At 45.4% G+C, this 72,089-nt stretch overlaps 1 protein-coding gene across 1 annotated transcript; it reads right to left on the minus strand.

Moving 5' to 3' along the window:
• Positions 1-19,803: 19,803 nt before the first annotated feature.
• On the minus strand, positions 19,804-27,582 carry LOC115649434 (paraneoplastic antigen Ma1 homolog). The gene is made up of 3 exons (XM_030558370.1): positions 27,499-27,582; positions 24,431-24,558; positions 19,804-20,773 (listed from the first exon to the last, which is right to left on the minus strand). Exons 1-3 carry the CDS (start codon positions 27,580-27,582, stop codon positions 19,804-19,806), a joined length of 1,182 nt encoding a protein of 393 aa, XP_030414230.1.
• Positions 27,583-72,089: the final 44,507 nt, after the last annotated feature.

The raw sequence follows: 72,089 nt of genomic DNA on the forward strand, positions 1-72,089 counted from the left end.
AGCCCTCCGTTCCCCCCCTCCAGCAGGCAGCCAGCCCCGTGGAGCCCTCCGTTTCCCCCCCCCAGCAGGCAGCCAGCCCCGTGGAGCCCTCCGTTTCCCCCCCCCCCCACCAGCAGGCCGGCAGTTAAGCGGACAGCCCCCCCCACCAGCAGCTCGCCACCTTCCTGTTCATTACTGTCCCCTGTGCAGGACACCAGCTACCTCCTGTACCCAGTGCTGATAAACCCCAGGGACCCATCGGTCAATTCCCCCTCCCAGGTGCAGTCGGGGCAGAAACACTCACCCCATTGCTCGCCATACCTTCGCTTCCCTGGCCTCTCTGTGTTATGTGAGGTATGTGGGAAAGATGCTACAAAAAGTCTAAAAACTCCTTCACTGTGTGATAATAAACAATGTAGCCTCTGTGTATTACATGTTTTTATCTATGTTTTTTTCAGTGACCTTGAGTAATGCAGCCGGATCACCGGTCTCACATCGTTTGCAGAACTTGAGAAAAAAACCCTGAAAATCAAAAGAAGAATTGATCAAATCAGTTATGAATCACTACAACAGAGAAAGTAGGAAGACGCATGAATGGAGAGAGAAAATGTATGAATCAATAGAGAAAATGAATGAGTGGAGGAAAACAGAAAGCAGGAAAAAGGAATTGACTCTCAAAAAAACCACAAAGCAGATGATAAGCCTCCTGGCTCGCCAAACTGAGTCTTTCGAGTCTATGGTTGCCATGCAGGCAGATCTGCACCGTGGTAACCCACACCCCTCCCAAAGCTCTCTGTCTTGTTCCCCAGTGTTTGCACCAAACACCTTTCTCCAGCAGCCAGTTCCTTATTACACCCAGCTGCCCCCAACACCTGTACGATCACCTACCAGCCCCGAAAACTATAATTCTTACCCTGTGCACTCCACCCCCATTACCCTGCAGCATAGTAATCCTGAAGTGCAGCAGACATTGAACAATAATCAAAACAGGACATATTCAAACCTCTGAATGTACAGTCCACCACCCTAACTCACCTTGCCTTTTATGTACTGTACTTTGAATAAAGGATTTTATGGCTTTTACAATACGTTTTATTATTGCAGGAAGTGGTAAATATTGTACCCCAAGGTAGAACATAGCACAACAATGGCACCAAACATTACTGTTGGCTCTCAGCATCAAATTGCTCCCTTAAAGCATCCCTAATCCTTGAAGCCCTTTCCTGGGCCTCCCTATTAGCCCTGCTCTCTGGCTGTGCAAATTCAACCTCTAGGCGTCGAACCTCGGAGGTCCATTCCTCACTGAATCTTTCACCCTTCCCTTCACAAATATTATGGAGGGTACAGCACGCGGATATAACAGCAGAGATGCTGCTTTCCCCCAAATCTAGCTTCCCATAAAGACAACGCCAGCGGGCTTTCAAACGGCCAAACGCACACTCCACAGTCATTCTGCACCGGCTCAGCCTGTAGTTGAACCATTCCTTGCTCCTGTCAAGCTTCCCTGTATACGGTTTCATGAGCCATGGCATTAAGGGGTAAGCGGGGTCTCCAAGGATCACAGTGGGCATTTTGACGTCCCCTACTGTGATCTTGCTGTCTGGGAAAAAAGTCCCGGCCCTCACCCTCCTGAACAGGGAACTGTTACAAAAGATGCGTGAATCGTGCACCTTTCCAGGCCATCCTGAGTAAATGTCAGTGAAATGCCCACGGTGATCCACAAGCGCTTGCAGAACCACGGAAAAATACCCCTTGCGATTAACGTACTCTGATGCCAGGTGGGGTGGGGACAGAATAGGAATATGCGTCCCATCTACTGCCCCTCCACAATTAGGGAAACCCATTTCTGCAAAGCCATCCACAATGTCCTGCACGTTCCCCAGAGTCACAGTTCTTCTTAGCAGGGTGCGATTAATGGCTGTGCAAACTTGCATGAGCACCATTCCAACGGTGGACTTTCCCACTCCAAACTGGTTCGCCACCGATTGGTAGCTATCTGGAGTTGCCAGTTTCCAGATTGCAATAGCCACCCGCTTCTCCACTGGCAGGGCAGCTCTCAATCTCGTGTCCCTGCGCCGCAGGGTGGGGGCGAGCTCAGCACACAGTGCCATGAAAGTGGCTTTTCTCATCCGAAAGTTCTGCAGCCACTGCTCGTCATCCCAGGCTTGCAGGACGATGTGATCCCACCACTGAGTGCTGGTTTCCCGAGCCCAGAGGCGCCGTTCCACGGTGCTGAGCACGTCTGTTACTGCCACAAGCAACTGAGTGTCTTCAGCGTCAGGTGTTTCAATATGATCGTCTGACTCCTCACTGTCACTTTGCAGCTGAAGGAATAGTTCCACTGCCATGCGTGATGTGCTGGCAACATTCATCAGCAAGGTCCTCAGCAGCTCAGGCTCCATTTGTAACAGAAATCTCAGAAATCGCGCTGCAGACTCACAATGCCGCCAAACTGCTCGGAATGTGTTGCAAAGCACCACGGGGCGTTGGAACAGGACCCGCACATTTCCTTCCCCTTCCCACAAGCCACAGTGACAAAATGTGACGAAGTGCTCTGTGGGATAGCTGCCCACAATGCACCACTCCCAACAGCACTGCAAGTGCTGTAAATGTGGCCACACTGCAGCGCTGGTAGCTGTCAGTGTGGCCACACTGCAGCGCTGGCCCTACACAGCTGTACGAACAGAGCTGTAACTACCAGCGCTGCAAAACTGTAAGTGTAGACAAGCCCTAAGCAACTGTTCCCAATCTTTTGAGAAGTTGGTACCTGAAAAATGTAAGTCATGACTTGAGATGCAATGTTAAGACTGAAGTAGGCTGTTTCTACTACTCATCACCCGGATCTTCATCCGGTGTAAACTGGCAAAATTCTGATGTCAATGGAGGATGCCAATTTCTGCCAGTGGAGAATCTAACATGTTGTCATTAGCATTCTGTTGTACTGTGAAAGCAATGGTGGGAAGAATCTATTTCTTCAATGAGCTAAGAGAAAAACATGGCCTGCAGCTCTTTGCTTCTTTATCAGGTCAGGGATGGATCTACAAAAAAGGACAGGACCACTTTTGCAAATGTCATGGCTGCTGCTGCTCTTGTGAGTATTAAAGCAACTTGTGAGCTTTCCTTTGCTGTTCAGTGGTGGTTTCCCTTGAGTTTTTGCTACTTTTCAATGGACAGCACTATGTAGTACTAGTGACATTCCTAATATATTTCCAATAGTCTACTTAACATGCAGGAAGTCAATGATAAGAAATGGTGAGTAGTGTACAATGCAGGGTGAAGATACAGAATAAGCACTAGTATTCGTCAAGGTCTATCCTGAATTAGCAGTTTTGACACCAATTTATTATAAATGTTTCCTAAGTGAGGAACTTTCTGTACTGTTGTCAAGGTTTCTCCCCCACTCTGAACTTTAGGGTACAGATGTGGGGACCTGCATGGACACTTCTAAGCTTAATTACTAGCTTAGATCTGGTAACACTGCCACTATCCAGAAATTTCAGTATCTGGATCACTTCCTGTCCCCCCAAAACCTTCCCCTCCCTGGGCAGCCTTGAGAGACTTTTTCACCAAGTTCCTGGTGAACACCGATCCAACCCCTTGGATCTTAACACAAGGAGAATTTAAACATTCCTCCCCTTCTTTCCCCCACCAATTCCTGGTGAGTCCAGATCCAGTCCCCTTGAATCTTAAAACAAGGAAAAATCAATCAGGTTCTTAAAAAGAAAGCTTTTAATTAAAGAAAGAAAGGTAAAAATCATCTCTGTAAAATCAGGATGGAAAATACTTTACAGAGTAATCAGATTCATAGAGCCCAGAGGAACCCCCCTCTAGCCTTAGGTTCAAAGTTACAGCAAACAGAGGTAAAATCCTCTCAGCAAGAAGGAACATTTACAAGTTGAGAAAACAAAAATAAGACTAACATGCCTTGCCTGGCTGTTACTTACAAGTTTGAAACATGAGAGACTGATTCAGAAAGGTTTGGAGAGCCTGGATTGATGTCTGGTCCCTCTTAGTCCCAAGAGCGAACAACCCCCCAAAACAAAGAGCACAAACAAAAGACTTCCCTCCACCAAGATTTGGAAGTATCTTGTACCCCCATTGGTCCTCTGGTCAGGTGTCATCCAGGTTTACTGAGCTTTTTAACCCTTTATAGGTAAAAGAGACATTAACCCTTAACTATCTGTTTATGACAACTGCTTGGATCCTTCTCCCTTGGCTACCCTCAATAAAATCAAACCAAAGAATGATGACATGGGCCCAAGTCCTGTCCCTCTCTGCAGTTGCAATGGGTGCCCAATGCTGTGTCAGTGATGGGAAGGATGTTAAGTATCCCTGCAGAGTCCAGCTCAGGTGTAGTTTTGGTGGAGTCAAGCCTGGCAGGTTTTTGGGAGACTCAGAGACAGAGAATCAGAGAGGAAGTATGGTCCGGGCTTAGGCACTTAGTATGGCACTTAGGAAACCTGGATTTGATTCGTTGCTTCACCACACTCTTCCTGCATGACCATTGGAAAGTCACATAGCTTCCCTATGCCTCAGTTCCCTGTCTGTAAAATGGGGATCTAGTACCTCACAGAAGCGTTCTGAGGATAAATACTTAAAGACTGAGAGGCATTCAGCTGTTATGGCAATGGGTGGAGGGGTGTAATATAATTACCCTAAATAGGATTTGCTTCTACATGGATCATGTACTCTGCCTAGGCTTTATGACAAGCCTGATCTAATACATGTATTGGCGTAAAGACTGAAGAAAGGCTCTTTGACCTTGGGGGAAGATTCCTCACACCTTTATTTCCACACATTTATTCAGCTCCCACCATCACACATTCTACTGAATTGTACAAAATGTGAGTGTGCGACTTAATAATCCTTGGATCACGTTATGGCTTCCTGATGCAGGTGCATTTAGGAGTGAGAGGTCAGGTGTCCGCTCCACATGTTCCTCCGGTGCACTCATGCAGAAGGCAGCCACAATGCTGGTATAAGGGGTCCTGCTATAGCTGGTTGCAGCACTTCAAACCCCAAAGGGGGCATGGGCAGGGTCGCCATGTTAGTACCAGGACAGTGGGGCTGAAGAGGACAAAATAAATCTTTTGCACAGGTGTAGCAAGTACATTGCTGAGCATTCTGTCTCCAGCACCCCTAGGGTTGTTCTATGTGCCTCCATCACTAATTGAGCATTACAAATCTGACTCTCCACAGCACTCCACTGTCTTAGAACCATCACATAGCCCTTTATGCTGAAGAGAAGGAAATGTGACTCTGTTTATCAGCACTGCATGTGCTATAGTAATAAAATATAATTAGATCCCAGTGCATGCAGCCATTTGAACAAAACAGAACTGTTGACCTTCATTCTGATTATTAGTGTGCCAAACTCATAGCCTCTCATCTGTGAAAACTGTCCCTCATTTCTGAGGTGAGAACAAAAACAATTTCATTTCCTGTACCTGTGAAAACTTACTTTTGCTGAGGGTGAGAATTTCACCCACAGTAGCTCTAGCTAGCAGTTGCAGCATTGCAGATCACTGTACCTGCCTTCTTTTCTCATTTACTTTGTGTAATGCTATCAAACTTGAGGCACCGGTTCCCTTCTAACTGTGGCATATGTTGATAGCAGCATGCACAAACACTGCTCCCAGTGATGAAATCCACTGTCATGCAAAGGCCAGTGCAGAGCCCTACACAACACTTATCTTGAAATGGGAAGGTGTCAGAGTAGTGTAAAATGATTATATATCCTACTATAACCAGGGCTGTCATTTTTTTCATATCACGTCATGGGAAGTCTTTTTTAGGACACCTAAAATGTTCTTCTTTTTATTTAATCCATCTGAACACTTGGATTTCTTATAATACAAACCATTTGTTCAAGATATATTGCTATGGCAAGTGGCATTTGATCTGTGTTTACCAAGAAAAAAATAATTCAGTGGAATCACTATTAAGAGTAATAAACGGTCTTTGGAGTGAAGAGGAAAACTGAATGAGTTAGCCACTATAAAAGCTATTCTTTTGCTCAGAATGTATGCTAACTGTGCTTGTTCAGTTTCATGATAAACTCATTCACAAAACTAAGTTAATAGAACAACAACAGCAACAAAAATCTTCTAATCTGAGAAATATACCTGCAGCGTCAGAAGCAAGCAGTAGTGACAACAGTAGAGATTTTTTTTTTTTAAAAAAAGCTCTTTTGTCCATTATATGAGTGAACCATGACTCTCAAAATGTCAAGTCACCCCACTCCCTTATGCTCCCACAACACTTAGGCACTTCTTAAAATTTTATGTCAAGTTTAAAGCGGAGAAGCCCACTAAGTCCGTAATGGACTCTAACTTCTGCCTAGAGAAGTAAAATATTAGTGACACAATTGTTATCTTAAACGTATCTACCTCTCCCCGCAATTTAGTGTCATCTGCGAGCTTGCTGAGGATGCAATTAATCCCATCATCCAGATCATTAGTAAAGACGTTTAACAAAAATGGTACCAGGACTGACCCCTGGGGCATTCCTCTTGATACCAGCTACCAGCTAGACATCAAGATGTTGATCACTGCCCATTGAGTCTGAAAGCTTTCTATTCACCTTATAGTCCATTCATTCAATGCATACTTTCAAAACTTGCTGGCAAGAATATTGTGGGGGACCATATCAAAAGCTTTGCTAAAGTCAAGATATATCACATCCACTGCTTTCCCCATATCCACAGAGCCAGTTCTCTCATCATGGAAGGCAATCAGGTTGGTCAGGCATGACTTGCCCTTGGTGAATCCATGTGGACTGTTTCTGATCAGCTTCCTCTCCTCCAAGTGCTTCAAAATGGATTCCTTGAGGGCCTAGTCCATGATTTTCCCAGGGACTGAAGTGAGGCTGGACAGTCTGTAGTTCTATTTCTTCCCTTTTTTAAATATGGGCACTATATTTGCCTTTTTCCAATTGTCTGGGACATTCCTGATCCCCACAAATTTTCAAATATAATGGCCAGTGGCTCTGCAATCACATCAGCCAACTCCCTCAGCACCCTTGGATGCATTAGATCTCAACCCATGGACTTGTGCATGTCCAGCTTTTCTAAATAGTCCTTAACCTGTTCTTTCACCACAGGAGGGCTGCTCACTATCTCCCCATACAATGTTGCCCAGTGCAGCAGTCTGGGAATTGACCTTGTCTGTGAAGACCGAGGCAACAAAAGCATTGAGTACTTCAGCTTTTTCCACATCATCTGTCATGAGGTTGCCTCCCCCATTCAGTAAGGGTCCCACACTTTCCCTGACCTTCTTCTAACATACCTGTAGAAACCCTTCTTGTTACTCTTCACATCCCTTGCTAGTTACAACTCTACTTGTGCCTTGGCCTTCCAGATTACATCTCTGCATGCTCTAGCAATATTTTTCCTACTCCTCCCTAGTCATCCGTCCAAATTTCCACTTCTTCTAAGCTTCCTTTTTGAGTTTAAGCTCACCGAAGATTTCACTGTTAAGCCAAGCTGGTTGCCTATCATATTTGCTATTCTTTCTGCACTTCGGCATGGTTTGTTCCTGCACCCTCAATAAAGCTTCTTTAAAATATAGCCAGCTTTCCTGGCTTTCTCCCCCTTTCCTTTCTGCAGTCTGAAGGCAGCCAGCTAGCCAGTTTCAAGAATGAGAACACAGAGTTTGTCTTACTTGCTATGATGGGGCAGATAACCCTCACACCTCAAGAAGGGGTTAAAGTCCTTTGGTCCCAATCAGCCCCAATCTGCCACACTTGTGACTTGTCAGGCCTATGCGGAGTCCTTCAAAGGGAGGAACTCAACAGGGTGGGAAAAAAAGTAAATGTAGAACTTCCAAATGTGGTCCAATTACTACTAAGTGATGTGTAGCTTAAGAATGCTGCCTTCCTGAGTCCTCTGAGGAAGAAGACATGCTGGTCTGTCTTTTTCCTGTTGAAAATTCTGAGAACTAAGGAGAGTGGGAGCTGAGGTTGCCTGCAGGGCAGGAAAAGTTGCTTCCCTCTCCTATGCATGAGGAAGAGGGCTGTGAAATCATTTTTCTTTTGTTTGGATTGCTTTATATTCCTGAAAATGGGTGAACTTGATAAGAGGTGCAGATGGTACCCCGGAACTGGACTACGAGGTTGCTGGTGCCCAGAGAATGACTTATGAGATAACTGCTTTCATCCCAAGGAAATGACCTTGAGAGAGAAACGTTGATGCTTGTTCAGGCCACAGGGTAGTTATAGATCATCCTGATGCCACTGGACTCTTGTGCACCCATACAGTTGTGCCAGAGTGTATATGAGATACAAAAAGTTATTTCCTGTTCCCTGTAGATGAAAAGAGTACACTCATCATTACCCCATGACTTCAAAAGTGGGCCAGACCCTGAAATCTTTATAATCTCCATATTGCAAATAGCTGTGCAGGTACTTAACTCTATGCACTTCAGTAGTGAAGCCAATGGGGCTTTACTTAGGCCATGTCTACACTACCACTTATGGCGGCAAAACTTACTTCGCTCAGGAGTGTGAAAAAACGCCCTCCCAAACAACATAAATTTCACCAGCATATGTGGCAGTGTGCACAGCGCTATGTCAGCAGCAGAGCTTCTCCTGCCGACAGAGCTATTGCTGCTCGTTGAGGGTGGTTTAATTATGTCATTGGGAGAACTCTCTTCCATTAACATAGAGTAGCTACACAACAGATCTTATAGCAGCACAGCTGCATTGGTGCAGTTGAGCTGCTATAAGGTCTCCAGTGTCAACATAGCCTTAAGACTCTGTCTATATAAGCACTTTTGTCAATAAAACTTTTGTTGGTCAGTTGTGAATAAACACCCCCTTGATCGACATAAGTTTCACTGACAAAAGCACGGGTTTGGACAGCGCTATGTTGGTGGGAGACGCTATCCTGCCAACATAGCTACTGCCACTTGTTGTGGGTGGTTTAATGATGTCAGTGGGAGAGATCTCACCTGCATAGAGCAGCTACATGGGAGACCTTACAGCAGCCCAGCTGCAGCAACACAGCTGTGTCTCTGTAAGGTCTGTTGTGCAGACATACTCCTAGAGTGTGAGCTCCTAAGTGCAGGCACTCATTCAGAATTCACTTGAATTAAGATAATCCAAATTAAGGCCACTTTAATTCTGAATTAAAATGCCCACTCAGGAGATGAGTGAAGTTTTAACTACTAATTCACATCTTCAGTTAATTCAGATTAATTTTTCTGAGTGTCACTGTATAGATTATTCCTAGTACCTCACAACCTTTAATGTATTTATTTTCACAACACCCTTGTGGGGTAGGGAAGTGACACTCTCCCTATTATGCAGCTGGGGAATTGAGGCACAGAGAAACTAAAGGCTTGTTTACACTTCAAATGCTGTAACTGCACCGCTGCAGTGGCTCAGTGTAGATACTACCTACACCAACAGGGGTGGTTCTCCTGTTGGGGTAAGTAATCCACCTCCCCACGAGGCAGTAACTAAGTTGTTGGAAGAATTCTTCCAATGATGTAACACCGTCTACACTGAAGGTTAGGTTGGCTTAACTACACTGCTCAGGAGTGTTGATTTTTTCATGTCCCTGCGTGACATAGTTAAGCTGACTTAATTTTCTAGAGTAGATGAGAGCTAAGTGATTTACCTGTGGTCATAAAAGTAGCCTGTGGTTGAGCAGGGACTTGAAAACGTCTCCTGAGTCCCAAGCTTGCACTGGACTACAGTTCTTCTCCATCAAATATAGACAAGATCTTACTTTTACTCAGCCCTCACTTGGGCAAAACTCATATTGATTCAAGGATTTTAAACCTGTGTCCATATAGTTACTAGGGAGTGAGAGAAAAACAACCTCTGTCACTACAGTATAAAACCAAATATAAAGGGCAAAACATCTAGGACAGGTCTACACTTAACACACTGCATCAGTGCAGCTACACTGCTGTAGCATTTTAATGAAGATATTCTAAGCTGAGGGAAGAGAGCTCTCCTGTCGGCATATTTAGCCCACCTCTGCAAGAGACGGTAGCTAGGTGGACAAGAGAAACTCTCCTGCCAACATAGCGATATCTACACTGAGGTTTAGATCAGTATAACTACGTCACTCAGGGGTGTGGATTTGTTATACACCTGAGTGACAAAGTTATGCCAATATAGGTCTGTAGTGTAGCCCAGACCTTAGGTTAAATCTGTCCACAAAGGTTTAAAGCAGTTTAAAAGTCAAGTATTTTGTTGTTGTTGTTGTTGTTGTTGTTTTTTCTTCTCACCTAATGCCACAAGTGCAATGATGCCAGCACCTAACAGTCAAATGGTAATGGCTGCTGGCCTTGTTGGCTGGTGAAAGATGGATATGCACCTCAAAAGAATGTCATTTCAACTAAGAAAGAGCCTTTGAAATAAAAATCTTCGCAGGCCTCTTTGAACAGAGAGAACCTTTACCTCCTCAGCCCTGTGGAAGAGCAACGAGATCATGCACATTGGAGAAAATATCCATCCCAGCAGTAAATAGGGCATTCCAAGCTGAATAAGCATTACAAAGGATTTCAGAAGGTCTTCACAATTAGAGTGGTGGCTCAAAAATTTGATCCTTAGCATCTCCCAGAAGGAAAATGGATTAAACCAGTCTGGAAGTGTTTAGCTACAGTGGGCTAGATCCTCAGCTGGTGTAAATTAGCATTAATCCATTGATTTATACTAGTTGAGGCGCCGGCCTTGTATCTTCAAAGGATAGAGCTGCCTCCTTCTGGGAATTCTAGTCTGCACAGATTTCGTCAACACAATTAAAGAGGTCATTTGAACAAAATGTGACCCTTAATTTAACCAGAATTGCTAAGAATTAAATAGCAATTTATCCTGAGTTACAGGCCTAACAACCCGGTCTCTCAGCTTCTTATATCTTCGTGTTGAGCTTCATTAACACGATCAATACAGAAATAATACATCTGAATGGCCTTGGCTGTGGCAAAGACATAAAAGCTATGGGAGGCTGTTAAAATGAAACTCTTCCTTTCTAAAGGGAGAGTTTTTAAGGACAAAAAGCAGATGCTTTGCAATGCTTGTAAATTCTTTCCCCCCTGCAATTAGTAGCAAATGGTAAAAGCCTGTGCATTTCTGTGTATTGATGGCATTTCCATGGCTTTGGCAGCTTGTATCTTTTCTAAATGGCAATAACTGTGTGTGTGTGTGTGTGTGTGTGTGTGTGTGTGTGTGTGTGTGTTTCTTTCTGTTTAGCAGGGAATATGCCTCCCCGTAAAACACAAACTCATTCTGCATGCTAGCTCTAGGCATATTGTTCCAAGAAACAGTTTCCAGCATGGGTCTCTGTAATTAGTATTTTTACTGATATGTAATATAACCATAATAGTCCTGTTGTACTGAGTTTACATGAGATTGGTGAGCGATGAAATCTCTTACTAGCCAGCTGCTGAGCAGTCCTCTCTCTGTTCCCCAAACTCTGCAGGCAAAAACTGCTGACTTGGTGTTAGGAGGAGGGATAAGAGAACTGGCTTGTGTAAAGAAAGAGCTGATTTGAATCTTTAGCCATCCTTTGAATGGGAAACTTCAATAATTGACTTGCATCTCCCTCCTCTAGAGGCCATGTGATCTAGTAGCAAGGGCACTGGACTGGACTGGGCTCAGGAGACCTGGATACTTTTCCCAGTAGAGCTGGGTAAATAACAGATTTTTCAGATCAGTGGCAATTCCTAAAAACTGAAAAAAAAAATACATTTCAGGACTTTTTTTTTTTTTTTTGACAATTGAAAAGTGTGAGGAGAAATGCTTCTGGAAACAAGTAAGTGAAGCCGACACAAATTCACAAAACGTTTGCATTGCCAATTGCACAAACATTACATCCATGAAGGAGGTTAATGACTTACTGTTTTGAAGCTCTGATTGCCTGTTTCAGTATTTGAAGATGTAAATTCAGTGCTCATGTCTGGTAGAATTGACCAACTGGGCTTCAACTGCTATTAAAATCTATTATGTTCTGAACTGTGCAATATACACAAGTAACCTCAAAGCAAAAGCATTTGAATTCTGTACTAGTGGAGCCTTGCAAAGGAATCTGCTAGCTGCTGGGACCCACCAGAATAGCTGTTTCTTCCCGCAGGAAGGTTGCAGGGAGCAGCTAAGAGTTAAGACAAGAGCTTCCACCTTAGATTTCTACTGGCCAGAGGGTCCTCCACATCAAGCTTCCTTCTGTGTGCCCTTGGAGAGTCATAGCGCTTGGAAGTGGGGAGAGGGTCAAAAGCCACCCTACTGAAAGTTGTGCCACTTAGGCACAGAGGGGGCTGCAGGCTTGCCTTTCAAAATTTCTCCCACTGGAAGGGGTGCAAAACTTTCATGGTCTCTTCCACTGGTAGCTTGAAAAGAAGGAGGGTCATGGGCTTTTGCTGAAAACTTTGGGTGTTCTATAAAGGAAGAGTATTGCAAGCCTCCAAGTGAAGATTCTTGCTGCTACTAATGGATGTTGGCAATATTGCATCTTCACAAGTGCTCAAAACTTTTGAGTCAGGCCCCAGAGTTATGAGATGGGCTTAAAAATCAGGTTAGTTAAAAAAAATTTTTAAATGGGGGTTCTTTTTCTTCAGGTTGCACTTGGGTCATGTGTGCAAACTCTTCTCTGAACACTGAGACCTGAGATTTTCATTCAGTCTCTTAATTCCAGGAGCTGGAACTTTAAAAAAAAATCCCCAAATATCACAGAGATTGCCAAAAATCATGAACTCACAACCCTGAGGGTAGAAACAGGCCTGTGACTGGATCTATTCAAGATAAGGAGGCCATAGAAGAGTTTTGTTTTATCTTTCCTAGACCAGATCTAGCACTGTGTTTGTACAGCACCTAGCACAATGGGTCCCATTCTTGGTTGGCTTTTAGGCTCTATTATAATAACCATGGCTTTTAATTGAATAAGGTGAAGGGGTTGTAAAGAAAAACATGCATGGGTGGGTAAGAAGTTAGCTAAGGGGTGAGAAGAGGAGAGCCACATGGATAGGCAAGAGGGAATCAATAGGGGAAATGTATGAAGGAAAGGTTCTCCCTTACTATCTTTACTACTTATGATATTGTCAGACTGAGCATACACATTGAGCTGTTATGTCTAGTGCTACAAACCTCTTAAGACCTGTACCAGAAATTAGGAACTGTGGTTTACACAACAAGGGCACAGTTTGGCAGGGGAATTTTATGTTATAGAAACTAGGCTCACATTTTTAGTGGTGAGATAGACTATTCAGTGGAACAACTTACCTAGGGATGTGGTGAATTCTCCATCACTCAAAATAAAGACTGGATATCTTTCTAAAAGATATGCTGTAGCTCAATCAGACACTACAAGCCTGATGGGGGTGAAATTCCGTGGCCTGTGTTATGCAGGAAATTAGACTAGATGATTATCATATAATCTGTTTTGGCCTTAAAATCGGTGTATGTGTAGAGTGACCAGATGTCCCATTTTTAAAGGGACAGTCCCAATTTTTGGGACTTTTTCTTATATAGGCGCCTATTACCCCCCACCCCATCCCATTTTTTTCACAGTTGCTATCTGGTAACACTACATGTAACCCTTCTGCCCCTCTGAGTTGGCAGCAACAAGGGCCGGGTTCAGTATCCAGGGGTTCCGTTTCAATAACCCAAAGCCAAAACAACTCGAGCCCCCACCCAGTGACCTGGGAAAATCTTACACACACCCCTAGGCGCCTCAAAGAGGCAATGCTTCCCCTCTCGCAAGCACAGAGTCTCGGTGTAGCAGAAAAGATTTAATACATGAGATAAACAACAAACACTAAATTGGGAAAAACACCTCAACTAGAGTTCATAGACCAAACCGTGAGCAAAGACCCACCCCAGGAAATTGGGCTGTGTCCTCTTTCCTGGGCTCTTGAGTCCAGCAACCCCCAAATCACCCACAGTCCCAAAAGTCTCTGTCCTGGGTCAGTGCAGCCCCAAAGTTCGAGAGTCTATTTGCAGAGGTCTCCCCCCCCAGCCTGGTAGAAAGGGGCACCTTACGTGGTCCGGGGCCAACTGCCCTGCCTCTCCGTGGGTTCTGCTCCCGCCTTCTCCACAAACTGCTCCGCTTTACCAGACGCTCCACTCTGCTCCTCCAGCCGTCCTCAAAAACTGCTCCGCTCCGCCAGCTGCTCTGCTCCACCAGCTGTCCTGTGAGCTGCTCCAGTTGTCCCTGCAAACTGCTCGGCTCTGCTCGCTCTGTGGGCCGCTCCACCTGTCTCACAGCTACTCCGCTCTGCCAGCCACTCCGCTGCCACCAGCTGTCCCGTGATCCGCTCCAGCCATCCCCACAACTGCTCCACTCCACCAGCAGCTCTGTTCCACAGTACAGCTTTGGGCTCCCCACTAGTTAGCACAGTACTTAGTGCTCTCAGCTCAGTGATTTTAGCTTTTTAGTGATTTTCAGCTCTTAGTGATTCCAGCTCATAGTAGGGGAGCCCCAGTGCTAGTGCACCATTAGCCCAAAGTGATTTCAGCTCAGTAACCTGTATTTAAATTCTTAAGGGAATAAAAAAATCAACTCTGACATTCCACATTGGAGAGAGGAGGGGCTAGAACTGGTGCTTCTGGCACCACAAGGAGACTCCACCACCAGGCACAGATACCCATCCCCAGCCTCTCTCAATTCTCTGGGTTTTGGAACCCATGTCCCCTGTCTAGCAAGTACCACCCAACTGAGGATGAGCAATTTGTCACCAAGCAGTCCCACAGCTTGGCAGTCTGGGATAGGGTAGGCGTGCCTATGCAAATACACTCTCTGAAATTCTTTCCACCAGATGTCAGTGTAGAGCTTATCCTGACTCTGCTTACATCCTCCCCCCAGCCAAGAATTTGTCGTCCCGACAAATCACATTCCCTACTATACCAACTTATTGGTCCCCTCCAAAAGGCATTAGATAGCCCACTTTAGCTTTCACAAACCTGTGTGCTAAATGTATAGGCTCCTCACTAATCACCCCAGGTGCATTGTAATTTAACAGTTTCACTGGTCTTATTACCCTGTCTCGCCTATTGAGAATCTCTGTTGCTATGGTAGAGGGGACATCCTCTTGAGTGACGGATGGGGAGGTTTCCTGTGAGTTCCCCTCGGGTACTGGCATAGGCCCTTGCATTTCTAGTTCTAACAGTGGAAGGTCGCAGGTGCTCTGGACATCCTCCATCTGTATGTCACCACTGTCCAATAGTCTGTGTAAGTCATTACATGGGGGTCCCACTAGTGGCTCAGGGATGTCAGGAATGGGCCTAAATACTTCTGCCATAGGGTTTAGGGCGGAAGAGGATGTGCTCTCTTCTGATTCAGCGGATCGAGACTGAAATCTTGTCTTCATCCCAGGATACACCATGGTTGTGTCTTCCTCCTTAGACTCACTCTCAGATGTGCTGAATAGGGGTAGGTTAGCTGCAGGGAGCCGGCTGTCCACGTTGGAAGGCGGCTTTGGCACAGCACCTTCATTCTGCCCAGTTGCCCGGTTGTGGCCAATCTCATAAGGGCTGCCTACCAATTCCCCCACAGGGAGCAAAAGGTTTCTGTGCACGGTCTTGGTCTGCCCTGTACCCTCTTCAGGTTTGATCTTATAAACCGGCAGGTCTCCTAGCTTTTCCATCACTAGGTAAGGTATTGCCTTCCACCTGTCAGCTATCTTGTGTTTGCCAGCAATACCCAAATTTCGCAGCAGGACTCTGTCCCCTGGCTGGAGCTCTTGCAGACGTACCCTAGCATCATATCGATGTTTGTTGCGGCCTGCATTCTTCTGAGCTGCAGATGTAGCTAAGTGATAAGCATCCCGCAGCTTTTCTCGTAGTCGGGATAGATATTGCTGGTGAGTGTCATAGCTATCTCCATCCTCGGATACACCAAAGCACAGGTCTATGGGTAATCTTGGTTCTCACCCAAACATTAAGAGATATGGGGTGACTCCCGTAGCGTCATTCTTTGTGGCGTTGTAGGCGTGCACTAGAAATGCGATATGTTGGCTCCAGGTTGCCTTCTGCTCTGGCCGCAAAGTTCCTAACATATCTAACAGGGTTCGGTTGAACCTCTCTGGCTGAGGATCACCCTGTGGGTGGTAAGGCGTTGCCCTTGACTTTTTAATTCCTGCTATCCTCAGCACCTCCTTCAGAAGGTGACTCTCAAAGTCTCGTCCCTGATCCGAGTGTATCCGGGCTGTGAATCCATAAACTGAGAAATATTTTTCCCACAAAAGCAGCAAAGAATCCTGTGGCACCTTATAGACTAACAGACGTTTTGGAGCATGAGCTTTTGTGGGTGAATACCCACTTCCTCAGATGCATGTAAAGTGGGTATTCACCCACGAAAGCTCATGCTCCAAAACGTCTGTTAGTCTATAAGGTGCCACAGGATTCTTTGCTGCTTTTACAGATCCAGACTAACACGGCTACCCTCTGATATTTTTCCCACAGTACTCGAGCGATGGTAGTGGCCTTCTGATCATGTGTGGGGTATGCCTGCGCATATCGCGTATAATGGTCGGTCACTACTAGAATGTTCCCAATATTCCTCTTGTCTACTTCTAAGGACAAGAAATCAATGCAAACCAGCTCCAGAGGTTTGTTGCTGGTGATGTTCTTCAGATATGCGGCCCTTGTGGGCAGAGTTTTCCTTTGAACACACTGAGCGCAGGTGTCACATTTTCTGTGAACATCTTCGGCTATCCGAGGCCAATAGAACCTACTACGGATAAGTTCCAGGGTCCTCTCATCGCTAAATGTCCAAAATTATCATGCAGGGCCCTCATGGCCAGGGCTCTGTACTCTTTTGGCAGCACTCGTTGATTCCGTTGCTTTTGTAGAGGGTCTGTGGTCACGCGGTGTAGCACTCCCTGAATCAGTTTCAGTTTGGTCCATTCTCTCAATAGTAGTTTACCCTCTGGGGTAGGTGGGACAACCTCAGCTGGGCCTCGCCCCTCTCTTTTGGCAAGTAGTGTATCACAAATGTCAATATCTTGCAGCTGGGCTTCCTGCCAGTCAGCCGCATTGAGCATGGGCAAGGGAGATTGGTCCAAAGCAATATAGTTCACTGAAGCAGAAGGCACGCATTCAGGGGGCAGGCCCAAAGCTTCAGCAACACATCCATGAAGGCTCTCAGGGGCCTCCGGCTCTCGGCTGCACATAGCTCTCCGGCTCACGCTGCAGATAGCTCTCACGCCATCCGTGGGTATCACAGCAATGTCAGGTGCCTGCGGACGTCTGGACAAGGCATCTGCATCTACATTGCTCCTCCCTGATCGGTATTGAATGCTGAACTCATAGCTAGCCAAGGCAGCCACCCATCTCTGGCCTGTAGCATCCAATTTAGCACTTGTTAACACATAGGTCAGTGGGTTGTTGTCTGTCCACACCTGGAACTGAGCACCGTACAAGTAGTCTCGAAATTTCTCAGTGATGGCCCATTTCAAGGCCAAGAACTCCAGCTTGTGGATGGGGTAGCGAGTTTCACTGTCAGACAGTCCTCGGCTGGCAAAGGCTACCGGTTTGCGTTTGCCTTCCACTTCCTGATACAGTACTGCTCCCAGACCCTCCAAACTGGCATCAGTATGCAGGATAAACGGTTTGCTTGGGTCAGCAAAGACTAGGATGGGAGCATGAGTTAAGCGAGTAATGATTTCCCGAAAAGCTCTCTCACATCTTTCATCCCACCGCGGCCCAAATGGTTCGAAGGGGCCATAGTGTCTCTGCAAGGAGGCTTTGGAGGCCTCCGCTTATTCTGGGTCTTAGATTTGTTCTTGTTGGACTGGTATCCCCTGGTAAGATCATTCAGAGGTTTTACAATCGTAGCATAGTTCTTCACAAATCTGCGGTAGTAGCCACTAAATCCAAGAAACGTCTTGAGTTCTCTGTAGTTAATGGGACGTGGCCAGGTAGTGAGTGCTTCTATTTTATCAGGGTCAGTACTCACCCTCTCTTGGGACACGATGTGACCTACATACTTCACTGAGGTTTGGCAGAACTGGCATTTATCAATTGAAAGCTTCAAACTGTATGCCTCCAACCTATCGAGCACTTTAAGAAGTCTTTCTTCATGTTCCTCCAGGGTTCTTCCAAACACAATCAGGTCATCCAAGTAAACGAACACCTGCAGTAAATTCATGTCTCCCACGACTTTTTCCATAAGTCGTTGAAATGTGGCAGGGGCCCCAGAAATCCCTTGTGGCATGCGTTCGAACTGGTAGAACCCTAAGGGGCAGATGAAGGCTGTCTTCTCCTTATCCTCTTCTCCCAGAGGGATCTGGTAGTATCCACTCCGAAGATCCAACACAGAGAACCACTGACTACCCAGCAAACAGTCCAAGGCATCTTGTACTTGAGGCATGGTGTATTGATCAACTGTAGTGCGCCTGTTTAGGGTGCGGTAGTCAATACACATCTGGATTTTTCCACTCTTCTTACGAACGACCACAATGGGTGAGGCATAGGGGCTTCTTGACTCTGTGATGATACCATTTGCGATCAGCTCTTGAAGATGATGGCGCACGTCTTCCATCTCAGAGAGGGCAATCCTCCTAGACCTCTCCCTGAAGGGTCGGGGATCTTGTAGCCTGATATGGTGTTCCACTCCCTTTGCACATCCCACGTCCCACTCATGTAGTGAGAACACCTTGGATCTCTCGCAAAGCTTCTTCCTCAGGCGATCCTTTCACTCCTCAGACGGCGGTGAGTCCCCGAAGTCAAACTTCGCAGGATCTATCATTGGAACTTCAGCTTCACACTGGGGTCTCACAAAGCTTTCAGGATCAAAAATGTCTGCAATCTTTTGCCCTGGTTTTACAAACACATCACAGCGTGTTTCATTAGCAACCAGTATCGTCACCTCCTCCTGGGCTTCAGCAGGTAGGGTTATGACTCCACTGAGAACCAGCACTCCTTCTGGGAGCCCTCCCTTGGTTGGCTGCTCTACCACAGCTAATGTTCCCTTACTGCCTTTTAGGCAGGTACTCCTGACAATCACCTCCTTTTCTGACATGGCAGGCACCACTAAAGGGACCGGGCCCGCATACCTCAGTGCTCCTACTGGCAAATCAGGCATCACTTTTCTTGTGTCCTCAATTTTTCTGTAAGCCGCGGCACAGTGTGTGTGTATCACCAAGGTGTTCAGATATTGGTCTCCTGCTTGCTGTCTGCAGTAATCGGCCAGTATCCTAAAGAGGCTGGAGTTGGTCCCGATTAGCACAGACACATCAGAGGCTCCTTTGGGGTCAGGGCATATTAAAGCAGCAGTGTCCACCTCCTGTCTTACCCCAGCAATCTCTTCTGGGAATTCCAGGTGTACTATGACATAGCCCTGATAAGGGTATTCATCCATGCTGAGGCCACATAGGCCAAGCCCTGTCAGGGGCCGTATAGGCAGATGCCCAAGCATCTGCTGGTAGAAAGACTGGAATATGATAGTCACCTGGGATCCAGTGTCAAGCACTGCTCTACATTCTGTCCCTTCAACCTTTACAGTGACTTCCGCTCGGGGTCCTATCAATCCTGGGGGGATTCGGGCCGCATGGTTCCTTCCAGGGGAGCCTCCGCATCCTGCAGGCCTAGGCGGTTCCCTTCCCAGGCCCTGGGGCCGTTTCCTGGCTTTCCCCAGGTGGTCCTCAGCTTTTGATATACCAGCATGGGATTCTCTGCATTCTGACACCTTGCAGCAATGTGCCCACTCTGGCCACACTGGTAGCAGAAGAAGGATTGTCCTTTCCCTTGCTGTTGAGGGGGTGCAGATGTTCTAAACATAGTCCTCTGGACCATGGTAGCAGAGGGTTCCTTGCACCTTGAAGTCTTTGCTGAATCGAGGGTACTCTCTAGTTCAGTCACTTTCTGTGTCAAGGCCTGCACTCACTGAGTAAGTTCCTCTTGAGGATTCACCATTAGTGCCTTGGGTGTCTGTGTGGATGTAGTGCCAGTTGCTTGGTGTTGCTGCACCTCCCAAACCTCGCCAGCTGCCTGCCTCTTTTCTTCTTCTCGGACCTCTTTTATCAGGCGAGAGTAACTTGGTGGATTATCTTGCCGTTCCCTTAATCGAAGGTGGAGAAGGATTGGGTTCTGATATTGAATTCCTCTCACAATCTGAGCCAATCTAGTCCGGTCCATTTGCTCAACGGCTACTGCTCCCCTCATGATGGCTCTCTGTAATAATTTCTCCAATCTTTGGACATAGGCAGAAACCTTCTCTCCCTTTTGTTGCCTGGCATTGAGGAATTTGCAATAAACATCCTCTGAACCCTCAGTTCTCCCAAAGGCATGGTCCAGGGCCTCTAGGCAGTCCCTCACCTTGACCCCAGGGTTACCGAGCTTCAGGGTGCGAATCACATCTAGAGCTGGCCCCCTGAGACACTCTACTAGTCGCCTTCTCTTTTCAGCCTCAGGCACCGCCCACTCCTGCAGCATCTCTGTGGTGTGCTCCAGCCAGGGTTCAAATGCTTCCTCCCCAGGTATTGGGGTGGGACCCCCAGAAAACAACCTCAGTTTACGATAGGGGCTTGACTCGGGGTGGGGTGGCATGACCTTCCCTAATGCTTGCCCCAAAGCCTTCACCCACTCATCAGGTGAAGGAGCAGTCTCCTGTTGTGGGGCTCTCGGCTTAAGGCCCAACAGACCCGGCATATCAGCCAAAGTTTTTCCATCTTTCCCCAAAAAGTCTGACATTTTCTTTAAAAACTCTACATCAGCAGTAGGGGCTGGTGAGGGCTGGCTCCCAGTGGTTATTACCTTCCACTCACCATCATCCACTGCTATCGTGCCTGGAACCTGTAGAGGGTCCACAGCCGAGGGCAGCTCACACAATACAGCAAAAGCGCCCTCTTCCCTTACAAAAAATGCGCCCACGCATTTTGCACTTACACAGGTACTCAGTGGATGACCTTAACATAGGTTCTATTGAGCCCTCATCGACTGCCTCCAGCACCCCCGTTACCAGAAGACAGTTTCTGGGGTCAATATTCATCCCCTTGCACCAATCCTCTAACAAGTGTAGAGCCATTATACAAACTCTAATCTTTTCCGAATACAACAGATCAAAAACAACAAGGTAAGTAGGGGTTTTCCCAATTCAATGGATCACTCAAAATGTGCTTGCGAGGGGTACTGACCTAGGATATCCCGGACGAGCCCCCAAAATGTAACCCTTCTGCCCCTCTGAGTTGGCAGCAACAAGGGCCGGGTTCAGTATCCAGGGGTTCTGTTTCAATAACCCAATGCCAAACCAGCTCGAGCCCCCACCCAGTGACCTGGGAAAATCTTACACACACCCCTAGGTGCCTCAAAGAGGCAATGCTTCCCCTCTTGCAAGCACAGAGTCTCGGTGTAGCAGAAAAGATTTAATACATGAGATAAACAACAAACACTAAATTGGGAAAAACACCTCAACTAGAGTTCATAGACCAAACCGTGAGCAAAGACCCACCCCAGGAAATTGGGCTGTGTCCTCTTTCCTGGGCTCTTGAGTCCAGCAACCCCCAAATCACCCACAGTCCCAAAAGTCTCTGTCCTGGGTCAGTGCAGCCCCAAAGTTTGAGAGTCTATCTGCAGAGGTCTCCCCCCCCCAGCCTGGTAAAAAGGGGCACCTTACGTGGTCTGGGGCCAACTGCCCTGCCTCTCCGTGGGTTCTGCTCCCGCCTTCTCCACGAACTGCTCTGCTTTACCAGCCGCTCCACTCTGCTCCTCCAGCCGTCCTCAGAAACTGCTCCGCTCCACCAGCTGCTCTGCTCCACCAGCTGTCCTGTGAGCTGCTCCAGTTGTCCCTGCAAACTGCTCGGCTCTGCGGGCCGCTCCACCCATCTCACAGCTATTCCGCTCTGCCAGCCGCTCCGCTGCCACCAGCTGTCCCGTGATCCGCTCCAGCCATCCCCACAACTGCTCCACTCCACCAGCAGCTCTGTTCCACAGTATAGCTTTGGGCTCCCCACTAGTTAGCACAGTACTTAGTGCTCTCAGCTCAGTGATTTTAGCTTTTTAGTGATTTTCAGCTCTTAGTGATTCCAGCTCATAGTAGGGGAGCCCCAGTGCTAGTGCACCATTAGCCCAAAGTGATTTCAGTTCAGTAACCTGTATTTAAATTCTTAAGGGAATAAAAAATCAACTCTGACATTCCACATTGGAGAGAGGAGGGGCTAGAACTGGTGCTTCTGGCTCCACAAGGAGACTGCACCACCAGGCACAGATACCCTGCCTGCCTGCCTGCCTGCCTGCCTGCCTGCCTGCCTGCCTGCCTGCCTGCCTGCCTGCCTGCCTGCCTGCCTGCCTGCCTGCCTGCCTGCCTGCCTGCCTCTCTCTCTCAAATCTCTGGGTTTTGGAACCCATGTCCCTTGTCTAGCAAGTACTACCCAACTGAGGGTGAGCAATTTGTCACCAAGCAGTCCCACAGCTTGGCAGTCTGGGACAGGGTAGGCGTGCCTTTGCAAATACACTCTCTGAAATTCTTTCCACCAGATGTCGGTGTAGAGCCTATCCTGACTCTGCTTACATTACGTATATGCAATAGAAAAGCCCACGTACTCCAGAGTTCCTTAGCTCCACAGGCAAGCTGTGCAAGTAGAGTGGATTTAAGATTGCTGTAATTACTGTCACGAAATGGTAGGGGAGACAAGGCCCTGCACCCCCAGCTTCCTGAGTCTCACCATGACTCTCAGCCAGCCAGTAAAACAGAAGGTTTATTTAGATGACAGGAACGTAGTTCAAGACAAGTCTTGCAGGTACAGACAACAGGACCCCTGTCAATTAGGTCCATCTTGCAGGGGGACAGGGAGGCCAGAGCCCCGTTAGGAAGAGGGAGTCCCATCTGGACTCCCCTCCATTTTCCCAGCCAGCTCCAAACTGAAACTCTCTCCAGCTGTCTCACCCAGCCTTCCCCCACATCCTCCCCCAGCCTTTGTCCATTTCCCGGGCAAAGGTGTCACCTGGCTTCAACTCCCCTCCTGATTCTCATGTTACATGCTCAGGTATGTGGCCTTAAGGGAAAGTCTCCCCTCCCCAATGCAGACAGTCCCAGCAAAACTCTCCTGCCACCTTCCCAGGTCAATACTCCCCTCTCCCTGCTGCATCACAGGCACCCACACAGTATTCAAAGAAAAAATTAAGAACATTCCCAATTCGTCACAACTACAGACTGTGAACTTCCTTAATTCCTTAACAAGATCTCTTTAATCAAAATGCCTCTCTTCCATACAAGGCAGTATAGTGTGGGGGGTGAAATGTTTGCAAAGGAGGGGACAGAGTTAAGGTTGTTCAGATAACTTTAACTATCCATTTCCATGCAAATAATTGTTTTACTATAATCTTAGCTTTAAATTTCCAGTCTTCCTAATGACTTTTGAGCAAACTCCAGTGTTTTCTTAGCCCACTCCCCACGCCCTTTAAGCAATTAAAGGTGTTAACAGCTTTAACTCTAGCTTAATGGAATTGGTTTTTGCTTGGAAATTTTATACAGACCTTATCTTCCAGCTTTTCTTTTGCAGTGCAAGCACAATTGAGCATCCATATGCAGTTGCACCTCATTTCTGGCCACTCAATTTTGCAGACTCTCTCACGGGCCGCAATGAAGGCACTGGGCCAAATTCAGCTCTTAGCTATGTTGGTGCAACCTCATCTATTCAAAGCACAAATCCCTTTTCAGGCTTGTATACAAATGAACCTACAAAGCTAATAAACCACTTCTGCAAGAGACAAAGCAGGACTGTTTACCCAGGATGAAAGCAGCCTTCAAAATCAATTCCCTTTAGCAAACCTTAATGCATGCATTGTTTTACAGCGACTAAGTCAGTGTTAGCAAGCTTCACAGCCTTTGTTAAACAATCACATTTGAAAGGGCAGAATCTTGTGGGAAAAGAAGTATTTTCTTGATTCCCCACCTTAAGGGACAGATATAGCTGGTGGCTTTTCCAGCCACAAGAAAAACAAACAAACTTTATTTTGTTCCTGGAGTGGATGCCTGGCCTCTTCTTCTTAAGAGTTCCTTGATGAGGTACTTAAGCAAACAGCAGTATGTATCCGAAGGCTCAAACCAAAAAGCAAACAAGCAAACAAAACCCTACCCCAAATTCTTTATTTAAACAAAAATGCATTTTGTTTTCTTTAAACACTGGCAATACTGAATCTGGATTTTACTTTCAGTTACAGCAGTCTCCCATGCTGTTTATTATACCAACTCATGATTTACATCAATGTAACTCAAAGGAAAAACATTTTATTTTACAAAAAATCAAGGCAGTGTTAAAATTATTCTTCCCATCTTGTCTTGCTTTTATGATTGCCTCAGTTCAATTTGTTTATTTCTAGCTAACCCCTTTGTATTATTTACTGCTCCCTTGAACAATGCAATTTGTATTTCTTCCTCAGCACAAGGGTAATCTGAGCTGGTTTTCAAAGTTGTTTGGAAACTAGTTAGCCATAGCTGCTAGCAGTAGTTTAGAAGAGGAGGCGCAGTTTTACTCCTCTGTCAAAATGTCTGTTGTGGTTATTAACTTACTGTGCATCAGTGGTCTGCTTAATTTTTTTCTTCTTGAATTTTTCAGTTATGTCCTGGCTCCACTCTTTTTGTGATTTCCCCCCCTTATTCCATTCCCTCAAGTGTGGAGATTGGGAGTGAACACAACACTGCCAGGGAGAGACTTAAAGCATATTATGTGTCAAAAGTAGGAGTCAGTAAGTTACTATATATGCAGATAAGAATTAATATGAATGTGTTTATTGGGCAAAGATTGTTATGGTTGGGGGTTGGACTAAAGAGGAAGGAATAAAAGTAATATCATGTCAGTAATTATTTGCTATCTGTAACTCACTGGGAGTGGGAAGGAAAGTCTATTTTGATCTATGTGGAGCCCTTTGTTTAGTAACTTAACCATCAGTATTTTTAATGTAGGTTGTATGCCCCTAACAAGACATCCTAGCATCCTATTGGTCCCTTTATTAATATAGCTGCATACAGTCAGAATACTTCAAGCATGTTTCTGAAATAACTATCAAATCTTTCTGCATCAGGTTGCTGAAACAACTCTCCATTTAGTGGATAAATATCCTCTCTGATTCTTTGTTACAAAACTTTTAAAATAATAAACCTTCACTGGCTATGTACAGCACTGTATGTCTCAACTAGCTGGTCCTTCCAGACAGTCAGCCTCTTTCTGTGTAGCATAGAGAGACTATGTATAGATGATCAAATATAAATGATCACAATTTTAGAATGGACAGCAGAAACAGAGGGTGTTCAGGAACAGAAGCTGGAAATTATTAGAAGCATGGAAAAATCTTCTACATGAAGAGGGAGGACAAAGACTGGAACTGTTTGCAGAGAAAAGGAATAAGAGGGGATGTGATATAAGTATACCAGAAAATCAGTTTTATAGAGAAGGCAAATCAAGTGCTACTATTATTTTCTCAGAAAACAATGGCAAAGGGACTTCTGATGTAACTGAAAGACAGCAAAGTTAACGTCGAAAGGAAACTTTTTAAAACACAACACATAATTAGTTGGTGAAACTCATGCCATAATATGCCAGTGAGGCTAAGAGCTTAGCAGGATTTTTTTTTAAGAATGATTAGACACTTACATTACTAATGAGAACATCCACAGCTACATAAGATAGAATTTTTAAGAAGAGATATTATAAATTTTCATGCTTCAGTCATAAGCCAGCCTCTGACTAAGGGGGTTAGGAAGAAAATTCCCACAAGGGCAGGCTGTGCCTTGTCAGGGTTCATATTTCCTCTGGAGCACAAGATACTGGCCACTATAAGAGACATGATACTGGAATAGATGAACCTTGTGTTTGATCTGATATGACAATGCCTATGTTTCTAGGTATTTGACTGTTTGGTGCCACTTTACGAGAACATATTAGAATCAGATACAAGTAGAAACTTGATGAGGGCCTTCATCAACACATCTGGTCTAATTCTGATACCACATTACTTCAGTAGAGTTATTTGGATTCACACAGGTAGCAGTGGAAAATCAGGTCCATAGTAGCTTTAAAATAGCTACACATTTTTTGTTCATGAAAATTTCCAGTTGTGTAAGTGTGCAGGCTGCCAAACAGGTTCAGCAGTTATACCATATAGGAATCCTCACCCAGGTTATGGAGTGTCAGCACAGCCCTTCCCTGGCCATTCATGCAGCCTTGGGGCTGCAGCAGGGCCGGCGCTACGATTTAGACTACCTAGGCAATGGCCTAGGGTGCCAGAATTTGGGGGGGGTGCTATTTTGCCGGGGGGGCAGCACGTGGGTGCGATGGACCTACCGCAGTCATGCCAGCGGACGGTCCGCTGCTGGAAAGGCTCCGGTGGAGCTGCCGCAGTCATTTCGGCGGACGGTGCGCTGGTCTAAAGGCTCCGGGGGACCTACCGCAGTCATGCCTGCGGCAGGTCCACCGGAGCCTTTAGACCAGCGGACCGCCCGCTAGCATCACTGCGGCATCTCCACCGGAGCCTTTCCAGCAGCAGACCGTCCGCCGGCATGACTGCAGTAGGTCCACCAGGGCTGCGGGGGGGCGGTGAAATGGCTGTCCGCCTAGGGCGTCAGAAACCCTGGCACCGCTCCTGGGCTGCAGTAGGTTCTGTTTGGATTGCATCCTTCCATAGCTGAATATTCAGAAACCCCACCCAACCTCCTCTGCAGAGCTGAACTCTGTTCAATACATAAGGAGCACAGACCCTTCAAATGCTGTTCTTCTCTGATAAGCAGAGAAGTTCCAAGGCAGCCAGGGTGGTCTGTGGTCACAGAGGAGGTTTTGGATTTTCCCCAATGATGCAAAAGTTAATCTGTGAAATTCTTCATGGCAGACCACAGGCCTGTTCAATCCAACTGCATTTTAGGGGGGTTATGTTGTTTGTTCATGTCGCTGCATATTGGGATTTCATGAACTGGCATATTGGCTTTGTTTATTATATTATTATTGACTATTTTTGTTAAGATGCTTGGAGATTTCTGGACCTGGGCACCTATGAATTATGATTTCCTTCTATGATGAGATAACTGGCTCTGTAGATATGGGGAAAGCAGTGGACGTGATATATCTTAACTTTAACAAAGCTTTTGATACAGTCTCCGACAATATTCTTGCCAGCAAGTTAAAAAACTATGGATTGGATGAATGGCCTATAAGGTGGATAGAAAATTGGCTAGCTTGTCGGGCTCAAACAGTAGTGATCAATGGCTCGATGTCTAGTTGGCAGACTGTATCAAGCAGAGTACCCTAGGGGTCAGCCCTGGGTCCAGTTTTGTTCAACATCTTTATTAATGATCTGGATCATGGGATGGATTGTACCCTCAGCAAGTTCGCAGATGACACTAAGATGGGGGGAGAGGTAGATATGCTGGAGGGTAGGGATAGGATCCAGAGTGACCTAGGAGGATTGGGCCAAAAGAAATCTGATGAGGTTCAAAAAGTGTCCTGCGCTTAGGACAGAATCATGCACCACTGCAGGCTGGGGATCCACTGGCTAAGCAGCAGTTCTGCAGAAAATGATCTAGGAATTACAGTGGACGAGAAGCTAGATATGAGTCAGCAGTGTGCCTGTAACGGGGTCAGGACTCACCATCGCTGGTGCCTCCTGCTGGTTGCTCCAGAAATTAGCTCTTGTCAGCTGTGGAATGCCCTCTGCCTGTGGTGTCTCGCCCATTATCTGCTCTGCTGGTTTGGTACCCACATTGTTCCCTGCTCAGTGGAATCGGCTTCAGGACATTGCCCTCTGGCAGCACCCACTACTCCATTCTCACCCCCTTCCAGGGCTGGGAGGTGTTTAATTGCAGCCCTTTGGCTTGCACCTGCCTCAGTGGCCAACCACAACCCCAAAGTCTAGCCCCTTATCTCAGAGGCAAGTTGCAGTCTGTCTCAGCTACACTTCTCTGTGTCCAGGTGCAGTGCGGGGGGCGGAGGAGGAGACCCAGGCCCACCTGCTCCTTTGGGTCCCAACCCAAGGACCCTCTAGCAGCAGCCTCTCTCTCTGCCCTACTTCTCTCCCCTCTTGTCCACCTATCTTCCCTGGGCCACTTCCCCTTGGCCCTGTGCACATTCTCAATCCTTTTTAGCAGGGGCCGCAGCCTAGCAAGTAACTGGATCGGAGCTCTCCTCTGCTCCCCTGAGCCTGCCCAGCACTGCTGTGTCCAAGGTGCTACCTCCTTACCTCAGGAGCTAGTCCTTCTCCTTTGCTAGGCAGCCTTTATATAGGGCCCAGCCCAGCCCTGATTGGCTACCTCTTTCTTTGCCCTGATTGGCTCTCCACAGGCCTTTGTTGATTGGCTGCTGGTCTGCACAGCCTCTCTGGCCTGTTCCAGCCCTTTTTCTCGTGGAGTGGGGCAGCCACCCCACTACAGTGTCTTTGTTGCTAAGAAGACTAATGGCATATTGGGCTGCATTAGGAGGAGCATTGCCAGCAGATCGACAGAAGTGATTATTCCCCTCTATTAGGCACTGGTGAGGCCACATCTGGAATATTGTGTTCAGTTTTCGGTCACCCCACTACAGAAAGGATGTGGACAGATTGGAGAGAGTCAAGTGGAGGGCAACAGAAATGATCAGGGGGGTAGGGCACATGACTTACGAGGAGAGGCTGAGGGAACTGGGATTGTTCAGTCTGCAGAAAAGAAGAGTGAGGGAGGATTTGATAGCAGCGTTCAGCTACCTGAAGGTGGGTTCCAAAGAGGATGGAGCCTGGCTGTTCTCAGTGGTGGCAGATGACAGAACAAGGAACAATAGTCTCGAGTTACAGTGCGGGAGGTCTAAGTTGGATATTAGGACAAACTATTTCACTAGGAGGGTGGTGAAGCACTGGAATTGGTTACCTAAGGAGGTGGTGGAATCTCCATCCTTAGAGTTTTTTAAGTCACAGCTTGACAAAGCCCTGGTGGGATGATTTAGTTGGTGTTGGTCCTGTCTTGAGCAGAGAGTTGGACTAGGTGACCTCCTGAAGTCTCTTCCAACCCTAATCTTCTATGATTCTATGATTCATTTTAATTATTCTATAACTCCCCAAAGAAATTATACCATAAAAGCATGGGCTGAAGTACTGATTCAGGCCTGGCTCCCAAACACAGAGAAACTCTAGATGGTAAAACTTTTGAATTTACATTTAACTCATCTTGCCAGCCCCGTCTAGCAGATCTTGATGTATTTTAGGCAGTGAACATGGACTCAAGGCTGCTTGATGCTTTGAATCATTAGACTCTCTCCAAAAGGTCTTCCCAAAATAAATCTGCTCTAGTGAAGCACCAGTATTAATGTGGATGGCACAAATGCTCAGTGATTTCTGATGATTACCCAAATGGTGTTGAATCATGACTGTGCTGCCACCTGTTGCACTGGGAGAACTTTGGTGGAGCACCACCCCAGCTGGCACTCCTGGAAATATTATGCTTTAGGAAGATATACACCTCCAGCAGAGAAGTGGGACTGCAATGCCTTTTGAAAGATTACAGCATGTCCCTGACTCTCATTCAGGATCTTCAGTGCTGAGGATGAGAAGTGGCCACTACTTCATCCTGCCATTTCCCCCCCGCACTTTAGGGAGTCACCATTCCACGCATCTAGTCATAGAATATCAGGGTTGGAAGGGACCTCAGGAGGTATCTAGTCCAACCCCCTGCTCAAAGCAGGAGTAACCCCCGACCGATTTTTTTGTTTTATTAACCCCCAGTTCCCTAAATGGCCCCCTCAGTAATTGAACTCACAACTCTGGGTTTAGCAGGCCAATGCTCAAACCACTGAATTATCCCTCCCCCCCAAGCTTGCACTCCAGGGGGTGCAAGCTCTAGAATTGGGTCTGGCTGCTGCTGAGTCTTTGCACCCTCCTTTCCCCTTTGTATATCCATGCAAGGCGGGGTGCAATCTAATCTAAACAGCATCCAGTGGAGGATAGGGATAATGTCTTCCAGGACATGTAGTCAGTATATGTAACTCTAAATAATCTGCTCTAGAGCTCTAGCACAGGGGTGGGCAAACTTTTTGGCCCGAGGGCTGCATTCGGTTTCATAAATTGTATGGCGGTCCGGTTAGGAGAGGGGATGTGGCCCGGCCTCCACTTCCTATCTGCCCCATCCAACCCCCCTTGTTCCCTGATGACCCCCACAGGACCCCTGCCCCATCCACACATCCCTGCTCCCTGTTCCCTGACCAACCCTGGACTTCCGCTATCCCATCCAACCCCTCCTCTCATTCCTGCCGCCCCCCCCGGAACCCCTGCCCCATACAACTACCCCTTCTCTCTGTCCCCTGACTGCACACAGAACCCCTGCTGTGGACTGCTCCCTGGTGCCCCATCAACTCCCCCTCTTTCCTGACTACCCACCCATGACTCCTGCCCCCATTCAACCCCCTGTCCCCGCCCTGACTGCCCCGACCCCTATCCACACCCCCGCCTCCTGACCACTCCCTGAACTCCTCTGCCCTCTGTCCAACCCCCCTGCTCCATGCCCCCTTACTGTGCCTGGAGCACCGGTAGCTGGCGGCACTACAGCCGCGATGCCCGGCTGGAGCTGGGCTATGCTACTGCTGCTGCCACCACCACAAAGCATAGAGAACCAGGTCAGGCCGGGCTCTGCAGCTGTACTGCCCCAGGAGCTCACAGCCTAGCCGCCCACAGCATTGCGCGCGCCAGTGGCGAAGCAAGCGAGCTGAGGCTGTGGGGGAGGGGGAACAGCAGGGAAGGGGCCGGGGGCTAGATTCCTGGGCCAGGAGCTCAGGGGCAGGGCAGGATGGTCCTGTGGGCTGGATGTGGCCTGCAGGCCGTATTTTGCCCACCTCTGCTCTAGCATGGTCAATAAGAACAATTGTTTTTATATATTAGGGATTTTTCATGGGTATCCTCAAATAAAATGAGCAGGGACAGATACTTGTCAGTTATGTTGGTTGCAGGTATTTTCACCCACTGGTTGCCTTCCATGTTTAAATTCTAATGAACGAGGTGGGAGGATTTTATTTCTCCCTTAGCTGGTCTCTGGATGCCTCTTGCTTAGGGACAGTTTCTGTACAGCCATTCTTTTATCATGGGCCCTGTATTATTTTGGCACAGTGGCATATGAAACAATGAATACAGACAAATAGACTGCTTAAAACAAATGGATGGAAGACGCAGATGTCTGGAGAGGCCAGCTTTCTATACAGTGTGAAACTGCAGATGGTCGAATACACAGATAAGGACATGATTGGTATCGCCCTGCTACTGATCATGGCAATAGGGTGTTTATTGTTTTCACTTGGGGTGGTGAGTGACAGACATGAACAAAACAACACTATGTATGGTAATGTGGATGAGCATATGAGAGGTGAGGTGTGGAAATATGATAGGTGGTATTGGACGTATTATGACACTCATATAATAATATACTAGGCAAAAAATAGGAACTCAGATGGGCCAGGGTGGACTGTATGACCCCCTTTTTATATACTTTGAAAACAACAAATGCAAAGCTGTTCCCATCTCCATTCTGAAAGACTAGACCTAATAGAAACTGAGGAGACTTGCATGGTTCCCTGACTGGCATTTCACAGAAAATCTCCACCAAAGGAAGGCTAACCTCCTAAAAAAATCTAAAGGTTGCTAAAGATGTATGCAGAGGAACACTGGACACTTGTCATCAATGTCTTTCATAGTTAGAGCTCTGCAAGGATGATTGAAAAATATCATTCTTGTATAGGCTATTGAAAGAACCCTGGATACCAGAAGCTAAATGTCAAATGAATTCAAGTCAGTGGTGTTGCAAAGTTGTAAATGAGAGCGCAACTTGGCTCAGATTGTTGCATCAGCATTATGGACCAAATTCTGCTCTGAATTATATGGTGTCAGTGCAGGTCATTGCTGCTCCTGAAATGCTCACTATAGTTGCTGAAACAGTATAAAGTATACATGGGGGGTATGTGTCTTTGTTTTTCATCTGAGATTCGCAAATATTGTTTTCTAAAAAGTTACAGAATTCTCCTTGAGAATTCAGTCTATTCACTATGCATTCATTTCAAATTTGCAGATTTATATTGACTTGATAGATAATTTCATTAAACATTTCAAACTTACGTATCCTATGTAGTTTTGTGGTCCCAATAAGTGCCCTGTTCAGAAATAATTAATGTATAATTAGTCTAGGTGATTCCAAAGCGGCACAAGCTTTTCAAGTTGGAAATACTTGAAGTTCCAAATAATACAATTCTTGCAGCACATGCGTTAGCAAAAGTGATTAAATGGCATTGTATCAGATGGTGCTTAACAGTGCCCTCAGGGCCATTGCTGAGAGAAGTGAAAAAAACAGGGAAAGAGTGAACAAAGGAAGCTCTCTTCCTGCTGCTTAACCCAAGAAGTCTTCTGGTATCAACATGAAAGGGAAGCATTAGAGATAATAGGCCACTATGGTAAGTAGCAGAATTGTTACACCACACTATAGATTGGTCAATCTGGGAGTTGGGGGGAAGGTTCCATGGTAGAACCATGACAGGATATAGTTCTTAAGGTCAGAGTTGAGGGCATGGCAGAGAAAATCTCTTCACTTTTTTCAAAGTTGTATTGTAAAGGAAAAGTACAAGAGGGTGGCAGGAGTGAATCCTGTTAAGCAAAGGTGCTAAAGAAATCTAACCCCTCTACATGGTAGGCTTTTTAATGCATCCATTTTTATGCATGTGGTAGAAGCTGTGTATGTAGCAAAATCATGTGTCGAGCTGGGGTAGAGTTATGCAGTCTGAAAGGGTAGCATTGGTTAGGAATACAGCTCAGTGGAAAACCTTTCACTCACTGTAAACTCCTTCAGGTAGGGACCATGGCCTAAATTGTCCAAAGTAACTAGTGCCCTATCTAAGACTCCTTTCAATGACCTTATTTTTTTCAAAAGTACTGAGGTATCTCTCTGACTGGAAACCCTGGAATGTTAGTAGAATTCTGATAAAACACACCAAATGACAGAGAACAGTTGCATTACTGTGTCCAGGGACAAAACTATATTGGTGGCGGTCTTGCAGATGTGGAACTGGCTTCTATCAGAGATTAGGCTGGGACTGAGTCTTGACAGCTTCATGGTACATAGCTGGAAGAAATGCAATGTGCTGATATGTTCATAATGAATGCTCTGGGCCCCACCCCACTTGAAATTTGAACCTTCTATTAAGGGATTATGCAATAGGAGAAGAGGCAGTAGTCCTATATCTCTACTAATGGATAAATTGTACAGGAAGAGATTTGTGTGAGTTCCCAGGTTCTATGGCAATGAGTTAAAGTACTGTGAAAAATTAGGTCCTATGTTTCTCAAATTAGGTACAAAATTAGTGAACATTAATCTCTCTCTGCTTCAGTTCCTCATCTGTGAAATGGGGATATTGCCCCATCATCACAGTAGTACTATGAAAATAAATTGACTCACATTTAGGAAGCACTCATACTATATTGATGAGAGCTGCTGAAAAGCCCATGAGCAAATTAACAGCAGGGTTTGAATAGTGTGTAATAAATAAAGCCCCGGGGCCACACATTGAACAATGAAGATAAAAAAAAATATTGAGGAACTGCTCAATAATTGAGTAACATCCATTCTATATACTGAATGAGACAAGGGTCTTGTGGAGGAAAATAGTATTTGATCATTTAATTAAAGACTCTTGTATGTGATTTGCTAGCTTTTTAATAAAGCAAAGTGGAAAAAAATCCCATTATGTGGGGTCATATTGACACCCACATTAGACACCACCAGGATTAGAACCTTTAGTTCCCCCAGACAGATCTTGCTACTTGATCTAATAGAGTAACTGATAGAGGATGATAACCTATTACTTTTATGTGAACTCAACACTAGAAGGAGTTGGGACACACCCATTTGCTAGTGGGCTTCACAGATATTTGCGGACACCAGAGGCATGGTGAGACTCAGGGATCCTGTGTTCTGTTCCAGACCCTTGGGGGGGAATGATCTCTAATGGGCACTGACTCTTCTGCCCCACTCCCTCCAATCTGTCCCAGTCCCGTCTCTTCGTCACCCCAGCTCCATGTCCCAGTCCCATTCTTCTTCTTTAGCCATTCCTACTACTCTGGCTTCTCATTCCAGTCATTGACTCCCCTTTCAAGCTTCTCATTGGAGTCCCAGTCTCCTTATCCAGCAAGTCCAAGTTCCCCCACCCAACTCCTTGCCCAATCTGTCTTTTTCCTCTACGCCATTCCCATTTTCCCATACCCACTGACTCCCAGTTTGCCTCCTTTGGCTTTTCATCCAGTCTCAGCCTTTTCCCAGCTCCTTGTTGGTGTCTCCTTGTCATCCACCCAGTCCCAGTCTCCCCTTCTGGTCCTCAGTTCCTCATCCTATCTCAGTGATTCCTGCCCCACCAACTAGCATCCAGACCCTTTGTTACCTATTAGCATTGTGTTCTTGGGGAACCAGGGCACTGTACCCAGCCTGTCTGACTCACAAAAGACCTTCCCTCCTCCCCCCCAACTCTGTTTGAACCAAAACCGATCAGAAGAAAAACTTACAAAAAACAATGAAAAGGCAGTGGGAGAAACATCTAAACCCCTCCAGACAAGGGTGACAGGATTAAGGAAACTCCCCTAGCCTCATTTGCATCAAAGATGGGACAAGGAGGCATCCCCATTAGCATTCAGAATGGAGAACAGAGATTCCAAGGCAAGAACTGCATGGAACTCTGGGACCAGAAAAGCAGGAAAGCACTGCATGATGAGGGATCTCTGCTCCAGATGTTAATGATCCCATGCCTGCACACACCCAGCTCTGTAGTTATCAGACCAATTCTAGTAATAAATCCTTTACTGGTATCCAAAATAGTGAGGCTCCCTAATTGCATTGTGAGCTCCCTTCAAGGAACACTGCCCATAGCTAGGAACGATCATTTCCTGGTAACCAGTTGGTGGAGGAATACAGGAAGCACATGGCCCTAATCACATGCTACTTGTTAAGTAGTTGCTTCAGAGTGGGGAAACTGAGGCAAAGACCTTTGCAAACTGTCTCTTCTTTTTTCAGACTAAGCTCCTTTAGCAATATCCCTCTCTCGTAGAATATTTGGTAACGTCCTGTACCTTTTTGGTTAAGAATCATGCTTAGAATAACTATAGGACCATACAATAAGGAGTTAAAGAGTTGTGCCTTAAAAGTAAAGATTTTAGAACAGTGCTGTGATTGCATGAAAGGGCTTTTGGTAGGGATCATTACTGAGATAAGGGAAGTAGAGATGGCTGAAAAAAAACTTGGCTGCTCCCTTAAGACAGGAGAAAACCAACAGGTTAGAGGGATGGGTAATGAAGAAGGGGAAATGCCCCTGGGAAAGAGAGTTCTTTAAGGGTGAGAATCTTCTGACTGAAGAGAGTCTGAGCTTTTAACAATATTGCAAACCTTTAAGACATGGGGTAGTGCAAAGGATGTGACTGCTGCATGGGCATTATTTTATGCATGTCTGGACATAGTTGAAATGGTAAAGAGGAGGCAGGAACTGGAGCTGGAGAAAAAGCAGTTACAACAGTGTTTGAACAAATGTGAGACAGACTGGTATGAATTTATAGCAAAAAAGCTTAAAATGGTGACTGTACTTAGAAATATGCAAGAGGAGAGAGACAAGGCAAGCAGGAATGCAGAACAGGATAGGAAAGAGTTAACACACACAAAAATTTTGTTAGAAGAAGCAAAAGCAGCCATTCGCTTCCTTGTAGATGCAAATAAGGCAGCCAAGGCAGCAGTAGGCCATCAGAAGTGTGAGGCAGAGATTAATAAATTGTGTGCCCAATTTAGCGTCCATAAGGGTGTGGTAGAGGCTGTAAGGTTGAGAAAGGATTGCAATTGGAGCCCTCTTGATGCTGACTCCAAAAACCCATTCAACCCTGATTGGCCACACATACATAATGGTGCCCCTGTTTCCACGATGGAGGTTAAACACATAGTTGCAGGAGCTGATCTTCCCACAATGGAGCTGGTCACGGACATAGTAAGATGGTCTCCTACTCAGGCCAAGGCTATTGCCAAGAGACTAGGGCCACTGAACCATGACACTGCTGTGGCATGGCTGGCTCACATTTGGCAAATGTACCCATCTGCTGATGGCATGGACTTAGCCAATTGGCTCAGTTATGCACCTCTTCTCATGATGCAGATGCTCTGGACATAGGCATACGTTCTTGGGAGCGGACTGCCACTGGACCCCGGGAATGGATAATAAGTGCTCTCAAAATATTACTCCCTGCTTCTTCCTTCAAAAAACTATATATAAGGGAAGAGAAGAAACTTAATTTGAAAAAGGATGCTGGAAACTCACTCTCATTCATTACCCCAGACAGAAGATAATAGGATTATCACTTCCCATTATCAGGGATACAAATTAGTACAGAGCACTTATGCAGGACTAAATTCTCAGGCAAAGATGACCATGAGGGCTGTGGATATAGAACACCTAACCTGGAATGAACTAGTGGCAAAAATCAAACAGGCAGGGGGATTTGCTGTGCCGGTACAGGCTATTGTATCTGTGAATAAAGGCCCTCACTCTGCCACTTGGCCTCCCAGTTATAATCCCACTACCTCCCACAACCCTGGGCAGCGCCGACCCAAGGAGACCTGTAGGAACATGATTTGGATGGAGCTGGTGAAGTTAGAGGAGGATATGGGAAAATATGATCATCAGCATCTTGATTAATGTTTTTTCTCAGGTCATGTGGAACAGAGTTAATGCAGGGAAATCCCCCTCGGCCCACTGCTCCAGTATGAAGTGCGTCCCCCATGCCCACACCCTGTCAAAACCAGATTCCTGTCTCCTCTTCCGAGTGGAGGCTCTGGAGGGAGCTGGCCGATCAGTAGGGGTGCCCAGTTCCCGTGGGCTTCCCCAGCTCTTCGCAAGACTTCAGACTTTTGTTCTGAAACATATTCTGATAAAGATTTTCATTTTCTTCCTATTTTAGTGTGTCAGATCTTTAAACTGTAGTCAGCTAACAGCTTGAAATGAATATGTGGTGGGCATGATATTCATCAGTATATTCAGATGTGTGCACACTTCACAGTTTGTGCTCATGCCTGTTTGTGTATTGTGTGTGTTTTTTAGACTAATACATAACCTTACTTCAACAGGCAGCTTGCCATGTACACACAAACTAATATATTATCGTAATACATATCTCTCATGCAAGGTATTGTATTTTCCTAATAAAATAAGATATTTTTTATATATTTGAATGATACAAAACTAAGGTGAAAATCAGAAAAAAATGAATAATACTTTTTGTAAAACCTGGCAGTTTTTTGGTAAAAATTGGTTTAAACTGAAAACTAAGGTGCTTAGTATAGGCAACTGAAAACAGGATATTATAGTGGAAAGCGTTCGGAGTAACTTTAATAATAGGCAATGCTGCAGTAGTCAGAATGGTAGCTGTGTTAGGGCTTGGCTACATTGGCACTTTACAGCGCTGCAACTTTCGCGCTCAGGGGTGTGAAAAAACACCCCCCCAGCACTGCAAGATACAGCGCTGTAAAGCCTCAGTGTAATCAGTGCGTGCGCTCCCAGCGCTGCAAGCTACACCCGTAAGGGATGTGGTTTACGTGCAGCTCTCTCCCAGCGCTGGCGCTCCGACCACACTCACACTTCAAAGCGCTGCCGCGGCAGCGCTTTGAAATTTCAAGTGTAGCCATACCCTTAGTCTGTATCAGCAAAAAGAACAAGGAGTACTTGTGGCACCTTAGAGACTAACAAATTTATTTGAGCAAAAGCTCTGGGAAACCTGCAGAGTTAGAAATGGGTGCATTCTACCTTTTGGGTAGCGGAAGGTCTCACTCTCAGTATACCTTGGACTTGCTTCAAGCCCTGGAAGGGCCTGAAATAAGACTTTAAGTTCTTGGCATGTTTATGTATACAGAAGCTGTTTTAGATCACTTTTTTTAATAGCTCTCTCTGAGCTCTGTATATTTGTTAATTAAGCCACCTGACTTACCAGGCAGAGAGATATGAAAAACAGTCCCAATAACTTTTTAAAAACTCCCTTCAACATTCATACAATATTTTTTTCTCTGACTTATGTCTCTTACAGAAAACATGATGTGGAATAAAAGTTGTGTTGGCATGTCTTTTGCAAGCCCTGCACAATTCATTCAGGTTTTCCCCGTGCTGCTGCACACATCTTAAACCAGGAGTCGGAAACCTTTGGCATGCGACCCATCAGACTAATCCACTGACGGGTCCTGAGACATTTTGTTTACATTGACCGTCTGCAGGCATGGCCTCTGCAGTTTCCAGTGGCTGCGGTTCACCGCTCCCAGCCAATGGGAGCTGCAGGAAGCTGGATGTGCTGGCCGCTGCTTCCTGCAGCTCCTATTGGCCAAGAACGGTGAACTGCCACCACTGGGAATTGCAGGAGGCCGTGCTTGTGGACGGTCAACATAAACAAAATGTCTTGTGGCCCCCTAGTGGATTACCCTGATGGGCTGCATGCCAAAGGTTGCCAACCCCTTTCTTAAACCTATGCCACTAAAACCTTTTAGATGAGATTACACCATCACATTTAAATACATCGCACAAACAAAATGTGCCTCCTGCTTTTTTAGAAATGTGTATCTTAGAAACAGCATGATGTGAAATTATTGCAATTGCTGTTGTTTGCATAATGGTAGGGCCTACAGGTATCAGCCATGATCCGGGGTGGCAGGAGGCAGCCCATTATGCTAGGCTAGGGTGACCAGATGTCCTGATTTTATAGGGATAGTCCCGATTTTTGAGTCTTTTTCTTATATAGGCTCCTATTAACCCGCCCCTCCCCCACTTCCCAATTTTTCACATTTGCTGTGTCGTCACCCTAGGCACTTTGCAAATATATAGTAAGAGACTGTCCCTGACCTAAAGAGCTTAGTCTAAGGCCTGGATCCTACAAACATGTATTTTATTTCATGCACTGAGAGTAGTTCTATTGAAGACACAGCGACAGTTCTCAGTGCGTGCAGACAAGCCTGAGTGTAAGTCTTTCCAGGACTGAGGATCTAACAGACAAGGTAAGCAAATGATAGGGGAAAGGGATGTTGTATACAAGCAGTTTGATCAGGGTGACAGTTGGTGTGTGAGGGGGGAATGGTGAAGCTGCATGGGATCTGGTGATCTTGGATGGGGATCTCACTTACATAGCTCTGGGTATAGGCAGTGCAGGGGAGAAGGAGAGCCTTGCCTGGCTTTCTCTGTACCCACGCTCCCAATCCTGTATCTCATGCTGCAGGCTTCTGCTTATATGAATGTCAGGTTCCTGGAATGTTTTGTTTTCCCCAGGTCAAGAATCGGGTCTCAGTCCCTGAACTATTCATGGAAATAAAGCTCTTAACAAGTGCATGCTTATCTCTCAAGCCCAACACCCAAGGAAAGAGGATCTAATTCTTCTTTACTTCCACAACATTCCTCCCATTCTATTTGAACTCCAAAGGTCATAATTATGAGAACTCTGAAGGACAGGGAGGAGGAAGGTAAAATGTGAGAGGGTAAAGATATAGTTCCATAAAGCTAGGCTGAGCAGAGTCTGCCCTACAACTTGCACCACTGGTAGTGCTAATGAAAAGGCCACTCAGAAACTGAAACAAGCCCGTGAGGTAGATAGCAACTTCACTGAGAGATAGAACAAACAATATTTTTCCTCTAAAGAAATTGGAACTGTGTTTTGTATTCTGTGAAGTTAACATGTTTAGACTAAAATTAAAAGGTAATTTTGGTTTGAAGAGCTTACTGATCTGTGATAAGTAACAACAGGGAACAAAATTAAGTGCAAGATAGAGCCACTGTTAATATATTTTTGATTTATTTCTATTCTATACCTTGGTTGAGGCAGTCAATACCAGCTAAATTGTCACAGGTTGTCTTAGCCTTTTTTTGTGTTGCATCTTTTTGCACCAATCCCTAGAACACACACCTCCACATCTGATATGGATAGCAGTGGGAAGGCCCTGTCCACAAGTGAACAGCAGAAGAGCCTGGCAGGAACAGTGGCTGGTCAGTGCTACAATGAATGTACTATTTAACCTGTTGGCTAATACTAAATGTTATTTCTGCAACAGCTGGCAGAACAATATATTTACCAATTAAATTAATTCAAACAAATAGGACTTTAACCCCAGTATCCTAGCTAAATTCCAGAGCAGATAATTGCTTTCTGAATACTTACATTCCCCTGGAAGTTTCTTCAGGATAAGTTAGGACTTGCTTCCTGTTTTTAACAGTAGTGTAGGGTGGCAGGCTCTGGTAAATAACATCTAGTAAAAAATACGGAGGTAACTGCATTTCAGAGAGAGTGAGGAACTTTTTTCATATTTAGCCTGTGGGTAAGATTACCAGATGCCAGCAGGCACCTAGATACCAGGGTGATAGGTGTAATATATTCAAATAGGTAGTGGATATAAATACCCAGAGCTACAGAGAGACAGGATTAAATTGTTTTTTTTTTTCTTTAGGTCTTTTACACTGCACTCTCGGAGCAATTCGTAAGTTAGTCTTATTGGGTCCTGCTTCTTCTTCTTAGTGTATGCGCAATGTGCTTCAGTTGGCATGTGACCAGGATTCATCACAGAAATTGGATCAGTGGTTGGCTCATTAGCCCCTGGTCCCACCCCCACTTCACCCCTTCCCTGCCCCACCTCTTCCCACCTGTTTCACACCCCCGTTCCAACTCCTTCCCCAAATCCCCGCCAGGGCTCTGCCTCTTCCCCACCTCCTCCCCTGAGCCTGCCACTTTCCTGCTTCTCTCCTCCCTCCCTGAGTGTGCTAACATTGCCAAACAGGTGTTTGGTGGCAGCCGGGCAGGAAACATTGGGAGGTAGGCAGAGGAGTGGGGATGCAGCGTGCTCAGGGGAGGAGGAGGTGGTGAGGCCTGGGTGAGGGGAGCTTGGCAGCCAGTGGCTGCAGAGCACTTACTATTTTTTCCCTGTGGGAGCTCCAGTCCCAGAGCACCCCCAGAGTTGGCACCTATGAGCAGCATGGTAAATTGGGGGAAATAGGGTCAGTTGGGTGACTATGCAGAGACAGACTATCAATGGCCTTAGAGGAGGCCTCTCAATGTTTGAATGAGATGCTTCTGTGAACCAAACACCTTTTGGGGTCTGCATCTCATTCACTGAGATTCAGCTGATGTCTTTGCATTGCTCAGCTTCTTACAGAATTAGGCAGTGAAGCACTGAGTCCAGATCTAAGCTTAGATCTCTCACATTGTGGCTACACAGAATTCTGTGCTACCAGTCCAGAAGCTATAGCTCTGCGACCTGGTATTACAATAGGGTGACCAGATAGCAAGTGTTAAAAATCTGGACAGGGGTGTGGGGTAATAGGAGCCTGTATAAGAAAAGGCTCCGAATATCGGGACTGTCCCTATAAAATCAGGACATCTGGTGACCCTACATTACAATGAAGATGTAGCTCTTACACAGCAAAAAAAAGATGGTGAGTCCTCCTCATCTCTTTGAAAAGCTGTTTCTATCACTGCAATCTGTGTTTGGGGAAGCTTTTACTCAAGAGCAAGCTCAATATATTGAGTCTGAGGCACTAAGAATCCATTCAGGGCATGAGCGAGCAAGCAAGCTGCATATGGCAAAAGCAGCCCTAGCTTCTTGTTGTTTAACCATTAGGGAAATCCTTTATCGGCAGCTTTTTAATCATACTCACTCTTAGTTGGCCCTTGGCAAACACAAAGAGTCCATTGTCCTCACCCATACTGTGGACCTGTCAATTTTGTTGTCTTTTTCCTGAAGAGGGAGGGGAGAGAGGACCGAGGACCCAGGACTCCCCCTCCCCCCACTATCAGGCCATACTGTAAGCGAATCTCTCCTTTGTGTCTCTCTCTTTTTTTTACACACACACATTCCTCCCATGTGGACAAATCAGAGAACTGCCAATAACTCAGTGTGACCATCCCATTAATGCATGCAGCAGGCTGAGTTAATGGGAATAATGAGGTCTGAAGCAAAGAAGTGGCTCTTTTCCAGCTAGACCAATATTTTAGCTGCTGTGAAAACATTCAGGGGCTTTAGATGAATATATTAATAAAAATGCTTATTGACAAGCAAATTACAATAAAATGTACTTTTGATCACAAAGATCTTTCTGTGATAATATGTAAATTCCCCCCCATTTTTCTAATTGTTTTTTAATTTATCAAAGCCAAAATGCTTTCTAAAGGGATAAACCAAGACCAAATGTATCAGCATTAAGCTCTTTTAAACAAGTTGTATTTATTTGTATTTAAACAATTCAATCATCACCATTTCAGTCCAACAGATATTTTGTCAGGGAAACTAATTTGAACATGCATGATAGATGAAGTGCACTGAAAATTCCAATTTTTATTATTGCTAACCCTTGATCTTAATTAACTCCTCCACATCTGTTGCTACGGAAACCAATAATACAATCAATAAAATACTGGGGCTGGCTACATGTGTTTTAGAAATAAGCAGAACATTTTATTTTCACTTGTTTGCTATTGTCCAGCTCCTGGGCCCAGCTGCGGTATGATACTAGGTCTGTGGTATGAAGCCCTCACAAACTGAAGTCATATCAGTGGGTTCTGAGAGGGCAGGATCCCAGATGAGAGGGCAATATACCAATAACATGGCCACCAAACCCTTCCCCAGACTTGTACTCACTGCTGTCTGGCCCTTGGGTAAGATGTTTGGATGGGGACAGTACTTCCCCTTCATCCCATATAAATGGCAGTAATTGGGGGTGGGGGAGAGGACACAGCCCTAGCTTCCATCCCTCAAAAGATAATAGGAGAGGGGTCCCATTTACAATCTCAGAGGGTTGTTATCAGTGCAGTAATCAGGACCTATTAGCATAATGCCCCACTCCCATTTTAGTTTTACCTGCCATCACGGTGGTGTCCCAAAGAGAAAACAGTTTAACAAATTAAAACTGATACAAGGTTAACTATCTACATATGTATACTGTCTTGCCATCAATGTGTCCTCTCTTCACCAAACTAAATAGATATTTATTCCCACCTAAACACTTGTTTGATTTTTTGCTCCCTGTTGGATTTTCTTTCAACCACCAGTCAGCATCTGAGGAATGGCTATTGTTTATGTAGAATATGCTGGCTGAGGCAGATCCTGCCCATTCTGGTTCAGTGGGGAACTGAATTCTGTAACAACTTTTCCAGTCTCAACTTCCACAGCTACATTCTCAGATTTGGAGGAGAGGCGGGGCAGCTGCACTGAAATTCTTTCCCTCAAACTGTAAGCACTAGCTTCTGTATCCACTGAGAAAGGAGTTTTGAGACATGGGTAAGCCAAGACAGGAGCAGCCACAAGAGCCTTTTTCAAGTCTGAAAATGCTAAATCACACCTGCTGCCCTGAAATTGTTTCCCTTTTTTGCTAATTGTTGAATGCCAGAGCGATTGCCCTATAGAGAGCAGAAGGAGGCTGCAATGGAGGGGAGAAGCTGAGGAAAGTGTAGAGCAGGGATGTGCTGGCTGCCACTTCCTGCAGCTCCCATTGGCCGGGAATGGCGAACTGCGGCCACTGGGAGCTGCGGGAGGCCGTGTCTATGGATGATCAACATAAACAAAATGTCTTGCGGCCCGCCAGTGGATTACCCTGACGGGCCGCGTGCTGAAGGTTGCCGACTACTGATCTAGCACATTCAGAGGTTTAGCAGCCAAGATTCTCCTGAGACCCTGGTTCTCTAACCTGGTTTCAACAACTCCCCATCTTTCCCTGGCTGGAAAGCTACCTACAGCATGTAGTTGTTATAATGGCTTCTGCCCCTGGAGGCAAGACAACTTGTTCACTGCAAACCAATTGCCTAAAAGCCATTTGACTCACCTGCGAGATTTCCACAGACAGAATATATGACATCTTTCCTGGCATTGATTTCCCCAATTACTAGGGGGAATCCAAACCAATTATTAGCTTATCCACTATTTCAGTCACCTGGACTTCTTGCTCAAATTCCAGAGACCAAATCTTCAAACCCAGTTTCCCCCTTATTTGGTCTGATGGCCTTGCATCGGTCGCTGTCTCCATTTGAGACCAGTTAGGTGGCTTAGTTTTGGATTCCCTATTTCCTAGCCTTTTTACCATCTCTGGTCTTATAAATATTATGTTTGAGGCCATATCAACCAATGCTGTGCTTTTTACACATCCTATTGCACTCTCAATAGCCACACTACCATTATTGTTTAACTGTCCACATCTAACAAAAACTGTAGGGTTTGTTCCTTCAGCTTGGTTGTACCCCCATTTCCTGAACAACTAGAGAGGCTTTCAAGACACTTGCAGCAGACTGTCTTGGCCTGTCTTAAATGTATAATAGGGCTATGAAGTGATTAAAAAATGAATGCAATTAATCATGATTAAAAAAATAAATCACAATTAATTGTGTGATTAAAAATTAATTGTGATCAATCGCTCTGTTAATAATAGAATACCATTTATTTAAATATTTTTGGATGTTTTCTACATTTTAAAATATATTGATTTCAATTACAACACAGAATACAAAATGTACAGTGCTCACTTTATATTTATGTAAGCAGAGTCTGAATGAACTCTCCCCTGACATCTAGTTGTGAGCTGTGGAAAAAGACTTCAGAAGCTGATCTCATTTGCATGGACACACCCACCCTGCCTAGGTGCTCAGCATGATGGGATTGCTTGCCCAAATGATCACTTGTGACTAGTGTTGGATCCCCAGTCTCTTTGTTATTGGGGCGGGAGTAATAAAGTGTTGTTATTCTTATTGTGTGAACTGAGGGCAGCAGAATTGTACCTGGCATACCCTGATGGAGGGACTCACCCTCAACTGAATGGCAATTACTAGGCAGGAGATATGGATTCTAAAGCCCAATGAGTTAAGAAAAGGTGGGGACATATACCTGTGCCTGGTGGTGTGGGTCTTGTTCAGGGGTCTGAGACACCATTTGAGACTTCCCCTTTCTGTGGTATAATAAAAGAGCTCATTTAGACTCAATTGAGAATCTTGCTACATACTTCAGAGTAGAAATCACTGATATCTAGGTCTAGGTATTAGATCTACTTTGGGACAGTGTTTCTATTGCAAGAGATTATCCAGTGTGCACCAGCAGTGAGGCTCCCCCACTAACAGCTGAAATCACTGAGATGTATGTTGAGGGACGGGGGCTGAAGACATCTTGGAGACTAGCCAGCAGGGCGGCTGGTGGAGGGGCATGGCAAGTGGCTAGCAGAGAAGCTGGTGGAGAGGACTAGAGCAGAGCCCTGCAGAGGCATGGCAATTGGCCGTTGGGGCGATGAATGAGTGCCCAAGCAGTGCAGTGTGTAAGGTGCCTCCTTACCTTCCCCCCACCCCCTGCCTTCCACACAGGGTGGGAGGTGAACTCTGCAGATGAACCTCTGAACTCTGGGGCTGCACTAGTCAAGGACAGCAACTGCGAGTGGGGTACAGAGAAAGGATTGGCATGTTAAAGGGACTTTTGGATTGCTGGATTTAAGACCCTGAGGGGAAAACGACACTGCTCAACTTATTTGGGGGTGGGTCTTTTGCTCATGGTTTGTGTTTATGAACCCTAGTTGCAGTGTTTTCCAGTTGAATGCTGAGTTAATTCCCTCCTTTTATTAAAAGATTTTGCTACACTCAGACTCTGTGCTTGCAAGAGGGAAAGTATTACCTTTTAGAGGCACCCAGGGGGTGATATGTAATTGTCCAGGTCACTGGGTGGGGACTCGAGCCAGTTTTGTGTTGTATTGTTGAAAAGAAACCCTAGATACTGAACCCAGCACTTGTTGCTGCTGGCTCCATCTGGCAAAAGGATTACATTTATTTTTTATTACAAATATTTGCATTGTAAAAAAGAAAAAAGAAATTGTATTTTTCAATTCACCTAATACAAGTACTGTAGTGAAATCTCTTTATTGTAAAAGTTTAACTTAAAAATGTAGAATTATGTACAAAAAATCAACTTCATTCAAAAAAAAAAAAACAATGTAAAGCTTTAGAGCCTACAAGTCCACTCAGTCCTACATCTTGTTCAGCCAATTGCTCAGACAAAGAAGTTTGTTTACATTTTCAGGGGATAATGTTGCCCTTTTCTTATTTACCATGTCACCTGAAAGTGAGAATAGGCATTCACATGGCACTGTTGTAGCCAGTGTCACAAGGTATTTACATGTCAGATGTGCTAAAGATTCATATGTCCCTTCATGCTTTGCCCTCCATTCCAGAATACATGCTTCCATGTTGATAAAGAGTTCTGCTCAATAATGATCCAAAGCAGTGCGGACTGATGCATGTTCATTTTCGTCATCTGAATCAGATGCCATCAGCAGAAAGTTGATTTCTTTTTGGTGGTTCGGGTTCTGTACTTTCCACAGCAGAGTGTTGCTCTTTTAAGACTTCTGAAAACATGCTCCACAACTCATTCCTCTTAGATTTTGGAAGGCACTTCCGATTCTTAAACCTTAGGTCAAGTGCTGTAGCTATCTTTAGAAATCTCACATTAGTACCTTCTTTGCATTTTGTCAAATCTGCAGTGACAGTGTTCTGAAATCAAACAATATGTTCTGGGTCATCATCCAAGACTGCCATAACACAAACTATAAGGCAGAATGCAGGTAAAATAGAGCAGGAGACATACAATCCTCCCCCAAGGAGTTCAGTCACAAATTTAATTAATGCACTTTTTAATGAAGATCATCAGCATGGAAGCATGTCCTCTGGAACGGTGACCAAAGCATGAAGGCGCATGCGAATGTTTAGCATATCTAGCAAGTAAATACCTAGCAATGCCAGCTATAAGAGCGTCATGCAAACAGCTGTTCTCATTTTCAGGTGACATTGTAAATAAGGAGTGGGCAGCGTTATCTCCTGTAAATGTAAACAAACTTGTTTTACTTAGTGATTGGCTGAACAAGAAGTAGGACTGAGTGGACTTGTAGGCTCTAAAGTTTTACATTGTTTTATTTTTGAGTACAGATATGTAACAAAAAAAATCGACATTTGTAAATTGTAATTTCATGATAGAGATTGCACTACAGTACTTGTATGAGGTGAATTGAAAAATACAATTTCTTTGTTTACATTGCAAGTATTTGTAATAAAAATAATGTAAAGTGAGCACTATACTCTTCCTATTGTGTGTTATAAGTTGAAATTAATTATTTGAAAATGTAGAAAAACATCCAAAATATTTCATAAATTTCAATTGGTGTTCTATTGTTTAACAGTGTGATTAAAGCTGTGATTTACTGCTAGTAATTTTTTTACTCACAGTTAATTTTTTTGAATTAATTGCATGAATTAAGTGTGATTAATTGGCAGCCCTAATTTATAACAATCTTTTTTGTGGCCAGTTTTGTCATACTACCAGCATTTAATTGAACTGTTTCCTTTAATTTTTGCATTACAAACCAAATTAATCAGTTAATGTAATTGGTCAATATAGTTGTGAACCAGATTAGAATCCCCTCTTTCATCCTGCACATTAGACACAGAGCTATACCTATAGGGTCCCTCTTCCTCCATAGCAGCTGCTTCCTCTTCTGGTGATCAGGTGAAGTCCAAAGCAGATTGTGAAGAGTTCCAAGGAGTCTTGCAAAGCTGGGTCACTGGGCAACAAAATGGCAGATGAAATTCAATGTTGATAAATGCAAAGTAATGTTTGCCCAGAAGCTGGGAATGGATGACAAGAGATGGATCATTCAATGCCTGCATGTTCTATTCATTCCCTCTGAAGCACTTGGCACTGGTCACTGTCAGAAGACAGGATACTAGGCTCGATTGACAACTGGTCTGACCCAGTATGGACATTCTTATGTTATGCAAGGAGACGGCAAGAAACAATTTGGGAAATTCCACAGCCTCTGAGAGTATCTTTGGCCTCCTCGTGCAGTCTTTGATCTGCAAGTCCAAATCCACCTGAATATCTATAAAATGGTCCCTTGAAGTCTATCCTAGAAGGCCTTGGTGGTATCTGATTATGCCAGGAGTACAAGCCTCTGCAGTCCTTTTTTCAGTTCAGATGGCGTTTCTTCTTTCCCTCTGCTTCTAACTCTCAACTGTGCCCAGGCAAGCTCAGATTGATGGCTAACTCCACACAACCTGACAAGGGCTTGTACCAGGTCTGGATAACTCAATTTCTTTTCTTGGGGTAGGTTCTGCAGCACTATCAGAGCCGGGTATCCAAGCTGGCTGCTAAAAACATCTGTCCATTATACCAGATATTCATTTGAGCTATAATGTTGAATTGTACTGAACTGAGTGAGGTCCTACAAAAACAACGAAAATGCTTTTACACAGATATAGAGAGTCTGGGCAATAAAATGGAGGAAATGGAACCTGGTGCAGGAGGTCAATCCAGATATTCTAGGGATTACAGACACACGGTGGAATAGCACTTATGACTGGTATAAGGGTACTGAAAGGTATGTTCTGTTTAGGAGAGAGGTGTAAAGGTGGTGGAATGCGATCATATATCAACTAAGTGGTACACTGTAAAGAAATACGAAGTGATTAGTATGAACAAACAGAATCTGTTTTGGCCAAAATCACTTTAGGGAAGGATTGTAAAAGAGGTTCTACTGGGATAGTGTTAGGGGTTTGCTATAGACATCCAGGGTCAGACTTCAGATAACGATAGTGATCTCTTTCCCATTATTAGAGATGTACTTTGGGGCACTGTGCCATAATGGGAGAGTCTGCCTGGATGTAGATTGGAGAAAAATGGTACTTATCCTTGTAGGGCCCCCTTATTCCTGCATGTGATAGATGGTTTTCTTCATCAAATCATCACTGAACCATCAATGTGTGTTGCAATTTTAGAATTGGTTTTGGAAGTAATGAGGAATTCCTGCTACAAGCTGAGGATTCATCAGTTGGAAGTGACAGAGAAGGAGAGAGAGAGATGGGTGTGTAGGTCAGATCATAGGATGACTGAGCCATCAATATGACACTGTTGTGAAAAAGCCAAATGTTATCCTTAGAATATATTAGGTGAGGCATTTTCAGTAGAGATAGAGAAGTATTAATGCCATTGTACAAAGGACTGGTAAGAACTCATTTGGAATATTGTATATAATTTTGGCCATCTACGTACAAGAAAGATGAATTTAAATTGGAATAGGTGCAGAGAAGAGCTACTAGGATGATTAGGGGAATGGAGGGACTATTTAATGAGAGGAGACTGGAAGAGTTTGGCTTGTTTAGTTCAGCAAAAAGAAGGCTTTGAGACTATACGATTGTTTTCTATAAATACATTACGGAGGTAAATACCAGGGAAAGTGAAGAGCTATTTAACCTAAAGGACAATATTGACACCAGTACAAATGGAAATAAACTGGCCATAAATTCAGGATAGAAATTAGAAGAAGGTTTATAACTATCAGAGGAGTAAGGTTCTGGAACAGCCTACCAACAGGAGCTGTGCAGGCAATTAGTTTTAAAAGAAAGCTGAATAAATTTGAGTGCAACTGTATGACAGGGTTGCTTGTGATAGTAGGGAGCAGGGTTCAGCAACCCTGGGGCTCACTTCCACTTTGTGTCTTATGTTTCTAAAAGCTAACACTTCAGGGTTTCAGATGACCACTTGAGGGGTGAGGAAGGGATTTTTTTCCCCCAATGTATTCTCAGTTTTTAAAACCCATCATCAGAGATTGCCACGGCTGGAGATGGGACATTAGATGGGGAGGGCCATGGCTCTAAGGTGGCACAAAGTGTTCTCTCTTAAGTGTTTGGCTGGCTGGATCTTGCTCACAGGACAGCGTCTCACTGATCATCGGATGTGAGGTTAGGAAGAAATTTTTCCCTGGGTCAGGTTGGCAATGACCTTGGGGGTTGTTCACCTTCCTCTGCAATGTGTGGATTACATGCTGGGATTATATGGCTATATCTCATTTAATCATTTCCCTGCCATTGTTGGGGCCTCGGGCACTGGTGCACCTTGGTCCTTCCTGTTCTCTGCTAGTCTAGTTTCCTGTGGACTGTAATGCTTTGGTCTAATTTCAGTGGGTGGGTTTAGTGCACAGGTGTAGTTCTCCTGTGATATGCATGAGGTCAGAATAGATCATCTGGTGGTCCCTTCTGGCCTTCCTCTCTGTCAATCAGATAAACCTCCCAGGGAGTTTTTCCTTCAAAGATAGTTGGCTTGTGCATCATTTAAGCTGGGACATCCCAACCTCTCTCCTCTGGGCCTCTATGGATTACAAATAGGGTAGAAAACTGTTAAATATCTTGTCTTACCCAAGTCTTCTAACTGGCTCAATTCCTCGTCCAGGCATCTGCCTTCCACTGTGATCTCTGACTCTTTGATTTCCTTCTGCAGCTGAATTTTCAACTCCTTAAATAATTTATTGCTGCTTATATCTGCTAGCAAGTTACAAGTTTGCTAAAACTTGCTTGGTCTCCACTATTTCATGGGAAAAGTCTGGTTTATGGCAGTCAGATTGTTGGTTATCTCGTCAATCTGTTTAACAATTCAACCCTGGGTATTTGCAGCTGGGTTTCCCAATCTATCTAGGCCACTTTGTCATTATTGCTTAGGGTAACCAGATGTCCCGATTTTATAGGGACAGTCCTGATTTTGGGGTCTTTTTCTTATATAGGCTCCTATTACCTCCCATCCCCATCCTGATTTTTCACTTTTGCTGTCTGGTCACCCTATTGTTGCTTCAACATGGCTCTCATCTGAGTGTGTAAGCCATCTCTGAGCCCCTGCTGGAAAACTTCCAGGTGTTGGTTTAATTCCTGCTGGCCTTTTTATATTTCTGCAAGCACACCTCCATTATATGTTCCATCTTGGTTCAACAGGAATATCAGCTAACAATCTCTTCTTAGAAACTAGAAAACTGGTCCCTGTTGCCACTCTTTGACCTGAATGGCTAGTCAAAGTTTGGGGCTTGTGTTTATTCCATTTGGAAGTTGGAATTGGTGGTAGTTTTTGATGCAGTGTTTGTATATTTAAAAAGAATGTACAGAGTCTTGCTTCTATGAATGCAGGAGGCACCAAGAACAAAAGGAGCAGTTTTGTCACTTGCAGACCCAAGCCTTTTTAGCCAATAACAAACCCAGAAGCGCTCTCTAGCTTTTCCCAGGGTCACAGTGTGCCCACCAGCTACTGCTTTGCTTTCTTGGTTTGTTTGTTTTGTTTTGTTGTTTGCCTCTGCCTCTCTCTCTCTCTGCCGTGTGTTCTGCCTGTGCATACACAATACTCAGCAAAAGCCCTCTGCTCACTCAATCTAAACTCCTGGGTAGGTCCACAACTCCGATCCCATTTTTCTTAGGTGTGTGGGGTTCTGATTTAGCATAGTTGTTGTAATTGGTTCTTGAAGGGTGCATTCACACCCAAACTCAGAGGTTTGTGATGGATGAAGTCGCCAGAACCTCTGTGCATAACTATATATAAATATATATGATTATGTGTAGATGAAACACAATCTTATTACATAGAGCATAAAAAACATAAATAAGTAACATTTGAAAGCACAGATTTAATATGCAGTCAGCAACATATAAAATGTTGCCTGCTCTTTAAAAGAAGATTTGAGCAATATGCATCTCTAACATGTCTACTCTTTCTAACTGTAAAATGCATTTCCTAATCTCAATTTTCTCCCTCTTGCCACCTCCTCCTTGTACACTACCTTGTTATGAATTTAAGTACAACTGTGATTTGTTTGGAGGCATGGTGCAGAGGAAATTCAGGTTTCTTAGAAAATATATTTTTACAGTTATTTTATAAATAAACATGGAATTAAAATAAATATGGAGTTAAAATGACCCCTCACTTAGAAATGGTTTTGCAGTTCTGAGGTATTAAGTCAGTAACATTACATTACCTAGCAGTGTGAGCTGGGTTGCTTAGAATAATGATATGGAATGTGTACCTAGTGTTCTAATTAAAGCCCATGGTCATTCATCTCTCTAATTGCAACAGTGCCCTCTAGGATAATTTCATCCCAAACATAACATTCTTCTTTTGCCTGAGCAAGTGACTTTAAAACCATCTGGATCTTTGCCAAGTCTTGAAGTGAAAAATTTACTTAAGGCGATATCACACCACAAACTACATTACAGGAGGAAAAATTGAAGAGGTCAGGCAATGTAGTGAGATTTTTCCATCAGCCTTCTGAAGCAGAGGTGGGCAAACTACAGCCTGCGGGCCACATCTGGTCCCTGGCCCCAGCCCTGGTCTTGCCCCTCCACAGCAGCCATGCCGCTGCGCATGCAGCGCTCCTGCCAAGCAGAGCGGCAGGGTGTCTAGCTCCATCCGGGCAGCCTGTCTGCCATACATGCTGCTCTGAGTGGCATGGTAAGGGGGCCTGGGGCGGGGGATTGGATAAGGGGCAGGGGACCCCGAGGGGCAGTCAGGGGACAGGAAGCAGGGGTGGTTGGATGGGGCGGAGGTTTTGGGGAGGGTGGTCAGGGGATGGGGAACAGGGTGGTTGGATAAGTGTGGGAGTCCTGGAGGGCCTGTCTGGGGGTGTGGCTGTGAAAAGGGATCAGGAGATGGGGAACGGGGGGGAGGTAGGTGTGGGCGTTGCAGGAGGCCTGTCAGGGGGCAGGGGTGTGGATAGGGGTTGGGGCAGTCAGGGGACAGAGAGTGGGGGCGGGGGTGGATGGGGGGTTTCAGAGGATGTTTTGGGGTGGGGGGGTCCCAGGAGTGGGCGGTCAGGGGACAAGAAGCAGGGGCAGTTGGATGGGTTGGTGGTCTGAGGGGGACAGTCAGGGGTAGGAAGCAGGAGCGGGCATATAGGGGGTGGGGGCCAGGCTGTTTGGGGAGACACAGCCTTCCCTACCCGGCCCTCCATACAGTTTTGCAACCCCAATGTGGCCCTTGGGCCAAAATGTTTGCCCACCCCTGTTCTGAAGGTATTGACTTCTAATGTCTGAACATTAGCAATTGTCTTCTCTAATTTCCCCCACAAATTAGCAGAAGTAATCTTTTAATAGGTAAAGATTTTCTAAAATAATCCGTAAACACTGTGGCTGCTAAGTTAATACAAAGATGAGGCCTAAGGGAGCTATGAATGGCAACAAGACAGGCATTCACAGTGAAGCTACAGAAACTTCTCTCTGAATAGTGTACACATAAGTCTTAGAAAATGCGCCTATTTATGACACCTCCTATTATATCAGTGACAAGAATCCTAAACACTATTAACCTTCAATGTACAGAACCAGCATACTCACTAGTATCAGAGCTTACTTCCAGCCTGTAAGACTTTGTGAGGATATCCTAAAAACTAAAGAATTAGTCTCCTTACAGGTCCGTCAGAGCAATTGTATTATTATCAATGGATGTTCACATATCTTGTTCCCTCACCCCAGATGCTTGAGGTATTTTTTTTTCACTGCTAGAAATTAAGTAGAGTTAAGCATCACTTCTATAGCCCGAGGGAATACACTAAGGGGCCTCTTTGCTCCTCAATATATATGTAATTCCCACCAGCATTATTAATCATTTCATATATGTACAGGAGTGAGACTACACCCCTCCTATGATTTATTGAGCCATTAGAAATAATAGACTTGCCCCACAATGGATCTAAGGGTTTCAGTGGATAAAATGTTTAACTATGGGTGAGAGTGACACATGTCTTAATCAGGATTAAACAAAGACTGTGAATAGCTAGCCAGCTACAAAAGCAGTTTCTCCTCCCTTGGTTTTCACACTTCAGCGGCTTGAAGAGGGCCTCATCCTCCCTAATTGAACTAACCTCCTTATCTCTAGCCTGCTTCTTGCTTGCATACATATATCTGCCCCTGGAAATTTCCACTAAATACATCCGACCAACTGGGTATTCCCCCACGAAAGCTCATGCTCCAATATGTCTGTTAGTCTATAAGGTGCCACAGGACTCCTCACCTCCCTAGGTAACCCATTCCAGTGCTTCAACACCCTCCTACTGAAAAAGTTTTTCCTAATATCCAACCTAAACCTCCCCCATTGAAACTTGAGACCATTACTCCTTGTTCTGTCATCAGATACCACTGAGAACAGTCTAGATCCATCCTCTTTGGAACCCCCTTTCAGGTAGTTGAAAGCAGCTATCAAATCCCCCCTCATTCTTCTTTTCTGCAGACTAAACAATCCCAGTTCCCTCAGCCTCTCCTCATAAGTCATGTGCTCCAGCCCCCTAATCATTTTTGTTGCCCTCCAACTGGACTCTTTCCTTTTCCACATCCTTCTTGTAGTGTGGGGCCCAAAACTGGACACAGTACTCCAGATGAGGCTTCACCAATGCTGAATAGAGGGAAATGATCACGTCCCGCGATCTGCTGGCACTGCTTCTACTTATACAGCCCAAAATGCCGTTAGCCTTCTTGGCAACAAGGGCATACTCTTGACTCATATTCAGCTTCTCATCCACTGTAACCCCTAGGTCCTTTTCTGCAGAACTGCTGCCTAGCCACTCGGTCCATAGTCTGTAGCAGTGCATGGGATTCTTCTGTCCTAAGCGCAGGACTCTGCACTTGTCCTTGTTGAACCTCATCAGATTACATTGGGCCCAATCCTCTAATTTGTCTAGGTCCCTCTGTATCGTATCCCTACCCTACAGCGTTTCTACCACTCCTCCCAGTTTAGTGTCATCTGCAAACTTGCTGAGGGTGCAGTCCATGCCATCCTCCAGATCATTAATGAATATACTGAACAAAACCAGCCCCAGGACCAACCCTTGGGGCACTCTGCTTGATACCAGCTGCCAACTAGACATGGAGCCATTGATCACTACCTGTTGAGCCCGACAATCTAGCCAGCTTTCTATCCACTTTATAGTCAATTCATCCAGCCCATACTTCTTTAAATGCTGGCAAGAATGCTGTGGGAGACCATATCAAAAGCTTTGCTAAAGTCAAGGAATAACACATCCACTGCTTTCCCTTCATTGACAGAGCCAGTTATCTCATCATAGAGGCAATTAGGTTAGTCAGGCATGACTTGCCCCTGTTGAATCCATGCTGACTGTTCCTGATCACTTTCCTCTACTCTAAGTGCATCAGAGTTGATTCCTTGAGGACCTGCTCCATGATTTTTCCAGAGACTGAGGTGAGGCTGACTGGCCCATAGTTCCCCGGATCCTCCTCCTTCCCTTTTTTAAAGATGGGTACTACATTCGCCTGTTCCCAGTCATCCAGAACCTCCCGCAATCACCATGAGTTTTCAAAGATAATGGCCAATGGCTCTGCAATCACATCCACCAACTCCTTTAGCACCCTCGGATGCAGCACATCTGGCCCCATGGACTTGTGCTCCTCCAGCTTTTCTAAATAGTCCTGAACCACTTCTTTCACCACAGAGGCCTGGTCACTTTCTCCCCATGCTGTGCAGCCCAGTGCAGTAGTCTGGGAGCTGACCTTGTTCATAAAGACAGAGGCAAAAAAGCATTGAGTACATTAGCTTTTTCCACATCCTATATCACTAGGTTGTCTCCCTCATTCAGTAAGGGGCCCCCACTTTCCTTTCTTCTTCTTGTTGTTGACATACCTGAAGAAACCCTTCTTGTTACTCTTAACATCTCTTGCTAGCTGCATCTCCAAGTGTGATTTGGCCTTCCTGATTTCACTTCTGCATGTCTGAGCAATATTTTTGTACTCCTCCCTTGTCATTTTTCCAATCTTCCATCACTCCCTCCCTCTGTTGCTCACTCTCCCCACCCTCACTCACTCACTCACTCACTCACTCACTCACTCATTTTCTCTGGGCTAGCTCAAGGGATTGGGGTGCAGGAGGAGGTTAGGACTCCAGCAGGGGGTGCAGGTTTTGGGGTTCCCAGCCAATGGCAGCTGCGTAGCTGGTGCTTGAGGTGGGGGCTGCCCCTATGCCTAAGAGTCAGAGGGGGGACATGCTGCTGCTTCTGAGAGCTGCATAGAGCCACGGCAGGCAAGGAGCCTGCCTTAGCCCTATTGCGCTGCCAACCAGACTTTTAACGGCCCGATCAGCAGTGCTGACTGGAGCCACCAGGGTTCCTTGTTGAACATCTGTATGACATGTTTTATTGGGATGATAAATTTCTTGAAGTGCTTGAAGTAGCTATGATTTTGCTGATCATCTTGAAATGTACCTGTTTGCTTCTACCTTAATTAACACTGAGTTCATGCTATAATACAAACTTGCGGGGGGAGGAGGGGAGAGTTCCCTATCAAATTTTGTGGCCTAGCTGATCTGCTGCTTCTGCACTGGCATATGAAAGAGATGGAGTTAGTCCCCCGGTTCTGATCTTTTATTTCCCAGATCCCCAGGGACTGGGAGTGCAGTACAGGAAGCAAAATGCTTTCTTTGGTGTGTCCATTGCGGTGTATTCAAAGAAGAACTCTGGACATTTGTCCCCATACCTGCCACATATGTTTTCAACTTTGTTTTTTAACAAGATTCATGTGTGCTTTCACTTTATAAACAGTTTGCCCTTGACTTACTGGTCAGGTTGTGTTTCATATATCCTGTAACATGGCAGATAAGAGTAGGTATAAGTGAATCTAAACAAAGGTGATCCTCGTAGAGATTCATTTTAAAAAAGTAGCTGAAAAAACAGTTGTCAAACATGTCTTTCTTCTCTTGACCCATACTGACAATCAGCTTTGTGCAGAGACAGACGCAGCATGCATCAAAGAATATGATTTTTTTTTTGAGACATGGATATTTTGTGAGTCCAAAAGTATTACTGTACGTGTGGGCTAAATCTTATGCTGCTTCTGGTTTAGCATGCGTCACAGTATCCTAGGAGATAACATGAGTACATCTACAAGGACAACAAGGAGTCCAGTGGCACCTTAAAGACTAACAAAGTGGGTTTTTACCCTCAAAAGCTTATGCCCAAATAAATCTGTTAGTCTTTAAGGTGCCACCGAACTCCTTGTTGTTTTTGTGGATACAGACTAACATGACTACCCCCTGATACTTTACAAGGACAGTCACTTATGCAATTGTATGTAGGGTGAAATCTGCTCCCCACCAGCAATGCCAAAAACCTAACAGAAATTAACACTTATATTGTAGTGATGCATATAGACCAGAGGCAGGTTGGCCTGCATTGTGCTGGGCACTGTACAAACACAGAATTAATGATAATTCCTGCCTCAGAGAACTTGGGGACAGAATTTTAAAGGTATTTAGATGCCTAAAGAAGCAGAGAGGTGTCTGGTTATTTTTGAAAATCCCACTAGGCACCCCCATCTGCATCTTTAGGAGCCTAAATATCTTTAGAAATTTGGATGCTGCAGAAATGCATGCAGAAATGCCATGTTTGTGCTGTGTAGGGAGGACCAGGCTGCAGAAGCCTGCACAGGAGGACACTGCAAATCTTGAGAGCCACGTACCAGAGATGGGATGTTGTGGTAACGGTAGGCTAGGGGTAGGGATAGATGAATCTGTAAACTGTGTTAACCCACAGGATCCTAGCTGCTACTCCTGCCTTTCCCCTGCACTTATATCCATACTGTGGATGTGTGTAGTTGAAGCTGAGGCATCTGACACACACGTATGAGATTTACTGCACAGTCCATTTACTTATCCTCTTTATCAAGATTTCACCTGGGATTTCTGCCACAGATATTGCCCTACATGCAAAGAATGGAGCCATATGCTAAATACCTTTGGAACTACTTCTCCTGTCTCTTCTGCTGGTGTAAATCAGGAGTAACTCCATTAAAGTTGGTTACCTTATTGCAAAACTGGTATCTATGAGAGGAGAATCAGGATGGGTTGATGCAAGAGAAAGCCTTTAAGTTATGATGCCCTGTAAATTCTATATGGTCCTGATAAATCAAGGTACTTAAGCATGTGCCTAATTTTAATTTTCTGAGTAACATCATTAAAGTCAATTGGACTATTGATATGCTTAATGTTAGTCACTCACTTAAATACCTTGATTAATCAGGGTCTAAAGCCTGGTGTACACTACAACTTTATATCGAATTTAGCAGTGTTAAATCGCATTAACCTGTCCACACAAGAAAGACCTTTATATCAATATAAAGGGCTCTTAATACCAATATCTGTAATCATCCCCGAAGAGGAGAGTAGCGCTAAAATTGGTATTGCCATTTCGGATTAGGGTTAGTGTGGCCGCAATTCGATGGTATTGGCCTCCGAGCGCTATTCCACAGTGCACCACTGTGACCGCTCTGGACAGCAATCTGAACTCAGAGGCACTGGCCAGGTAGACAAGAAAAGCTCCACGAACTTTTGAATTTCATTTCCTATTTGCCCAGCGTGGAGCACCGATTAGCATGGCTGACCATGCAGTCCCAGAATCAAAAAAGAGCTCCAGTATGGACCATACGGGAGATACTGAATCTGATCTCTGTATGGGGAGATGAATCTGTTCTATCAGAACTCCGTTCCAAAAGACGAAATGCCAAAGCATTTGAAAAAAATCTCCAAGGCTATGATAGAGGCCACAACAGGGATTCAACACAGTGCTGCGTGAAACTTAAGGAGATGAGACAAGCATAATGGAAAGTCGAAGAATCAAATGGACGCTCACGGAGGGAGGGAGTGGGGACTGAGGACTCTAGCTATCCCACAGTTCCCACACTCTCCAAAAATTATTTGCATTCTTGGCTGAGCTCCCAGTGCCTGAAGGGTCAAAAACATTGTCACGGGTGGTTCAGGGTATATGTTGTTAGCACCCCCCCCCCACCCCCGTGAAAGCAAAGGGGAAAAAAAATCTTCTCACCTTTTTTCAATATCACTGTATGTCTACTGGATGCTGCTGGCAGATGTGGTGCTGCAGCGCTAAACAGCAGCATCCCCTTTCCTCCCGTCCCTGAGGGCAGACGGTACAATATGAGTGGTATCCATCATCATCATCCCGTGAGTGCTCCTGGCTGGCCTTGGTGAGGTCGGCCGGGGGTGCCTGGCCAAAAATGGGAGTGACTCCCCGTCATTCCCTTCTTTAAGCTTTGTGTAATGGAGATTCAGTCCTGCCTGGAATATCATAGCAGCTGGAGGCTGCCTTCCTCCCCCACCCCCTTTTATCTCTGATTGCAGACACAATAAAGTCAGTTTCTTATTCATGCATTCTTTATTACTTCATCACACAAATGGGGGGATAACTGCCATGCTAGCCCAGGAGGGGTGGGGGAGGAGGGAAGCAACAGATGGCATTGTTGTAGGGGCACCCCCTAGAATAGCATGCAGCTCATCATTTCTGTGGGATGTCTGGGGCTCTGACTCAGAGCAGCCGTTTGCCTCTCTGGTTCTTTAGTAGACTTGCCTGATATTCTAGGCAGGACTGACTCTACCTTTAAACAAAACTTAAAGAGGAGAATGACCTGGGGAGTCATTCCCATTTTTGTCCATGCACCCCCAACCAACCTCACTGAGACCAGCCAGGAGCACCCATGACAGCAGCAGATGGTACAATATGACTGGTAACCATCATTGCCAATTTGCAAAGCAGCAGACAGTACAATATGACTGGTAACCATCTCTGCTAACTTGCAAAGGCAAGTGAATGCTGCTGTGTAGCACTGCAGTACCGCGTCTGTCAGCAGCATCCAGTACACATATGGTGACAGTGAAAAAAGGCTAAACAGGCTCCATGGTTGCCGTGCTATGACATCTGCCAGGGCAATCCAGGGAAAAGGGCAAGAAATGATTGTCTGCCATTGCTTTCCCGGAGGGAGGATTGACTGACAACATTTACCCAGAATCACCTGCGACACTGTTTTTGCCCCATCATGCATTGGGATTTCAACTCAGAATTCCAGTGGGTGGGGGAGACTGTGGGAACTAGGGGATAGCTATGGGATAGCTACCCACAGTGCAACGCTCCAGAAATCGATGCTAGCCTCAGTACATGGACGCACACCACCGAATTAATGTGCTTAGTGTGGCCACGTGCACTCGACTTTATACAATCTGTTTCCAAATACCGGTTTCTGTAAAATTGGAATAATCCCATAGTGTAGACATACCCTTTGTCAGATGACTGAAAAGAGCTGGCTTGAAGGTTTCAAGCAAAATAGATAGATTATGAAATCTCCAAAATCTTGGTTTGGAAAGAAGAATAAAGCTGTGTGGCATTTATCTGTTTATCTGTCAAAAGAGAGGGGAATAATTGGCTCTAATAAAAATATGAACTGTTAGGATGAAACAGTGAAGCTAGATATAAGGCTCATGCTTCAGTCATTAACACTGATTGTATTATAAAAAATTGATACTGAAATTCTTATATTTGTGCACCTCACAAGTACAATCTACAAGAAATGTATGCAAAGTGCTCCTTGGAGTAAAAGGTATGAATTGCCTGGAAAGGCACTTATGTGGCTGGGAAAAAGCAAAATCTAAACCAGGAATGTATCTCTTAGTAGTGTTTTTTTTTTTGAGTGGCTGGTGTCAAATGCTCATCTTCTGCCTAGAAGGATGGAGGCTCAGCTTCCCTCCAAGCTGATAGTAACACCACTGCGTGATTTAGGCAAATGAGATCACATGGAATCAGAGGGGCAGCCCATGGCTGGCATATCCCATCCCTGGAAGTAAAGCTGGTGTCACCCCTGTGATTTGAATAATCTACACTGCAGCAGGAAGTGAGAACTCCCCATCCAATTCTGAATTTATGTGAGGGTATATCTGCACTATCTGCCGGATTGGTGGGTAGTGATCGATCTGTTGGGGATCGATTTTTTGCATCTAGATGCTATAAAATTGATCCCCGATCGCTTTGCTGTCCACTCCGGAACTCCACCACAGCGAGAGGTGGAAGTGGAGTCAACAGGGGAGTGGCAGCAGTCAACTCACTGCTGTCCTCATGGCCAGTTAAATCTACCTAAGATATGCCAACTTCAGCTATGCTGGTATACAGTGTTTGCCCTTAAAACTTACCAATAGCCGTAGATACCTGAATAACATTTACCTCAGTACTTTCTGTATAGGAAAGTACATCAATTATAAACCTAATGAAACATTCAGAGTGAAGTTCTGTTAGTTATACTGGCCTTTACCTGCTAGGGAAAGACCAGTTCTGTAAATAGAACACTGTATCCATGGCAATGTGCAGTTCAGTTTTTAACTTTTCAACAGATCAAAATGGTAATTATTTTATTTTAAAGACTCCCATGGCAACCTCTGGATTGGGGCTTCTGAGGAGCAAAACTCCATTGGGTTAAAGGCAGGATTAACTGCCAGGATTGCCCAACCTAAAGGTAATTATTGCTTAATTACTTATTCCTTTCTCGCACTTGAGCTTGTGAAGTGGCACTCAAAGCATTAGATGTTTGGTGCATTCAAAGAAATTCAGTGTCTTTTGTTTTTGATGTTCAGGACTTTGCAAATGAATGCAGTGTGTGATGAAGTAGGAGCACAGTGTGAATGACTTTCACAGTGACTACCCTAGCAAACTTTTTTTTTCACTTTGTGCTAAGGGTACACACTGCACTTGCCCTGAGGAAGCATATAGCAAGCTAATATCTGCAGCAATATTTCCATACTGTTTACTTCTTTCTTCAGCTATGCTCTTTACTGTAATACTCATCAGCCTCAAGTCTATCAGGGCTTGAGCCTGTGAGGTACTGAGCAGTCTGGTTTCAGTCCAGCAAAGCACTTAACCACATACTTAGCTTTAAGCAGATTGAGCAGTTTCCCTGGAAATCTCTATGACTATTCACATGCTTGAGGTTGCTCAGCATCAAATATTCCAATATACAGCATTCAAGGAAATTCTGTCTCTTTTGATTTTCATGTTCAAGACTCTACCCCCAAATTGGACTGGAAATATAACACAAGCCATACAACTTCCACCACCCTCCCCTCTCTTCCCTCCCCCACCCAAAAATCCTAGAGCATATGTTTTAGAAAAACATCCAATCATGGATAGTAATGGTTAGTAATGAAGAAACCACCATGACCTAAGTTCAGTTGTTCCAGTGGCTAATTTCTTTCACTGTTAAAAATTTACATATTATTTCCAGTCTAAATATGTCTACTTTCAACTTCCAGCTACCATGAATCATGTTATACCTTTCTCTGCTATATTGATAACCCCATTATTAAATGTATGTTCCCCATCTTGCTGTTTATAGAGTGTGATCAAGCCACCCCCCTTCTCTTTGGTAAACTAAATAGATTGAGGTTATTTCTATAAGGCATGTTTTCTAATCTCTTAATCATTCATGTGCCTCTTCTGTGAACCCACTCCAATTTTATCAATGTCCTTCTTAAAGTGTAGACACAAGAACTGGATTCAGTATTCCAGCAGCAGTCAAACTAGTGCCAAATACAGAGGCAAAATAACCTCTCTGCTCCTACTTGAGATTCCCCTGTTTGTGCGTCCAAGGATTTCATTAGCCCTTATGGTCACAGTGTTGCACTGAGAAATGATATTCAGCTGATTATCCACCATAACCAACACAACTTTTTTCAGTCACTTCTTCTCATGATAGAGTCCCCTGTTGTATAAATACAGCCTACATTCTTTGTTCCTAGATGTATACATTTATCCATATTAGAAGGCATATTGTTTGCTTGCACCCAATTTACCAACCAATCCAGAGTGCTTTATATCAGTGACCTGTCCTCTTCATCATTTACCACTTCCTCAGTATTGGTATCATCTGCAAACTTTATCAGTGGTGATTTTATGTTTTCTTCCTGGTCATTAATAAAAATGTTAAATAGCATAGGGCCAAGAACCTCTGCCTGCAGGACCCACTGGAAAAACACCTGCTCGAGGATGATGATTCCCCATTTACAATTACATTTTGTGGCTGATCAGTTAGCTAGCTTTTCATCCATTTAATGTGTGCTATGTTAATCTTATATTGTTCTAGTTTTTAATCAAAATGTCATGCAGTACTCAGTCAAATGCCTTGTGGAAGTCTAACACTGTTAGCTTTATCAACCAAACTTGTAATCTCATCAAAAAAAGATATTAAGTTTGATTGACAAAAAAAATTATTTTCCATAAATACATATTGATTGGCATTAATTATATTACCCCTCTTAAATTCTTCATTAATCATTTCCCATATCAATTGCTTCATTATCTTTCCTGAGATCCATGTCAGACTGACAGGCATTTAATTACTAGGATCATCCCATTTACTCTCTTTAAAAATTGGTACAACATGTGCTTTCTTCTGGAATTTCCCTGGCGTTCCAAGACTTATTGAAAATCAACATTAACACTCCAGACAGATCTGGTCCGCAGAATGAATATGTAAAACCAAGCGGTGGGACATTAAGATGTGATGAGGGGGCATGATAATGTCCTTCTCTTGTGAAAAAGTCTGTGGAATAAAACACTGAACAAGACAGCTTAAACTTAAGAGACCTCAACCAGCAATCTTCCTCCCCTTTCCCTCCTTGGTCAATTGTACAATTTTTCCATTATGCTCCCTTAGGTGTTCAATCTTCAACAGCCAGGTAGTAGATGTTTTAAAAAAAGGTACAAAAGTAGTACGGCATAAACTAAATATCTTCCTGGAGTCCCCTTCTGGCTGTCAGTGGCATTGCAGCATTTATTGGCATTGACTGGTGGAAAGGGGCTTGCAGGATTCTTTAGCAGAGTTCCAAACTCATGAAAACTGTATTGATTAGGAGATGGGTTTATGACAATTCTGATGATCTAAAGGATAAGTGTAATGATTAGGTAACAGAGAAACATTAACCTAAAATGTGAAGTCATACTGCCCAATTTTGTGGGATCAAAAACCTGAACGAATTCCATTTTTTTTTCACTAGGCCATATCTTTATAATGAGCCAAATTCAAACACTTTTAAACTTAGGAGTGGTTTGCCATCCAAACCTGGATCTGTCTTGGGCCCTAATCTACTAGATATTAATTTAGAATTCAAATTCCTGAAGAGGGAAAATAGTAGGTTCAAGATTCTAAAGTGGCCAGTAACCAGTCCTGTTGGTGTGCATATGGGGAAAGAACATCCCTGCCAACCTAAGTTCCCTGTAAGCTGCATGGTCACACAGCATCCTGTCAAGGGCCATGGAGGTGTTCACAGCTGCAGCCAGAGAGAGGCAGCTCTCCCCTAGTCCCAGCCCCAGAGCCTCTCCACCCCAGACCAGGTGCTGCTACGGGGAAAGAGGTCTGGGAAGAGTCCTCTCTCCCTGCTGTGGCCCTGAGGCAACCTGCACCCCAAAACCCTCATCCCCAGCCCCACCCCAGAGCCTGCACCCCCATCTGGAGCCCTCACTCCCCTGCACCCAAACCCTCTGCGCCAGCCCTGAGCATCTTCCCTCACCCTGAACCCCTCATCCCCAATCCCACCCCAGAGCCCACATCCCCAGTCAAAGCCCTCACGCCCTGCACCCCAGCCCTGAGCTCCCACTCCCACACTCCGAACCCCTCGGCCTCACCCCACCATACATCACCTCCATATTGGTGAACATAACAAAATTCATTCCGCATATGCATGGGAAAAATTAGAGGAAACATTGCGTGTCAACACTCACACACACATATACCATTAAAATAATAGAACCTAAAATCCAAGCAATTGTCAATGCTGGAATTTTCTGCACTCTTAAGGTTGGATTTTAAAATTTCAACATAATATTCTCATGTTTGATCAGCTGTCCCATCAGATAAAGGAAATACAGGAAGCCAGGGATATACCCTAATTCTAAAACAGAATCTTTTTCACTCTACTAACTAGTTTCAGAATGATACTAGGAAAAAGCTCTAAAGACCTATGTAAAGGCTTTAATGCTATTGAGAGTCACTATTCTCCCTGTTATGAGAAGAGGATCTGCAGTTTAAGTCATTAGAATGGCCATTTATCATTAAGGAGCTTGCTGAAAAGAAAGTCACTAATCTATATCATTAACTAATAAACAAACGTGCTCTGGAAAGAAGACTATAAAGACTAACTGGGAAAGTTATCTGACTGTAGAATATTGTGCAGGGCAGATGAATGAAAGGACATATGTGAACAGATTGAAACTGTGCCAGTAAATGCAAGACAGACTGGATCTTTTAAATCTTATTCATTGGGTTTATATGATATTGGATAGTTTATGTATTAAATGGTCATAAACACCATAGAGACAGGATTGATACAGACACATTGGGGGTTAAGGGTTCACAGTCAAGCTGGAAGGACATATCAAGTGTGGTGCCGTAGGGATCAGGCCTGGTTCTGGTTCTGTTCAATATCTTCATAAAGATTTAGATAATGGCATAGAGAATACACTTATAAAGTTTGCATGTGATACCAAGCTGGGAGGGATTGCAAGTGCTTTGGAGGATAGGATTAAAATTCAAAATGATCTGAACAAACTGGAGAAATGACCTGAAGTAAATAGGATGAAATTCAATAAGGACAAATGCAAAGTACTCCATTTAGGAAGGAACAATCAATTGCACGCATACAAAATGGGAAATAATTGCCTAGGAAAAGGATAACTGCAGAAAGGGATCTTGAGGTCATAGTGGGTCACAAGACAAATATGAGTTAACAGTATAATACTGTTGCAAAAAAAAATCATACGTCATTCTTAGATTTATTAGCAGGTTTGTTGTAAGCAAGACGTGAGAAGTAATTCTTCCTCTCAACTCCATGCTCATATGGCCTCAGCTGCATTACTGTGTCCAGTTCTGGGTGCCACATTTCAGGAAAGATGGACAAATTGGAGAAAGACCAGAGGAAAGCAACAAAAATGATTAACAATCTAGAAAAAAATGACCTATGAGGAAACATTTTAAAAGTTGGGTTTGTTTAGTCTGGAGAAGAGAAGACTAAGTGGACATGATAACAGTTTTCAAGTACATAAAAAGTTGTTACAAGGAGGAGGGAGAAAAATTATTCTCATCAACCTCTGAATATAAATTGCAGCAACGGAGGTTTAAATTGGACATTAGGAAAAACTCCTAACAGTGAGGGTTGTTAAGCACTGGAATAAATTGCCTAGAGAGTTTGTGGAATCTCCATCTCCAAGTCCCTTCCAGTCCCATGTTTTTATGATGTCTATGTTGGAGCTAAGGCCATGAGTTTAGAGAGCATCCTAGACCCAAAGACTCTGCTCTGTGATTTAGCCGTGGCCCATACACAACAATATTTCATATGCAACATGGCAAAGGCATTTTATGAATTTACTGGTCTTTCATTTTCTGTCATCTATTGCCATGGTTATTGGCAAAAACTAATTGCAATGTGTGGATATATATATGAGCTATGAGCTTTGGGTGTATTTAGATCTCATAACAAACTCCCATTGTAGTCAGAGGATCAGAAAACATGCCAAAAAGTGTGCCTTGGTCGTTCCAATTGCACTACTTGTCATTCTCTTACTGGTCATCAGCATACACTATGAACAAAAGAAGGGCTTTGAATAGGAGTTTATGTCAGAATGACTGTGTTCCATCAAGCAAATGCTACTCCAGGACCCGATCCTGCAAACTCTTATATGCGTGTTAGTAAATTTGCTCACACAAATAGTCTGTGTAGATGAGCAGACTCACCCCCGTGGCGCCTCTTGCTGGTATCTTCCGGGAATTAGCTCGATTCAGCTCTGGAGTGCCCTCTGCAGGCTGGTGATCCAGCTGTCCTCTATCCCCCGTGTCCCTTCTTGGACCCAGTGCACTTTTACATGGAGTGCTGCCCCCTGACAGTAACCCCTTTCTCTCAGGGTCTCCCCTTCCTGGGGAATCCCCACCTTGCCTCAGTATATGGCTACTGCCAGTCATGTCTAGGGGCAGACTGCAGTATCAGCCGTACCCCCGCCACCACCCCCACAGACCACTTACCATCTGCCTCGGTCTCCACCTCTGGGACTCATCACTGGCAAGGAGGGTTTGGACCTGGTGCCTTGGCCTACCCATGGGCTGTCCTCTGCAACCCCCAGTAACTTTTAGCCCAATGCTAGGCCACAGCCTGGGGCTTTCCAGCCTAGAGCTCCCCAGTTCCTCTGCCTTTCCCCAGCCCTGCTTCACTCAGGTACCTTATGTCCAACTCCCTACAGCCAGGCCCATCTCCCTCTATAGCTAGAGAGACTTCTTGCGCCTGGCTTCCCTGGTCTTCTTATAAGGCCCTGTTGCTCAGTTTGGGGCATGGCCCCAGCTGCAGCCACTTCCCCCAATCAGCCAGGGTTTTACCTTGCCCAGTCCAGCCCTCTTCTGGGCTGTTTTCACCCCTTCAGGGCAGGAGCAGGGTCAGCACCCCTGATACTGGAAGCGCTCTGTGTCTGCTTGGGCTGCCCTGCTGGCTGGAGCATTCCCCCACCCCCCTTCTCTGGCTGCCCTGCTGGCTGGAGCTCCTTCTCCCTTCCTGGGCTGCTGGTGCTGCTAGCTGGAGTGCTCCCCTCCTGGACTGCTGCTACTGCTGCTGAGCGAGGGGTGGGGGGGCCCTGTGGGCCAGCCCCCACTCCTCCATCTCCGGAGGGAGAAGCCAGGACCCCACCACCGCCACCACCACCGCTGCTACCACCTGCGTGGGGTCCTTCCTGCCTGGCCACCTAGGTTGTTGGAGGAGGAGCCGCTACTGCTGGAGCTGTGTTTGCCTGGGGAGCTGCTGGAGCCTGGAGGCGCGTGAGGCCTGAGAGGACCACCGGCTGCTGGGGGAGCGCACGGGAAGACCCTGAAGACCACTGTGGAGGGGGCCCTCAGAAACTGAGTAACTCTTTGACTGTGCTCTAGTGGTGGGGGTGTAGACTGTGTTTGTGGGGGCACAGGGGGTGTGGCGTGGAGCCTGCCCCCTGGTCCATCTGTGCCCCCCCAACCCCCACCACCACCGTTGCCCCCTCCACCACCCCCACGGACTGCTTACCATCTGCCTCGGTCCCCACCTCTGGAACTCAGCTGCTTGCCTGGCCAGCCACGCCCTTTTTCCACCGTTTGGGCCTCCAGCAGCAGCCAGCCACACCTTTAGCCCCTGCACAAGTGCTCGTGGGTGCACGCACCCCCCCACCCCCCTCCCCAACCTGACCCCTTCCCCTCTGTGTCAGGCCCCCCAGCCTTTCCCCTTGTTGCCTGCCCCATTGCCCCTTGTAGCCTTTTGCCCATCCACTCCCAGCTTCAGTTTGTTTGCCTGCCCCACCCGTCCCCCTTTGTAGCCTTGTTTGTCCTGCCTCAGCCCCGCAACCGGCCCCTTGGTCCCTCCGTTTGAGTTTTCCCCTTTGGCACTGCACCCCCCAATTGCTTTAGTATCCCTCCCCTCCCCTAGTGCAGCTAGAGGAGCCGGTTTTCACTCCCGTGTCCGGTGACTGATCCCCCCCCCAAGTCCTTGCTTGGCCCCTTATCTGCCCCCCCCCGTTTTGGCACCCTCCTCCCCTGCCTACAGCCTAGCGGGGAGGAGTGGCTGACCTGCTTCACCTCCCCTCCCCCTCTCCGGTGTTTCCCCTCCCTCCCTACTCATCATGCCGGGGGACGCAGTGGGTGGGACCCCTGGGATGACCCCTGCCCCCCCTTCCCCACCTGCTCCCTCGACCACCTCCCTAGTCTCCACCGCTGCCGCCGCTTCGGACCACCTGCTACCGCTCTCGCTGCGGCGCAGGCAGTGGCGGGCGCCGGGGTGTCCTCTGCTGCTGCCACATCCCTTGCCCCTCTGCTTCTGGGGGACCCCCCCGGCTGGCAGAAAGGGCCAGGGCAAGAAGAAGGGAAAGGGCCCCACCAGGAAAACGAAGCCCTCTATGGCGAAGGCTGCCACCTCTGCTGCGACCCCACCACCGGCCGTGGTGCCCCTCCCCGCTTTTCTCTCCACCAGCTCTGCAGGTGCCCCTCCCCCCAGGGCATACGCCCACGTGGCGGCGGCCCCCCCGCCTGCCGCTATGTCATCTCCCCAGCCCGCCGCCTCCGCTACCATCTATAGCGTCCGGGGCCCCTTCCCCACCTTGACCAGGAAGCACGGCGTCCGTTGCCTCCTGGTGCCCGCCTCGCCCCACGTGGAGACCTACGTGTGGGCACTGGCGAGGGTGGTGGGGCCCACAGCCATCGTGGCGGCCTCCAAAATGTACAGCAAGGTTGTCTTTTTCCTTGCCTCGAAGGCCGCCGCCCAGGAGGAGCTGGAGAAGGGCCTGGCGGTGGGGGGCGTTTTCTTCCCCCTGGAGCCGCTGGAGGACCTGGGGGTCCGTGTCGTTCTGACCTCTGTCCCCCGCTTCCTCCCCAATGCCGCCCTGTTGCCCGCCCTTTCTACCCTGGGGAAGCTGTCATAACCTTTAGTCCCAGATTTGGACCTTAGCGTCCAAAATATGGGGGTTAGCATGAAAACCTCCAAGCTTAGTTACCAGCTTGGACCTGGTACTTGCTGCCACCAACCAAAAAATTAGAGTGTTTTGGGGCACTCTGGTCCCCCTGAAAAACCTTCCCTGGGGACCCCAAGACCCAAATCCCTTGAGTCTCACAACAAAGGGGAATAATCCTTTTTCCCTTCCCCCCTCCAGGTGCTCCTGGAGAGATACACAGACACAAGCTCTGTGAATCCAAACAGAGTGACTCCCCCTCTCCGTTCCCAGTCCTGGAAACAAAAGCACTTTCCTCTTCACCCAGAGGAAATGCAAAATCAGGCTAGCAAATCCAACACACACAGATCTCCCCCTGATTTCTTCCTCCCACCAATTCCCTGGTGAGTACAGACTCAATTTCCCTGAAATTTCCCAGAAAAGAAAACTCCAACAGGTCTCAAAAAGAAAGCTTTATATAAAAAGAAAGAAAATACATACAAATGGTCTCTCTGTATTAAGGTGACAAAATACAGGGTTAATTGCTTAAAAGAATATTGAATAAACAGCCTTATTCAAAAAGAATACAAATCAAAGCACTCCAGCACTTATATTCATGCAAATACCAAAAAAAAGAAACCATATAACTTACTATCTGATCTCTTTGTCCTTACACTTAGAAACAGAAGATTAGAAAGCAGAAACTACTTCTCCAAAGCTCAGAGAAAGCAGGCAGACAGAAAACAAAGACTCAGACACAAACTTCCCTCCACCCAGAGTTGAAAAAATCCGGTTTCCTGATTGGTCCTCTGGTCAGGTGCTTCAGGTGAAAGAGACATTAACCCTTAGCTATCTGTTTATGACAGAAGCCCATTTCTGTGGTAAGCCCTTTCCCCTTGGGCTGCAAGCACCCTGCCCTCAGTCATGTCCTCTCGTTCTGCCGGTAGGTGCAGCTTCAACTGCTGCCAGCGGCGCGTGGCGGGGAGGCGCTCGATGGGTCCTTCCTGGTCCCCTATCAGGGGGCCCATTACCGGGTGCACTATTCAACGGGGGAAGCCCGGTGCTACCTCTGCTGGGCGACGGGGCACGTCCGGAGGGACTGCCCCTTGGCCCAGCTTGGAGGAGTGCCTGGGACCTCCGAGCCCTGGCAGAGTACCGGCCCCGTCATCGCCAGCGCCCCTGGCCGCCCGGTGCCCAGGGCTGCCCCTCCTCCTCCTCCATCCATCACTGTTCCCGCTCGGGCTGCAGGGGTACCTCCCTCGGCATGCCCAGACGAGCGGGAGAGCCCCGCCTCCACTGCCTGTACTCTGGCAGGGCCTGTGGAGGAGGGTGTGGCAGGGGTTTCACCGGGCGTGGGAGAGGAATTGTTTTTATGGCTAATTAGAGGAAAGTGACTAGTAAGGAGTCTGTTCTCCCATAGGATATTTCAATGAGAGAACAGGACACCCCGAGTTCTGTTTTATCCTTAATTGCTTCTGAATCACTTTGATATATATGAATTTTTTTATTGCATCATGGAACCATATTCTTGCTCAATACATTGGCATTTATTTTTGGACATACTGTATTGAGATTTTGCATGCATCTCTTATTCATCTTGCCAAAAGCCAAAATAACAATAAAAATGTCTTCCTTAAAAATGTCTAGGGAGTATGGTTCTGCAGCTAGCAGTGTACAGTTGAACAACTATGTGGAAATAAACCAAACCAAAAACAACTCTAATATCATGATTCTTAAGGTAATAAATAGCCGGATTTTTTTTTGAAAATATTCCTCAACAGGCTTTCTTTAAACTAAAAATAATTTATCTGGAACAATTTCACTCATTCAACCATGAAGCAACAAGACACATTTTGGAAAATTAAACAATAATTGTGGTAGTTGTTTGTTTTAAAATGACATGCAAGAAGTTTGTAGTTTGTTGTTATTCTACAGCTGCAGATGATCATTCCCAGTCACAGGTAAAGCAGTGGTAAAGCAGTACCTTCTTGGAATAGTCTGCTTTCTTCAAGAATCCAGACTAATTGCAAAGAGATATGTTTTGTGTCTTTCTTGGAAAACAGCTCTGACACATTACTTCCTAACATGTGACATGTCTTAATATGTACTGCGGGAATTGCACTTTGGATACAGAGAGGGGCTAGTCTGGATCAGATAACACTACAATGCAATGTTGTGCTCCTCTGTATTTTGAATGATGTATTCTGAAACTACTTCCTTTCTGATGGATTGTCTTATCTTAGATACAGTTATATTACTGCCAGTTTTATCATTCCCACAGGAGCAAAAATAGCTTGTGTCATAAACAGATAGTTAAGGGTTAATGTCTCTTTTACCTGTAAAGGGTTAAGAAGCTCAGTAAACCTGGCTGACACCTGACCGGAGGACCAATGGGGGGACAAGATACTTTCAAATCTTGGTGGAGGGAAGTCTTTGTTTGTGCTGTTTGTTTTGTTCATTGTTCGCTGTTGGGGCTAACAGGGACCAGACGTACACCCAGGTTTTCTCCAATCTTTCTGAATCAGTCTCTCATGTTTCAAAATAGTAAGTACTAGCCAGGAAAGGCGGATTAGTCTTATGTTTGTTTTCTTAACTTGTAAATGTGTCTTTTGCTGGAAGGATTTTTACCTCTGTTTGCTGTAACTTTGAATCTCAGACTGGGGGGGGGGAGTCCCTCTAGTCTATATAAATCTGAATACCCTGTAAGCATTTACCATCCTGATTTTACAGAGATAATTTTTACTTTTTCTTTCTTTAATTAAAATCTTTCTTTTTAAGAACCTAATTGATTTTTCCTTGTTTTGGAATCCAAGGAATTAAGTCTAAACTCACCAGGGCTTGGTGGGGGGCGGGAAAGGAAGGGAATGGTTAATTCCTCTCTGTTTTAAGATCCAAAGAGTTTGGATCTGTATAGCTTCCCAAGGCAACCCAGAGAGGGGAAAGTGTGGGGGGTGGAAAGGAGGGGGAATGGTTTATTTCTCGTTTTAAGACCCAACGAGTTTGGGTCTAGGGTTCCCCAGGGAAGGTTTTGGGGGAACAGGAAGTGTGCCAAACACTGTGTTTTGGCTGGTGGCAGCGTACCAAATTTAAGCTAGTAATTAAGCTTAAAAGTGATCATGCAGGTCCCCACTTTTT

Source organism: Gopherus evgoodei, chromosome 3 (assembly GCF_007399415.2).
Source record: "Gopherus evgoodei ecotype Sinaloan lineage chromosome 3, rGopEvg1_v1.p, whole genome shotgun sequence".
NCBI lineage: Eukaryota > Metazoa > Chordata > Testudines > Testudinidae > Gopherus > Gopherus evgoodei.

Coding starts and splice junctions, on each gene's coding strand:
- LOC115649434 (XM_030558370.1), bottom strand. CDS start 27,582: ATGGGCGAGACACCACAGGCAGAGGGCATTCCACAGCTGACAAGAGCT. Junction 24,559..27,498: donor AGCAGGAGGCACCAGCGATG/GTGAGTCCTGAC, acceptor TCTCCCTGGCAG/TGTTGTGTTCACTCCCAATC. Junction 20,774..24,430: donor AAGCAGACCACTGATGCACA/GTAAGTTAATAA, acceptor ATTTTTTGTAAG/GGAAGAGGGCGCTTTTGCTG.